The 71,684-nt window shown below is 48.4% G+C and overlaps 1 protein-coding gene across 2 annotated transcripts; it reads right to left on the bottom strand.

The window, feature by feature from the left end:
* Positions 1 to 33,489: 33,489 nt before the first annotated feature.
* LOC132249649 (endogenous retroviral envelope protein HEMO-like) lies at positions 33,490 to 59,862 on the bottom strand. Of its 2 annotated transcripts, none has more exons than XM_059725275.1 (3): positions 59,188 to 59,862; positions 58,397 to 58,574; positions 33,490 to 36,388 (listed from the first exon to the last, which is right to left on the bottom strand). In XM_059725275.1, exon 3 carries the CDS (start codon positions 35,778 to 35,780, stop codon positions 34,296 to 34,298), a length of 1,485 nt encoding a protein of 494 aa, XP_059581258.1. In that variant the 5' UTR covers positions 35,781 to 36,388; positions 58,397 to 58,574; positions 59,188 to 59,862; the 3' UTR covers positions 33,490 to 34,295. The 2 variants fall into 2 exon arrangements, with proteins under 2 accessions (XP_059581258.1, XP_059581261.1); XM_059725278.1 differs by lacking the exon at positions 59,188 to 59,862 and adding an exon at positions 58,910 to 59,169.
* Positions 59,863 to 71,684: the final 11,822 nt, after the last annotated feature.

Raw genomic sequence — 71,684 nt, 5'->3', positions numbered from 1 at the left:
TCAGCCTGAACTGAAAGGCGTTCATGTCAGAGGGCTGCTACCAGCACAACTTTAACCTCCAGAGGGCCCTGGACAACACCCAGAGGACCAGGAAGCAATGCACAGTGGCTTGGCTGGACATCTCCAATGCCTTAAGCTCTGTGCCCCACCCCGCATCCTCAGCACCCTCCACAAGCTTGGCATACCAGATTAGCATCGTCAGCCTAGTGCAGAAGCTCTACAACGCCTGCACCATGACCATTTGGTCTAACAGAGAGACTGATGAGATCCCCATTCAATCAGAGGTGAAACAGGGCTATCCCCTCTGCCCTGTCATTTTCAACCTGACCATGGACCTGCTCCTTCAAGCTGTGGCAGGCAACCCCAGTGGGCTCAACCTTTATGACCAGCAGTTGTGTCCTAACCTACATTGACAGCCATGTCCTCCTTGCCAGCAATGCTGCCCAGCTGCAGCAGATGCTGGACATGGCATGAGGCAGCCAGGTGGCTGGGCCTGCACTTCAGCATCACCAAGTGCACCTCCCTGCACACAGACTACAGGAAGAAACACCGTGTCCTGGACTCCACCCTCACAATCCAGGGCCAAGTGATGAGGCACCTGCACAATGGCAAGGCCTACTGCCACCTCAGGACACACACCAGCCACCAAAACAAAAACAGATACCAGAAGAGACCATCAACACGGTCATGAAGGACGTCCACAAGCTGGATTCATCTCTGCTGGCACCCTGGCAGAAGATCAACACGGTGAACACCTTCCTCATCCGCCGTGTTACATTCATCCCAAGAGGCTTAGCAGTCCCCCCTTCAAGAAGGTGGACACTGAAAACAAGTGGCTGCACCTGCCGTTGAGGGTCAGCAACAAGATCTTGCATGTCCCCTACCAGCAGGGTAGTGCCAACATCCCCTGCCATGGGAAACCTCTGCGACACTGCCGTGGTCACCCATACTAATCACCTCCTGACCTGCCCAGACCCGACAGTAAGCATCATCGCCACCAGTGCCCTTGCGGAGACCACCTACAAGAGGATCACGAAGCAACCCACCAGATGTGATCTGGCCACCTCCCTCAGCAGCTCACTGGAGGGCAAGTTCAGCAGGGACTTCTCACTGTGGGACTGAGCCTGCAATGCCATATGTTACCTTGGAAAGTGCATCAGCTATGCTTGGACCTGGACCAGTGCTGAAAGACTGGTGTGAAAGCACCAGCCCAGGTCCAAGTACCCAAGCCCAAAAGCAGCACCAGCAGCAGCCTGAGCCTGGCAAAGCTTCACAACGCCTCTTGGTCAGGCCATGAGGGACCAGAAGGAGAGAGGATGGAGGAAGCCGAGAAGCGGGTGAAGGCTGAAGAGCTAGAGCGGTGACCCAGGGTGTGGCCAGGATGGAAGCACAGACTGGTGAGCAAAGTATGGGCATGGTGGCAGACGCCAGGGAGTAGCACCTGATTGGGTGCCATGGGAAGGTTGCAACAGGAGGCAGCAAGAAAAGGAAGACCCTTGCAAGGGAATGTCTGGATGACTATGTTGGGAAGCAACAGGAGGCAAAGTGAGCTACCTGCAGAGACAGAGCAGAAGGAGCTAAGAAGATGCTGGGTCAATGTTTTCAGATGTGGGAACTTAGAAGACCCCAAAAGGTCCATAAAATTGTGGCTATAGGTGACCCTTGACCTAGGAAAGAATCAAGGGCACTACACCTCCATGAGCCAAGCCAATCTCATGGCTTGTGTATTGTTCAATTATCTACAAGCTGACCCTGCAAACTAGAACCATGTAGTGGCTTTTGATGGCTATTAAAACAACAGAATGGTACTTCTTGGAAGGCCAATATTTACAGTGCCTTCTGGGAGAAGTACAAGTAGCTGACAGTAGATTTCATCAACATCAGGGCTGGAAGGACCTTACAAGATCATCAGGTCCAGCCCCCTGCCCAAAGGACAGGCAGTCAGCAGGCGTCAAGTGATCCCAGCAACATAGGCATCCAAGTGCTTCTCAAAAGGAAGCCAGAGAAGGTGCCTGCACGACCTCGAGGGCGAATCCATTCCAAGCCCTGGGAACTCAGACAGTAAAGAAGTTTTTCCTTGTGTCCAGCCCAAAATGGTCTTCCAAGAGTTTGTGACTGTTAGACCTACTCTTCAGACATTCTCTCAGTTCCTGATGCACACCCCTTATATACTTATAGGCTGCCACCAAGTCACCCCTGAGCCTACACATTTCTAGGCTGAAGAGTCCTATGCGTCTCAGCCTCTTCTCATAAAGCCTGCTCTCTTGTCCTCTACTCATTTGTGAGGCTCTCCTCTGGACTCCCTCAAGCTTTTCCACATCCTTTCTGAACTGTGCAGGCCAGAACTAGACACAGTAACCCAGCTGTGGTCTTACCAAGGCGAGTATATTGGGAGGATGACTTCCCAGGTCTCGGTTTGAGATTTATCAAAAGATAACGGCCAGAGTTTTGTTTGGTTTGCTGGCTGCAGTGTTGCATTGGTAGCTAGCGTTCATCTTGTGGTCAATCATGACCCCAAAGCCTTTCAGACATGGTGCTAGCCAGCGTAGCACTGCAGAGCCTTTAAGTGTGGTGTGGGTTCTCTTCCCCATAGTGGAGCATCTTGCATTTCTCAGCATTAAATGCCATCAGGTTTTGATCTGCCCACTGAGTAAGTCTGTTGATCAGCCTGGATTGCCAGCCTATCCTCTGGGGTGGCTGCACTTCCCCATAGTTTGGCATCATCAGCAAACTTAGCCAGTCCACTTATAAACCCGAGTCCAGATCATTTATAAAACACATTGGAGAGTGTAGGTCCGATAATGAAGCCCTGGGGGACACCACTAGTTACAGTGTGTCAAGTTGAATTAGTTCCATCAACTATCACTCTGGGTCCGTCCACGGAGCCAGTTCCCCAGCCACTGGACCGTGAAGTTGTCTGGGCCGCAATTCCCCAATTTTTCTATGAGGACATCATGGGACATCAAGTCAAGTCAAAGGCTTTCTTGAAGTCCAAGAACATGATATCCACCTCTTCTCCCTTGTCCAGGTGATGCATCACCTGGTCATAAAAGGAAACCAGGTTTGTCAGATAAGATCTACCTGCCACAAAGCCGTGTTGGCTCTCTCTCAGAATATTACCTTCTGTTAGGATGTTGGTAATGGTTTCCTTAATGATTTTTTCCAGGATCTTTCCAGGGAGTGAAGTCAAGCAAACTGGCCTGTAGTTCCCTGGATCTTCCCTTCTCCCTTTCTTGAAGATAGGTACCACACAGGCCCTCTTCCAACCCTCAGGCACCTCACCCAAGCACAAGTTCTCAAATATCCTCGCCACATGCCACGATATAATGTGTTAAAGGAACTAGCTGACTCTTGGGTGCATTCCATCCAGGCCAGCTGATTTGTGGATGTCCAGCCTCTTAAGATGTTCCCTCACAAGATCAGTGGTAATGGTGGATGCAGAGTTGCCCTTCCTCTGGTGATCCTGCCTCCTGTCAGGCAGGGTGATCCTACTGGGCTGATGGAAGGCCAACATGAAGTAGTCACTAAGGAGATTGGCTTTTTCCTGAGCATCAGTTATAAGCTGCCCCACTTGGTTTAGTAAAAGGTCCGATGCTACCATTGTTCTTTTTACAACTTCCCACATATTTGAAGAAAGACTTTTTGTTGTCCTTAACTGAAGTGGCCAGTCTGAACTCGGTTTCAGCCTTGGCTTTCCTAGTTTGCTCCCTACAGGTGCAGGCTACTGCCAAGTACTCCTCCTTAGTGATGTTTCCCCATCTTCCATCCCTTAAGCTTATTTTTGTTTGGTGCGGGGGTTGTTTGGGTTTGTTTGTTTTTGTTTTTGGGGGGTTTTTTAAGATGCAGGAGATCCTTGAGTTCCCTATTGAGCCAAGGGGGTCATCCAGCCCTTTTGCTATTTTTTCTGTGGGTTGGAATGGACTTCCCTAGAGTTTCAAGGATCGCATCCTTGAGGAGCAACCATTCATCAACATTCCTCCCTGCCAGATTATAGTTTCTAAAGGCCTGAACAACTACTCTCCTAAGCTTGTGGAAGACAGCCTTTCTAAAGTCAAGGACCGACTTGCCAGCTTTGCAGTAAAAGTGATCAACTCAAGGTCACTGTCTCCTCGATTCCCTTTGATTTTCAGGTCACTCACTAGATCATCCCCTTTGGTCAGTACCAGGTGAAAGTTTTGATGTACATGGATGATGTTTCTTTTGTGGTTTGGGATGAGGGGTCTTTGGAACAGGTTTTGAAATATACTGGGGATTATGGGGAGGTGGCAGGGACGTGCATTAAGGAAGAGAACAGCATACATTTGATGGTAGGAAATTGGGGGAGTTTACAGGATTATTGGTTGCAAATGGAGCAGAAGGGATTGAAAGTGTTGGGGGTATATATGGATGTGGCAGGGAAAGGGCAGGTAGCATGGGAGGTTTTAAACAGGGTGGGTGAGGCAAGTGTTAGGGTTATGGGGATTATCGTTTAGGCCGAAAGTTTGTCTGGTGAAACAAGTTTTGTTGCCTATGGTATTATTTGGGGCAGTAGTGTATCTGCCAACAAGGCTACAGGCCAAACGGGTGCAGAGGGAGATGTGTTTATTTTCTGGGGGTGGCAAAAGGGAGGGGTGGCCAGGAGGGAGTTACATAAAAAGGGGAAGCATTAGGAGGGTGGGGTCTACCAGAGATCAAGGCATTTGTGTACGTACATTTTTGGAAATGGGTAGTAAAGCTAGTGAGGACACAGGAGGGGGAAAGGGAGATTTTGTAAGTATTGTGCAGGAAAGTTTTTGAAGCAACTGGGGTTATATGGGGAGAGGTGGACAGGGCTTTGGGCAGGGAAGCCAGCAGGGTGGCATATGCAAGTGTGAAATTTTCTGTGGGGTCACAGCTTGGAGGGACTAGGGGTAGGAGGGTTGAGGGATGCAAAGAAGGTGCTAAGCTTCATTAGGGAGCAGGATATGATTCCCAATCTAAGCAAACTGTCATGGAAACAGGTTGGTGGGGAAAGGGTGGAGTGTGAGGATTTCGGATGGCACGGAGAATTCTTCCCACTAGGAAAAATGCAGCGGAGATGGGGTTTATTAAGAACAGCAAAGTGTCCGAGGGAAATCTGTGCGAAGGAGGAGACAATTTATCACGTTCTATGGGAGTGGTATTTTGCAGTGTGGGGGATAGGGCACGCAGGTTCTGTACACAGTTACCAGTTATTTCAAACTTTTGGCTAAAATGGAAAAAAGGTTGACAGGTGTTAAGAGAAAAGACAAAGATAGCACAGCTACCCATAATACAAGTTAAAGTAGACTCCAGTCACGAAAGTATGATGAAAGTTATTTATCTCTTGGCTTCACAAGTCTTTGTACTGGTAGCAAGGAACAGCCCCAGTGTGTTATGTGTCACAGAACTTTCTGCTGAGAGTATAAAACCAAGCAAATTAAAATATCTAGAAACAGGTCATAAAGAGCTAGCTAACAAACCTTATGATTTTTTCTATTTGAAAACATGATGAAATTTAAACAGTGAAAAAGTGAGTCTAGTTAAATATAGTAGCATCACTTCAAAAAGCTTTTTTTGCCTCTTATCAAGTTGCATACAGAATTTCAGTGCAAAAAGCTCCAAGCAACTGGAGAAATTTTAAATTCTTCTAGCAGCTGTTGACATGGTTACTACTATGCTGAGGGAGTCTAGCACACAACAACTTTTAAGCATCCCATTGGAGAATGTTGCTGTGTGTGGCAGCGAAGCGCCCCCACAGGCGAGCGAGGGGGAGCAAAGGGGAGCCACAGACCCCAGACCCCGAGAGCAAGCCCCCAGAAGGGCATACGCACCATCAGAGGGGCAGCGGGAGGAAGAGCCGCATCCGCAGCCACAGCCGTGCGAGCCGCCATTACGCTGGCTCTGGCAACAGCTGTTCCCCGCGCGGCAAACAGCTGAGCCAATCCCAGCGGCCGGCGCGGCCGCGGTGGAAGGATTTAAGAACGCCGGCAGAACAGGGAAGGCGCGGGAGCCAGGGAGAGAGAGTACGGGTGTGCTGCCCGTGCCACAGGCTCTCGCACGGGGCAGCGAGGACCCCGCCTGCGGGTCTCAAACAGGCAGTGTAGGCAGGAGCTGTAAGCCTGCCGCTGGCAGCCAAGCGAGAGGCAGCCAGAGAGTGCACGCCGAGGCACTCTCTCAGCGTCCTGAAACGGCAAACACACAGGAGGCAGGGGAGCGCCCTGCCAACGGGAGGAGAAGGGAGACAGCGGAGGCCCCGGGAGGGGGCTGGCACCAGGGGAAGCACCCACCAGCTCCCCCTGGTTCAGAGGAGTATTATCTTTAAGGAAGGAGGAAGGAGAAACCCCTCTCAGCAGGAGGGAGGACGACCGGAACCGGGGAACCGGTCAGGGGCCATCATACTGGGCCTGGCAACATCTGGACAACATCGCCCGGCGGTTGGCGTGTGGACGGGGTGTAGGGGAGGCGGAGCCCCGTGGATCACCACGTCTGGTAACCGTGAGTAACACCGTCTATCGGGAGGTCCCACCCAGGATAAAGATCTCCACTGGAGACCCCTCTGAACGTAATCGAGTACATCCAAGTCGTGGCAGGCGAGTTGAGGGGAAGGGCCACACCCCGATAGGCCAGGCGGAGTGAGGCGCAGGCTCCACACTGTGTCCCACTAAATCACAGATCTAGCAGAGGATTTAAATGAGCAGCTACATAAAGATAAGAAACAAACAATTTGCCATTCAGATAGATGAGGCGATGGATAGCACCAAGGATGCTCGTTTAATAATATACATAAGGTTCATTGATGAGGTTAAAATAAAAAAGAGGATTTATTCTTCTATAAAGAAATTACAGGGACAAGCAAAGTTGAGGACCTTTTCAATATTATTGATAGCTATATGAGTGCAAGTCTCCTAGAGTGGTCAAACTACATGGAAGTATACACAGACATAGCAAGCCATCATGAAGGACTTCAAGCTTTAATTCAGCAAAAATCTCCTGGTGCTGTGGGGACACACTGCATGATTCACAGACAAGCTCTTGCTTTCAAAGATTTGAGCCCAGTATTAGAGGAAGTTCTACAAACAAGCAAACAAACTTTGTGAACTACATCAAAACAAGACCTTTAAAAGGCAAGCATTTTTTCTGGGTCATGTGAAGAGATGGATGCAGAGTACACTTCTTTACCGTGAATCAAAAGTGGCTGGTCTCGGAGGAATGTTTTAACATGAGCATTCCAGCTGAGGAACAAACTTTACTAGTACTTAACCAAGGAAAATCATGACAGTGCTCATATGTTTAGCAACAGTGATTTCAACATGAAGTTGGCATATTTAAGTGATGTGTTTGAGAAGCTGAACACTCTTTAACACCGCACCGCAAGGTGGTGACAGTAATATTCAAAAAAGTATATTAAAAAAAAATTGAACTGTGGCAGAGGAAAATGGCAAGTGAAAATAAGTGGACATTTCCTAGTTTAAAACCATTTAATTGAGAGCAGTGACACACAAATTAATGGAGATGTGAAAAACTATCTTGAGTCACCTTTCTTCACTGAAATCCCACTTTGAGAATTACTTTCCTGATCTGGAAGTGAAAAATTATGACTGGATTAGGGAACCTTTCAATACTGTATTGAAAAGTGGTATCCTCACTATTACTGAAGAGGAGCACAATTCATTGATGTCTTTTCTGACGCCTCTCTGAAAATCAAAGTTCCCGACAATGTCTCCCTGAATTTTGGATTAGTATGCAAGCTGAGTACAAAGCAAGAAAGCTATGAAAATACTGATTCCTTTCACAACATCCTACCTGTGTAAAACAGAGCTTTCACCAGTTGCCACTCTATAGAGCAAATACAGATCAAAAATAAGTGTGGAGCACAAAATGACACTGGCAGTCTCAAAAATAAAGCCCAGGTTCAAGAAACTAAATAGTATCAAGCAAGATCATCCTTCTCATTGAAAACTATTGACAGTTCTAAATTGGACAAGTTTGTTCCGGTGAACAGTTTTGAATTTGATAAACTTTCTGAAGTGTTTTTTGACAAATATAGTTAACACACAAAAGGTAAATGTGCTTTACTTTACAGGGTTGTGGTATCCATGGGTGACTGGAATAGACGTTCTCTTCCTGGCACTTTTCTTCAAGCTGCCTGGCCACAAACACCATGCTGCTCATTCCGTGTCCTTTTCTAAAGCCACATTAACTCTCAGGCAGTAGGTCATTTAGATGGTCAGTCAGCCAGTTGAGGACTCCTGCTAGCATCTTGCTGGCAGTTGAGAAGGAGATGCCCCTGTGACTCTCACACAGTTGGAGATTTCCCTTCTTGTATAGGTGGACAAGGAAGCATCCTTGAATTCTTGAGGGACTACCTCCTGCACCCACATACTGCAGAAGATCTCAGTTAGTTTCTCCATGAGGCCGTGACTGCTTGATTTGTAGACCTCCACTGGAACTGTGTTTGCCACCAGACATTTGCTGTATGGCCTTTTGGACTTCACTTGAAGCTCTGCCTACAGTTGCAGGCGATTTGGAGACAGCTTGCATATGGCATCCATGCCGACAGAGGAGGTTTGACTGAGGTGACAATGAAGTGTTCAGCCTCTCTCTGGAGGATTGGGGGACTTGGTTGGAAGCACGGGCCTGCCGGCAGACAGCAATGGGCAGGATCCAAGGACCTGCAGACCATAAACAGCTTTTAGGGCAAAGAATTTCCTTGTGTCATTTTGGTCAGCATAGTGCTGGATCTCGTCTGCTTTGTTCTTCAACCATGTGTGCTGCATCCCTCACAGCTTACACTGAATAGTCTTGCATATCGAGCTGTAGGTGTGTTGCACCGATGCAGATTTATCATAGAAGTAGATTCTGTAGAGACATGAGTTTCTCCTCTAGCAGCCATCGAGTCTCAGCATCATTTCATCAAGCCAGTCTTGGTGTGTGCAGACACTTGGTCCCAGGGTCTCAAGGGCTGCAGGGTATATAGCTTCATGGAACCACTTCCAGTTGGCTTTGATGGAACCGTAATGGAGCAGTGCAGTGCGAATCTGATCTTTCAGATGGTTTGCAAAAAGACAGTCTAGTGCTGTTGTTCATCAGCCCTGCAGTTTTGAGTAGCTTCGGGTCCACTTTGTTCTTGTGGATGCCATCTAGCTTGAATTGTGACCTTTAGTGAGGAGATGAGTTGATTGTCAGTCCAGGATTTAGTGCCACACATCGCCTTGGTTACACAGACATCACATCTGTCCCTTCTTCAGACCATGACATAGTCAATAAGATGCCAGTGCTTGGAGCAAGGGTGCATCCACAATGTCTTCTTCTGACTGGGGAGACTGAACACAGTGCTAGTAATCAGGAGCTCATGTTCAGCACAATCCAAATAGACCATTCCTACTGCAGTTTCCAATCCCGTGCTTCCCGATGACATCATCCCATACTTGGCAGTTAGAGCCAATCCTGGTGTTTAAGTCACTAAGGAGGGTAAGACCATCAGACTTTGGTACAGCAATGATCATGGAATGCAGGTCATCACAGAACCGGTTCTTGACTTGGTCAGAGTTGGTCACAGTCAAGGCATATGCACTGATGATAGTGGCACACTTTTTGCCAGCCAGCCAGCCAGCTCCTTAAGCAGCTTCTTGACAAGGCTGTTTTGTGTAGCAAAGCCGACACCCGCTTCCCATTTGGCTTTGCTGCCACGACCATTCCAGAAGGATGTATAGCCAGCTTTTCCTTCTATGAGCTGCCCTTTGTCAGGTAGGCGAGTCTTGCCAAGGGCAGCAACCTGGATGCCTTATCAACCCAGTTCTCTCTCAATAAGGGCAGTTCTCCTTTCAGGTCTGTTGGTGTTTCCGTCAGTCAGCAGACATATGTCCCACGCACCCAGCTCGAGGGGGACTGGATTTCTTTTCAACCGCTGTAGTAGGACCCCTGCTAGACACAGTATGCTGGCCAGGGTGAGGTGAACAACGTTTAGGGCACCTTTTTTAGCCCCTTCCTCATTCCAGGACATGAGCAATGCAATCATGAATAGGGCTGCTCAGGCACTCACAGGAGTGCCGAGTTTTACTACTGCTTCTGTCCAGTAGAAAGCAACCCAAAGCCCTGAGCCGCCTGTGTGCAGGTTTGCAGCTGCAGCTTCCAGTGTGTCCATACCTGCTTTTTTGTCACAGGCTTGTCATCACAGGGCTTGTACTAGATGCATGTTGTGCAGGATTTGGACGCAAATTGAGGAGGAGTTGTGCAGCATCAGCCTCACTCGCTAGTCCAAGCCAACTGGTAGCCAGCGGCAGGACAGTTGGAGATTGGCCCAGATGCAGCAGATGACCAGGATGTCTTTTGCACAAGAGCAGGACAAGGCACAAATCGACAGTGCATTGGTGTACCGCCATCATGGCCATTGGATCATGAAAGTCTTGTCTACCTGGCTTAGCTGAAGTCAGACTTCGCATGCAAAGATAGGCATGTCCTTAACTCCTCAGAAGTCTGAAGACTGACTGAGTACCCTCACCTGGTTTGGTCCACCTGCCAAGGCAGTTTACCAGGGTGTGGCTGCTGTTGCATGCAGACAGCTGCTTGGACCTACAGGTGAGAGCCAAGTGCTGGTGAGGACCAACAGAAGAGCAGCCACTCAAGCAAGTGCAACATAGCACCTCTAGAGAAAGAGTACCTCTCCCAGACACCCCAGTGAGGGAAGGTAGAGTTAACTAAGAGTATTATTATCAATTATTTTGTTTACAGGGATGGTATACCCACTATCGCAGATGCAAGCACAACAGATCCAAACAGATCCGTTTTCTTTTGCAGAGGGAAAACAGAGAGGGTTGCAAGTGGGGGGAAATGGGGGTTACCAGAGGTGGAGGTTTTTGTTTATGGGCATTTTGTGGCATCAGTGGTATGGGAGGCAAAAAGAGAAGGGGGGGCTGTAGGTATTGGGGAGGGAAGATATTGAGGGCAGGAGGTTTTCTGGGGCATGGTAGATAGGGTTAGGGGCAGGAAAACCATCACTGCACTATACAAGGATGGGAGCATTTATCAGGACATGTTTTAGGAGCATTAGGGGTAGAAGGGTTACATACTGAAAAAAAGTGTTTAAAAAGGTGAGTAGAGGGAAGGATAAGTTAACAAATGCTGGGAATTTATTGGGACAAAGGGGTGCATGGTGTCATATTGAATGAAATAGTTTGAATGTTTGTAATCGTTGCCCATTAGCCAGTTTCAGGAAGACAACAAGATTTATCTTCTTATCTAGGCCGTTGTTTTGGTCTACGTGCGGAAGGTCCTGACTTTGCTCAAAGTCTTAACTCTTGAATTTTATCTTTAGAGGCCTTTAACAAAGTTAACCTAAAAATGACCCTTAAGTAAATATCCCAAATTCCAAGAGATCAAACCCTAGGGCCTTTTGACAAGATTGGAAATAAAAAAAAAAAAATCAATTCAGTGATGTGGAAATTCCCCAAAGTAATTAGAATAGTCAAGAAAGAAACTAATTACTAAGCAAAAGAATCTGTTAAGTAAGATCTGAGCCCAAATTTGGGAGTGGTGACAGGTTTGGGTAGGAGGGGCCCAGGACAGCAACTCACTCAATAAAAACTGTAACCTACTGTCCCAATTTGGAGGTAATCTCACCTGCAGAACGACGAAGGAAGAATCGCAAGTATAGGCCGGATCAGACTGATCACCTGAACCACCCTCTCCATGAACACGAATCTCTTAGTTCACACTGAAGCTGCAAAGCACCCGAAAGGGACTGAAGGAAGGGGACTTAGTCCTATCAGTATTGAGGCCAGCCCATTGAATCGTATTTCTGAGGCGAGCCCATTGTACCGTACTACTGAGGCCAACACATTAAATTGTACTACTGAGGAATGAAACCATATTTAGGTGTTTGGCTTCTCGGAATTCTAGGATTGTAAGTATGTTATGAAAATAATAGTATTGTTTCAAATTTAACCTTTAGTTGTAACTGAAGTTGTTTTTGTAATACTAATTCTTATAGCATTGTTTGGGAAGGAAGTGAATTTGGAGCATTGTTTCTGATATATGTAGTTATTGTGTTCTTAATGTTTGTGGTATTTCTTAAAAGCTAAGCAGTGTTATATGCGTAGCAAAGAATTTTAAAATAAAATTGTGTCGTATGAATTAAGTGTGTAATCATTGTGAAATCATGCAATCAACTAGATACTCCCCCAGCCAGTACATCAAAACGAATCAGTAAATTGTGTGGGATTTTCTCTATTCCATAACCCACTAGAGACGCATGGATCAGACAGGGGAAAGGGAACAACAACATTTTTCTATTCCTCTTTCACTTAAGTGGAGCCGTTTGTTTGAACCAAAAGGAATTGGGTAAGACAGGCGGGGGGGGGAATGGTGTTTATGGATAGATGTGTGTAGATGATAGGTTGGTTGTGTGTGTTTTGTGACTCTAATATGGGTTTACGTGATCTTAAAGCTTTGGTTTGTTTCATCACCTTTATAACGAACAGTATGTCAAAGACATGTTAACACAGTTTCGGTACTTAGAAAGGAAGCTGACAGGTTGGAATACGTTGTGTTATATAAGCGGAAGTTCTTTTGTCGATATTAATGTTATTGTGGTGTTTTGTTAACAGTTGATAGTCCATATTTGGATGCATATATGATGCCCTATTTGAGGACTTCTGTATTGTGTTGTGGTTTATGCTGTTCTATATGGTTTTAATTTTTTTTTTTTAAACTATAACAAAATCTGTTCTTATCAGTTTAATCCAGGGGCAGGAAATTATTTTGGATGGAGGGCTGCTTCCTGAGCTTTCACAAGCCATCAAGGGCCACGTGATAGGCAACCGGGGCAGATAAATATTAAAAAATTTCTAAAATTTTTAGGGGCTCCGTAAGCCAGATAAAATGGTGCAGAGCATGTTGAACTTCCGCTCTGAGGCAGTTGTATGGATGGGGCTCCACTTCAACAATCACCAAGTGCACCTCCCCGAGCATGGACTGCACAAGAGCAGCACCATCCTAGACATCTAGAGTAGTGCTCACTAACTGGTTGATCCCAGAGCCTTTTGAAGTTAATCTTGGTCTGGCGGGGCCAAGTCCATGCATGTACACACATGCATGCCCCACCTCCCTTCCAGCCCAACAGGTCAGTCAATGGGGGAGGGAAGGGGCAGAGGCCCAGGGGGCATGCACAGCAGGTTCTGGACACAAGCCCAGCCTGCAGTGGGAGCTGCCACTGCTGTGCATGAATTGGGGGGGGGGGGGGGGGGGGGACTGGACACGACACACATGCCCCCAGCAACTATACATGGGGCAGGGGGACAGAACCACAAGCAGCTCATCCAGGAGATGGGCCCCCTCCATGGGTGCCCAGGCCAGATGGAAGAGGGAGCACAGCAGGGTGAGGCATGTGTCGGAGGAGACCCACCACCACCAAGTGAGGATCCTTCTGGGGAGGTTCCGGAAGGATGCAATCCCAGGTCCTTGGCATACTTCCCTTAGGGCAAAACCCAACCAGGGCTAGGTCTTTGAGCTCCCCTCAAAGTGGAACGCAAGTAACCACTTCATGTGATGCTCCCATTGGGCATGGTTCACAGAGTGGCGCTTCATCCACCATGCCTGCCTTTCAATGGCATTGTCTGGTACAGGAACCACAACAGAAAGTGCTAGCACTATAGCTACAAGGCAGAGACTCCCTCCCATTTGTCACAGAAACACAAAGTTAGTTCTGAAAGGGATCTCAGGCGGTCATCTAGTCCAACGCCCTGCTCAAAGCAGGACTATCCACAGCTAGATCATTCCAGCCAAAGCTTTTTCTAGCCAGGTCTTGAAAATTTCCAAAGGTAGAGATTCCACCACCTCTCTGGGTAACTCATTCTAGTGTTTTACTACCCTCCTAGTGAGAACATTCTTCCCGATATCCAACCTAAACTCCCCTTGCTGCAACTTGAGACCATTGCTCCTTGTTCTATCATCTGCCACCACTGAGAACAGTCCAGCTCCATCCTCTCTGGAACCCCTCTTCAGGTAGTTGAAGACTGCTATTGAATCCCCTCAGTCTCCTCTTCTCTAAACTAAGTAAGTCCAGTTCCCTCAGTCTTTCACCACAAGCCATGTCCCCCAGTCCCTCACCATTTTTGCTGCCCCCTGCTGGACTCTCTCCAATTTGTCCACATCCTTTCTGTAGCAGGGGGCCCAAAACTGAACAAAATACTCCAGCTGCAGTCTCACCAGTGCTGAATAGAGGGAAAGAATCGCTTCCCTGGACCTGCTACCAACACACCTACCAGTGCAGCCCAGCATGCCATTAGCCTTGTTGGCAGCTAGGGCACACTGCTGCCTCATATTCAACTTATTGTCCACTGTAACCCCCAGGTCCTTTTCTGTAGAGCTGCTGCCCAACCAGTCAGTCCCCACCTGTACTGGTGCATGGGATTCTTCCTCCCTAAGTGCAGGACTTCACACTTGTCCTTGTTGATCCTCATGAGATTCCTTTTCCAATCTGTCTAGGTCACTCTTCATCTTAGCCCTACCCTCTGGCCCATCTACTACTCCCTCTGGGCCCTCTCCTACAAGCTCCACATCAGAGCATGGAAGCTGCACCACAATGCCATCCAGGACTGACTGGCCAATGACATCCCAGCCTCAGCAGGGAGCATATCCATCAACTGCATTATCCCAGGCTGCAAAAGCCAGCTGCACCCAGACATCATGACCAACAAGGACAGCAAGTATGTCCTGATGGTAGATGTCACCATCCCCATGAAAGACCCACAGCAAGCTTTCATCAAGACCTAAGAACACAGTTGAGAAAAGTATCCTCCCAATCTTCCCTGGCTACACTGAAATCACCTCCAAGGACTTTTAACCCTGGGCTCTTCCCTACCCCACAACTATATCCCACATGTTGTTTTTTGTAACTCTGTTTTTCAAACTCTCTCCCTATTACAATGTGTTACTGTTGTGCAGAGTCTCCTGTATATCCTCTGCTTTGTAAATGTCCCTTAATTCTCTCTCCCTTCCCTACCACCCCCTGGCTTAGTTGGCTGTATGGTTTATATGTAAATTTAGTTGCATCCCCCACCCCTAACCTTCCTCTACTATGTCACCCCTCTGCTCAGGCCTTCCTATATTTCTTTGCACTTTGAATTTTGTCATTTGAACTTTAACATTTTCTAATAAAAGTTAAATCTGGTGCCTGATCAAGGCCACAAGAACTGGGAGGCAGCCACAACACAGCAGTATAAATGGAGGCAGAAGCAGAGCTCCCAGAGTCTGATGCAGCAACAATGGTGCTAGAGCAGGGGTGGGCAAAACACAACCCGGGAGCCGGGTGTGGCCTATGGGGCCCCTAAAAAAGTTTAGTAAATTAATTTGCCCCTGGATGCCTATCATGCAACCCTCCATGGCTTGCCAAAACTCAGTAAATGGCCCTTCGCCCAAAAAATAACTGCCCGCCCCTGTGCTAGAGAAAAGCAAGACAACAGAAGGAGGAAAGGAAAGCAAAGCATCAGAGTGGGAAGTGGTGGAGAAAAAGAAAGGGTGGAAAAGGATACAGTGGCTAGAAGATTAACTGGTGGAACACATCACTCATTCTAGTGAGACAGGAAGAATAAAGTAGTGGTGCGTGGACAATGGAATGAAGAAAACATGGCAAGAATTCAGCCCTTGCCAGAGTACCTACTGGGCCCAGACTTGAGATGCAGCTTGGGCTGGTAGTCTTGCCTGGAGGTTGGGCCTGGGAGTTCATTTTTCAGGATCTTTGAGGCTTCTAAAATGTTGGCAATTTACAGAGCAAAGAAGAAAGGGGACCAGAGTCTTCACATTTTTTCCACTTTGGAAAATTGGAAGGGAATGGGGAACACATGGTAATCATAAAACATGTTCAATTTGGCTGCACAGAAAGAGGACACAAAACTTTGGTTAAGTATATTTATCAAAAAATGAACTGGATGAAGTAGGCGACACCCAGATGGAATTTGGACAGGGGCCTGGCACACAAACCCTGTTCTGGAGCAATCTGGACAGCCCAGGAGATGTACAACACCTCATACCTCCTTTCAATAATAGCACTTGGGGCAGCTAGAGCAGTACTTTGTTATCCTGGGTAACTAAAGAACTGTAGATACAAAGAGGAAGATAGCTTGGCAGGAGCATGTCCATACACAATATGCAATATCTGCAAAAGAACAAACACGTGACCAAAGAGTGCAAGAAGGAAGAGATACTGCAAACTGTGCAGGGGCAAAGGGCATGTAATTCCAGTTTTGCCCCCAGTTGTGGGTGAACCACAAAAGGCAGGGAAAAGGAAGAGGAAGGAGGAGGGTGGGGCAAAACTGTGACACCTTACTGGAAGAGCTTGAATAAGTGGAGCATCAGAGATCAGAAGCAGGGAAAGGGGAAGAGAAGTGGTACATGCGGAAAAAAGAGAAGGTAAAGGAGAGAATCTCGTATTGTTAGTTTGTAATGCTCCTTCTGTCACAACCCAAGGCTGTGATTTTTGTTTGTGCGCGCTTCGGCACTGCTGAATTATTTTCTCGCCGTTTGTAGCTTTCTTTGCAGGGTGCATTTCTCAAGTTGCAAGAGAAATGCATGGTGCAAAGGAGTTCCCGCCACTCGTATGTAAATTTATTCCCCGCTATTGGCTAGTTCTAAATTATTCCCATGTGGCAGCTAGCGATTGGCTTGCTAGCCGTATAAAAAGCTTGAGTGGTTTCCGCCCAAGTTGAAGAGGACTCCACATCCATCTCGTGGGGACTCTGGGTACACGGCAGGGTAATAGAAACCCTGCGAGAGACTCAGAGGAGTTTGGCAGCCTGATCCACCTCTTCCCGACTTCGCGCGGTAACCTTTCTTAAGGCGTATCTACGAGTTTTCTGCTTTGTGGCGCGCTTGTCGAGGACATCCAGAGCTCTGTTTCTGTGGAGCCTAGCAAACTCCACGTGATTGTTCGTGTTGTTTTTGTTTGTAACCGCAACTTAAACGAAGCTTTCCTGCCTGCACCGCGACCATCTACGGTGTAAGTAAAATAATCTTTATATCAACCTTTAAGCGTCTGTGCCTAATTCTAGCGTGTCGCCCGTTTTCTCCGACCCAGCGTGCCCGGGCTGCTGGCCACAGCCCGCGGCGCGAAAAAAGGGCCCCGGATCGCTCCTGGCCTGCACACCTTCCAGTACTGATTTTCAGTTATGGAAGAAGAAGTGTACCACTTGCAACTATATTCACATGCCTGTGAATCTTGCTATAGATCTGGTAGTTGAGGGGTGGGGAGGAGAAGAGTAAAGTAAAGTAGTATGGAGAATGAGGAGGGTAAAATGAAATGGTTGGGAATTAGTAGTAAAAGGAAGAAGGATGTGGGGCAAACAAACAGGGAAGATGAAAATGACAGAACAGGCTCCTTTCTAGATCCTCCATCTACCCCACCCCCTACTAGCCATTAAGGCAGGCAAGCCTAAAACATTTTGGCAGTGTTTTTTACTACCCAAGAAGACTAGGCAGAAAGATTCCTAGAACTGGACACAGAACAACTAGACATAGGCTTGTTGTTTTGACGACCAGTTTGGAGTGGAAGAGGAAAATGTATTGGAGAAAGAGCAGCCAGAGTCAACGGAACAACACCTGTAAAAGTCGAAGAGGAACCGAGACCTTCAAAACAACGGTAGAAGAAGCCTTGCTGAATGCAAGATCAGAACTGAAAGATGGGTGGAGGATACTTGAAGCATATTTAAAAGTGGATATTATTTACTCGCAACAGTGCACAATCTCCACACAAGAATTGTGTGCAGGCAACCCGCGCTTAAAATGAACATTATAGTGAAATTAGCACTAAACGAAACAGTGTTAAATTGATACCCGACTTCACTTGGCACTAAGCAAGTTTTGTTATAATACCTGCGGTCACCATCTTGGGTCATCAAAAATTTTCGGTTTTGCTTAACTTATTTCACTTAAACACTTGGTTTTTCAGGAACCAGTTAAGTGCGCTAAGCAGGGGTTGCCTGTAGAGTATGAAAGACATTGGATACTGGAACCATTTGGTTGGTCTAGTTCCAATATGAGCAGAGCAGTAGGGGTAGCTATCTTAATCAAGAATCTGGGAATTATGATTAGAAGAATCAGAGAGGTGGTGGGTGGAAGGATGTTGCAAGTGATGTGCAAAGACCATGGGTCAGCTTTCAGGATCATTAATATTATATGCACCACTAGAATGAGATGAGAGGTGTGGTTTTCTGGAAAGGCTAGAGTTTGTCACAGAAGACACAGAACCCTATGTTAAGGTAGGGGATTTTAATTGTGCGCATGAGGCATGGGATATGAAAGATGGGAAGGCAAGAAGGGCCTAGAGAGAAATCCACACAAATCTTGAACCAAATACTCTAATATGACAACCTACAGGATACCAGGGAAAGCAGTGGCATTTACATGGCCCAATGCAGAGGGCAGGCCTTTTCACGAATAGATTATATTTTGACATCTAAATACTGAAGGAAGATGGAAGCAGCAACAGAGCCTGTCTTTTCATTAGATCATTGTCTATTGACCATGTCATATTGAATGAAATAGTTTGAATGTTTGTAAAGGTTGCCCATTAGCCAGTTTCAGGAAGATAAGATTTATCTAGTTCATTGTTTTGGGACTACGTGCAAAAGGTCCTGACTTTGCTTAAAGTCTTAATTTAAATTTCATCTTTTAGAAATCTTTTACAAAGAGAACAAATATCCTGAATTCCAAGAGATCAAACCTTGAGGCCTTTTGACCAGGTTGGTAAGAAACGGGCATTTGCAGTGATATGGAAGTTTCCCAAAGGTAATTTAAAATGCTCAACAAAGGTAAAAGAATCTGTTGAGTAAGATCCGAGCCCAAATTTGGGAGCAACCATATATTGAGTAGGAGGAGCCCACTGACGGCAACTCGCTCAATAAAAACGGTAACTTGCTGTCCCAATTTGGAGGTGACTATACTTGTAGAACAACGAAGGAAAAATCGCAAGTATAGCCCAGTTCAGACTGATCACCTGAAACTACCCTCTCCGTGAACACGAATCTCCTAGTTCACGCTGAAGCCGCGGAGCACCTGAAAAGGACTGAAGGAAGGGGACTTAGTCCTATCACTGCTGAAGCCAGCCTACTGAATTGTATTGCTGAGCCCATTTCATTGAACCGTACTACTGAGGCCAACCCATTAAATCGTACTACTGAGGAATGAAACCATATTTTGGTATTTGGCTTCTTGGAATTCTAGGATTGTAAGTATAATATGAAAAATAATAGTACTGATTCAAATTTAACTTTTAGTTGTAATTGTAGTTGTTTTTGTAACACTAATTCTTATAATATTGTTTGGGAAGGAAGTGCATTCGGAGCATTGTTTCTGATATATGTAATTATTGTGTTTTTAATGTTTGTAGTGTTTCTTAAAGCTAAGCAGTGTTATATACGTAGCAAAGAGTTTTAAAATAAAATTGTGTTGTATAAATTAAGTGTGTAATCATTGTGAAATCGTGCAATCAGCTAACTACTCCCCCAGCCAGTGCATCAAAACGAATCAGTAAATTTTGTGGGATTTTCTCTATTCCATAACCCACTAGACACAGACCACAAGTCTGGAGGAGGGACAGAGAAAGCAGAAAGGGAAAGGAATGTGAAAACCAAATACATGACTGCATATGCAGACTTGATCTTTGATTCTACTAATAAAAGTGAGCATTTCCCATCCAGAATGGACTTGTGGAAATGGGTTAAAGGAAGGCATGAAAGAACTCTGTGAGGGTGGCGAGAGAATGTGCAAAGACAGAAGTGTATAGAAGACAACTACAGCAAGATCTACAAAAAATGGCATCATTTGAGTAGGTTAAGGTTTTGAAGCGAAAGAAGGAACTGTGGAGGAGAAAGAAAACCTCAAACAATGGTTCAGAGAACAGGGCAGAAAGAAGATATTCCTGGTACCCGAGATGTAGGGCAGAAAGTTTTCTAGTGCTTCATTTTTCCATGGGAAATTTTCCATTTCTAAAAATTCATTAGTAAAAATTAATGGATGCCAATACAGTATTAGGCAAGCTTGGCAGTTTCAAAGTTCTAATTACAAGTTTTTCAGGCAATTATCCCTAGAAAGTGTGCGAGAGAATACATACATGTTAAATTGATTTGTGAACAGGCAGGTAACTACAGTACACTCGCATAATAATCCAAACCCAAAATCAAGTTATGAATTCACTTAATTGGCCATGCAGATCAAATCAAAACTAAAACTAAAATTCTTATTTCACCTCAAACTGCAAGTGAAAGCAAAACCAGAACTAGAACTGTGATTAATTTGCTTCATTTCAGTTCAAACACACAGAGCAGTGTCTCATTTCCTTTCTGGAGTTGGGGAAGTTGGAAGTGTTTGCATAAGATCTGTTAGATTGTTAGTGCTTTTGGTTTCAAGTAGTCATAATAATGCCCAATCAGAAAAAACAAAACAAAACAAAAAAAACAAGTGCATGGCATCTTTATAGTGAAGTTCAAGCCACTGAAGGAAGGAAGCAAGCGAGTATATGTAAATATTGTGGGCAGGAGCATGCTAACAACAAGAATGAAAAAACATGCAACAACATGTAGAAACTGTCCTAAAAGAATACAAGCCATATACAGAAAGCTAATACAACTAAGTGGTATGTGACAAGGGACTGGGCATAAATCAAATACTTAACCACAGGGAAAGAAACCGAGCAGAGCGAAGATAAGACAGGAAGAAGAGTGCTTCCAGAGCAGCTGCTCCTTTAAGACAGAGAAACCCCAGGATGGGTGGTGTAGCACACAGAGAAAAAACTCCTAAGAAAAAAAGGCTGAAAAAAGACTGCTGGGAATGGAGAATCCCTAGAACCGGACCCAACTAGAAGACAAGACTTGACCCGATATCATTAAGCGGGGAAGTCACCGGTGAAGTAAGTTCATCTTAAAAATAAAAAATAAAAATAAATAAAAATACTCCGCAGGGAAAAAGAGCCTTGGCCAAAGTTGCAAGAAGGAGAGAATAGTGACTATTCCTCAGGTCCAAGCAAAAGTTGAGTTTATGGTTTCCTTCGTTTTTGGACACTGAGCCTAGCTCTAGGGGGTTGGAGGAGAGAAGGAGCCTGTGACAACTACTCCCTCACCCTTAAAAAGGTTAAAAAAAAAAAACCTCTCACACACACACACACACACACAAAAAAAATATTAACCTAAAAGAAGCAGGAGTGTCCCAAGGGATCTAGAGAGACCAGATCTTACCTGGAAATAGAGGGAATTAGAAGAAAGAGACAGATACAAAAGAGTATCCTGGTCACATCTCAATGGTTGTTACCTTTACCCTAAATGGTGTATTATCCCAGACTAGATCCAGCTAAATATTTCTAATATAAAAATTAAGAGTTACATACAACAGCAGAAAATAACCACAGTTTATCCAAGAGATTTCAGTAACACCTCCCAACTAACATCCAAATTAATCAAGATGTGGCAGGTGAGAGTCAAAATATAATGCAGGAGTCCAAACACTGGGCAATCTGAGAAATAAAAGCTAAAATAAGACCTCAGACATAAGTGGTACCATCACAGGGTGGAACAACATCATCTGACAAAAGTCTACTTCAAGAATCCTAAGTAAACAAATGTATATGTTAAACAACACAGTGGAGACCAGCATCTATATTGTTTTAAAACATTACAAGTCTTTCCCCCCTTTTGTTGCAGGAATTTTGTAGCTCAAGTGAAATACCAGATTTGCAAAAAAAAGGAAAATGAAAATGCTGAGCTGCCAGATCTGAGGGAAGACACAGCAGGATCCTTGCTTTCAAGATCACCATCACCAAATATGCAATCCACCATGAGTAGCTGCTCAGGAGTCAAGCTTTTTAATCAAACTTTGTGGGCAAAATGTCAAAAGATAAAAAAAGCAGATGAGACATTAGCTCAAGCTATATTTGCCAGTGGTACACCTCTTTCTTAACTGGAAATCAATACTGGGAGGAACTTTACAAACTTATTTGCCAATCATATAAGTTACCATCACATTATTGCGTACATCACATTCTCTCTTAGAAAGTATGACAGAGTTCAAACAATGGTTAGTCAAAGGATTGGTCAAGCAGAATCAATGACTCTGATGTCAGATGGGGTGGACCGATATACAAGGAAATCCTTTATTGAATATTATATGTTAGCAACACCTGGACCAATTTTCCCAAAAGCAATTGCTACCAAATCTTCTCGTCATACTGGTGACTACATAGCCAAATTACTGAGTGAAGAAATTGAAAGTGAAGGTCCCTTCAGGGTACAAGCCCTTGTAACTGATAATGTAAACATGAAAGCTGCATGGCAGATGTTAAAGGCAAAGTATCCTCATTTAATAGTATTTGTCTATCTTGCTCATGGGTTAAATCTTCTGGCAAAGGACACGGTAAGGTGAGTACAATGAAGACAATATTGGCAAACTACAAAGCGACTGTGAAGTTATTTAACAATCACCCTGTTGCTAATCACACTAAAGAGAGTACAGAAAGAGAAGCAAGGGAAGGCACTTTTAGTGCCAAGAGGAACTAGATGGGGCTCAGCTACAAAGTGTTTACATAGTTTGCTGTGCACAAAGAACTGTTTGCAGTGTGCTTCAATAGATGACACCATATCCCAGATTATTCCACTGAAAAGCAGATTATCAACAACGTGTTCTAGGCTTGGTGAAAATGGGGGCACTGGAGCTGCTTACTCTGCCTGATGCCACTGCCAGCCACAGCCAGTAGCAGCAGCCTGCTGTCATCTGGCACAAACCTGGGGGCACATGCCTCTTGGGAAGAGCCCGGCACAGCTCCACAGCTCTCCCTGGGGCATGGAGCAGCAAAGTGAATCCTGGAGGCAACAGCAAGGGGCCCACACCCACCCACATGCCCTTCTCCTGCAGGCAGGAGCTTCCCTTCCCACTCACCAGCCATACCCCGGGGAATTGTGTGATTACGCCTAGTCAAAGGTTTACACACAAAATTACGTGGGCACATAATCCCTGGGGTGCAACTCAAAGTGCAGTCTCAGGAGGGAAAGGATATTCTTTATGGTCAAAGCAGGAAAAATAGGGAAAGCTAGGTTTTGTCTCTAGTTCTGTCACACATTTCTATGCAACTCTGTACCACTCAGTCCATCCCTCTTATCTCAGCTTCCATCTGAAAAATAGGGTGATATAGTACTTCCCTGCCACAAAAGGCATGGAGAGGATTGATTAGCAGCTGAGATGTTACACCTGAGGCCATGAGCTAAAACAGAAAACAGCATTTCTCAACCTCTGGGTCGCAACAAAGTATGAAAGCCTGGCAAGCAAGCTTTAAAAACGGATCAACAAACTTTAAAAATTAATTCTCCTTTAAAGAAAGAGAAAAACGTGGGAAACCGTGGTTTTTCCCCTTGCAGGCTGAAACTCTTGACAGCCTGCAAAGGGCTGCTTCGGGCCCCCCCCCCCCCACCATGATCCACACACTGGGGACTGGGGGCAGTAATGAGAGGCAGTAATGAGAGGCACTGGGTCAGCACTGGCCACCACTGTTTACAAATAGGTCCTGGTACAAAAGAGGTTGAGAACCACTGAGCTAGAGGTACACTGATATACTGGTCCATATTGTAAATGCTCTAAGAATATCCACAGCAGGGTACCTGAAACCAGAAGCATCAAAAGTAGAAGCTTCTCTGAGGCATTAGCCTTAGGAATCCAAGTCCAGCTAATCAAGTTCCTCCTTTAACTATACTGGGATTTGTGTAGCTGGCATAGACTTCAGCTGAGTTGCACGAAGGATGAATGCAGCCAAAATGCCTCAGTAACTGTCCCTGTAACAACTGCCACAGGGATTCAGGCAGGCAAGACCCTAACTTGAGGCTCAACAGTGCAATGGCAATGCAGGTGATCTGCTGACAGTGAACTGCAGCTCAGCTGTGGTCCAAACCCCAACCCGAGAGCAGCTGCAAAGCGACAATCCAGTCCCCCGGCTGCCAGGTTCCTGGGCTTAGAGAGGCCAAAACACACCCCCTTATCTCCACCAGGACACCTTGCCCCTGCTGCAAAAAAGGTACCTGCCTACCCCATGCTACTTTGTGCTGCAGCTCCCTTGCAAACAGTCTTTCAGCTGCTACTTCAGAACCAGCTCAATTCACTCCCCAGGCACCAAGCAATGGACATCCGCAGGGACTGGGACTGCAGCTCCAGAGCAGCCAGACCCATGTTTCCAGGACTGGAGCGTGCAAACCACCCTGGTATGCAGACACAGCCTTGCAAAGCAGTTAACAAGCCTACCAGTGCCTCTGGTCAAAGCTTGCCATTAAAAGACATTTCTTTCTTGCAATAATCTAGTTGCTCTAATAAAAGAGATCACCTCTATCTACCGCGAGTCCCAACTGCTTCCACCTGTTTAAGTAGCCCAAGTCCTTCAATTAATAAAATCCAAAATTCTCCAGCCAGAAAACTCCCAAATCTGCATTTTCCCCCCCAAATGCAATGAAACGCCACATACCTACCTACAGGTTGATCAGCTAAAGGCGATACATTTACACTTCTGAAGCAATGGGAATAGCTACCAGTGCTTCTATGTTATATAACCAAACAAAGTCGACGTAGCCCCGACCTGAAGGGGCTCCGGCCCCACGCGGACCCCCGGCGGCTCCAGCCCGCGGCGGGCCGAGCAGAGGCAGCAGGTCCCGGCGCCCCCCCCGCGCCCCGCGCACTGACCTGGCTCCGGCTCCCGGCTGCGCCGCCGGCCCCAGTGCGCGCACCTGCACCTCGGACGTGGCGCCGCCGCCTCCAGCAGCTTGCGAAGGCAAACCTTGCGAGGGGTCTTCGCCCTTCCCGAAGGAAATCCGCGGGAAACAAGCGGCCGGGAGCCGCGAGCACGGGAGCGGAGCGGAGAGCAGCCCCAGCTCCCGCGCACACGCTCCCGCGCCGGGCGCCTGCGCAGAGACGGGGGCTTCCCCTCAGTGGCCCTGCTGGGAAAGCGGCGCCACCTGGCTTCCGCCTTGCCCGCGGGTCTCTGCCCCGGGAACAATCCTGCCGGTGGAGCTGCGCTGCTGCACGAGGCCCGGCTGGCGCAACATGCTTCAGTTTTACCCCGTTCGGATCATTGTAGGGCGGAGGCGCTTGTTTTAGTTTTTTTGTGTTTCAGTTAGGGTTATTCTTTTTGGTTTCTTCAGTTCCTTTTCCTGACATCACAGTAGCCCTAGTGTCACTGAGAAACACCCTCTGCTTTTCCAAGCTTCCCAGAACACAGCCTTTCTTTCCAAATGAGCAATTAAATGAAGGGCTGCTAGAAGGCTTTCCAGGAGAGGTTGCTAACCAGCGGGTCCCACAGGACAAGATGAGGTCCAGGGTGCATCAGACAGAAAACTTTTCAGTGATGAGACTTCTCCTTGCGCGGGTTTTCTGTTGGTTTGTTTTGGTTTCGTTTAATGAAGCAAGGGGGTGTCGGTCTCCCAAGCATGTTTTCCTAGCAGGAGGTCTGAAAAGTATGGCTATATTCAAAAACCAAATGTTTGCCCCTTCCTCTCAAGTCCTTGTGCACCACAAACAGAAGGGTGAGCAGTTTGAGTGCTTGCACGTGACCGTGCATTTGCATGTTTAATTAACCCATTAGTCGGTTAATCTGGCAACCTGTGTGAATACCTACCTGACCTGCTGCATGGCAGTGGTAACCTTCAGCAGAAATGGGCTTCTTTGCTGCCCTTGCAAAACAAGCCTGCTATGCCTAGACTTGGTTGCCAGGGAATTATCTGCCTGTGACCTGTAACTGAGTGCCTTTACATAACTTAGGTATCTGTAATGGTCTGCAGATAAAATTACATTCAGTTTTTTTGTTTTTCTTTTGTGTTTTTGCCAAAATCTAGTTGGTCTAATACAAGATATCACCCCTACCACAAGTCCTGATTCTTTTTACATAGCTTAATGTAACTGTTGTCTCTGACTGCATTTCATAAAATGGTGATTTACAATCTGTTTATTAGCTGCAGTGCCCCTAACATCCTGGAAACAATGAGTTGAGTGCCAAGGGGTCTAGGGTGTAGCCCTGTTGGAAGACAGGCAAATCAGGTTCTTTGGATAAATCTGATCTCTTTTATTAGACCAACTGAAATAGTTTGAGAGAGAATTTTTCCAGCTTTTTGAGTTAGTTTAATGAAGGATATCAGATTTACCCAAAGAACCCTGAGTTGATTGCCAGGCACTTAGACCTGCTGCAGGATTTGCATTTGCCCTCCTATTCACTTCTACAAAGCCACCCTGGCAATGGCAAACAAGACTGCAGAGGAATAAAATGGTAGGTTTGGGGGAAAAGCCCTTTCTTACAAATATGGATGAGATATGTATATGTATTGTTCCTGACATGCTGCAGAGAACCCGCAACCCTAGTTTTATTTGTGTCTGAAATTACAATCTTCTCAGCTCAGTTCTGCCATTCAGTAGATTTGGCCTGCCTGAAAGATACCCAAAAGGGGGGAGGGGGGGAGGACTAAGCATTAAATTAAAGTGCAATTTCCAGAATTGGTTTCTAGTGTCACCACCTGTCATTGGGTGATGTGCTGACTTTGGGTGGGCTGGCAAAGGGCAGATGGAAGTCGAATTCCTCTCAATGGAATCTGAACAACAGACAAGTAAATACTAGTAGGTTATTTTCCCCACAGGCAGATTAACCAGAGTTTATTGGCCAGTTAAGTAGGGAGCAGGGAAACCAAGTCCTAGCCTCTGACCATTGTTCTTTTTTAGGGTTGCCTTATTAGAATTGGGTGCAATCCAGGGATTGGAAACCCCTGGCAAGTGAGCCAGAGCATGGAGTCTGGGCAGCTGCCACCAGCCACAGAGCCTGGGGCTGCTTGCAGCAAGCAGACAATAGGGAGACTGCAAGCTCTGCAGCAAGTAGCCCAGGCTCCATGGCTGGCAGCAATTGCTCAGAGCACTGGCCTGCTGAAGCTAAGAAGCTGCAAACAGCTGCATCAAGCTCTGTGGTGGCACTGGGTGCACACAGGCTTCTGGATGGATGGATGGTGGTATAGGAGCCAGGGTTGCCCTGCCCCAGGCCCTTTTACTGCTGTCTGCCAGTACAGTGGTTTCCTGACAGTGTAGAAGTTTGCAACCTCCCAGCTGCCAGCCACAGCTGGCCCAGGTTCTAGGCAGCTGCAACAAGCAGGCTGCAAACTGCTGCACTGGGCTCCAGAGCCCTGGCACCAGCTCAATGCTGTGCACCTCAAGGCGTGAGGAAGGGGAGAGGCCTGGGGGCATTACAATCCCTGCTCCCCACCCAGGCCACCTGCCCAGAAGCGCGTGTGCAGCTGCTGCAAGCAATGGGGATCAGGCCCCTCATGGCTCCCCCATGGTCTGCCCCTGATATGGCAAATTAAGACATCAGTCAGGATTGGGGTATTTTTCGCCTGACCCCTGGTGTGATCACTGGCCTCTGTATCTCAACTCCCTTGCTGACAGTCTCTGGCATGCTAACAATCATTGCGATTCAGACTGAACTGCTTCTGGGAGCAGAGTATCTGGGAGGAGGACGGTAGTGACACACCCAGGACAGCCAAATGGGATGAGGGGTGCTCAGGACTCCCCAACAACAAAAGGAGTCTTTTCACTTCACCAGCTAGCTATATAGCTTGTAAGATGTGGTGATATACAGATCCATTTAATGGATCCAGGCTGAGATCTGTTACCAATTTGTTTCCCAAAACAAAGTTCTTGGAGCACAAGTAGGTCAAGTGCCTAGGTTTCCAAAAAGCTACAGAATCTTTGAACTAGCTCCGGATCTAACAGCTCTTTACTTTGCAGCCAGAGAAGGAGAGTGGAATGGCAGTGCACTGCTATGCAGAAGCATCCCTAGTGAAGGTGGGCAGCAGCAGAGCAGTGCCCTCAACCATAGTGATCCCCAGTGGTGGTGAGGACTGATAGTAATGGTGGAGCAGCTACACTAGCTACCATATTCACTCCATGTGACTGAGAGAACTCTGAACATATTGGCTGTAATAACCTGTTCCTAGTTGGTTGCAGTGGGCCACTGATTATTTAAGGGTTTCCCATGTCTGTTGTTCCATTCCCTTCCCCCTAAAATAAACCATGCGATAGTTTGGTATTGCTTGCAAATGCGGAACTTTGTTTTCCCAGGTTTCTGGGTGGGGGTTTGAGCCAAGGTAATACATTTGTATAAAACCCCTAAGCTGAACTCAGCCCTTCTTACTGCAGTCTCATGCCCAGCCGAAGGGTAACACCCACATAGCATCAACCTACTATCACACTTGTCTAAAGGCCCTTTGAAGCCTTGCACAGTGTGCACCTCCATCTAACTTGGGGTGGAGATTTTGTCCTTCTTTCTCTCCCTTAGCATCCTGCTCCTTTAGCCAGGAGTTGGGCACAAGAACTGGCAGTCTTGTCCACAGCCAGCTAATATGCCCCACAATGCTGTGTCTCAGTCCTTCACCCACAGAAGTGCTGAGGCCACACTTCCAGCAGCTGTGGCACACTGCCCATGCCCACCCAGCCCCTTCCGGGAGGAAGCACACTGCAGCTTAGCTGCTTCTTTCCTAGCCAGTGTCACAGAGACACCTTTACTCTGGGCAATGGGGGGAAATCTCCAGTCCAGTAGCCATTACATATGCCACAGGGGCCTACATTACAGGAGTAGGGGTGTTCAGCAGCTGACTGTGGCAGGGTGCTGAGGTCAGGTGGATTCTGGGAGGGAGCAGTGGGGTGCTGGAGCAGAACTAGGGGATGGTGGTGGCACAGGCATGGGAAGATTAGAGGGTGCACCAGTGTCATGCAGTAGACAGGGACTAGGTAGGCAGGGGTGCTTTGGCAGGCAGTAGGTGTTTGACTAGAGGCCCAACAGGGCCTCAATTCCTAGCATAGCTCCCTCCCACCCCTTCTGCTTATTTTGAGGAAGGCCTCAGGTTCCAACCAGGCTTCTTTCCTGGAAAATAAAACCTGGCCTGGCCAGGTTCTCAAAACATGGGAGCAAGGAGTTTTAAGACCCTTGCAGATCACAGTTGGAAGAGCCCTCTTTACAGACTTAACACTGTAGGGACAACTCATTAGCACCCATGCCCAAGTACTGAAATAAGTCACACCTGTATGGCTAGCTGCCTGCTAACAGGTAATTGGGTTTTGTTATGTAATCATTAAAATCCAATTGGTTTCTCCAGGTACTGGCTGTGTAACACAGGTGTCAACAATGAAATTGTTCTAGCAGTCTGCCTGTCTGAACAGCCAGCTGAGAGCAATTAAAGGCTCTGGTTGTATTCCTTGTGATGATTCTTTAAGCTTAATGGTACTGCACCTAGCAAACCAGGACAAGGCCAAGCCATGAGGGACTGGGACTCCTTGCAGCAGCTGGGAAGTCTGGTGTCTGGGAGAGGGAGGGTGGATTGATGATGTGGTAGGGAGAGAGGGGTTGGTAGGCAGCAGGGCTTGGCAGCTGTGGAGTGCTGGGGGTGTGGGTACTGTGGGGGGAACAAGAGGGGCAGGAAACAGGGATGAAACAGGGTGGCAAGAAGATGGGGCACACAGGAGAGAGGGATATTGGGATGGCAGTCCTAGATGGGGAATGTGGGGGGTACTGGCAGGGGGCTCTAAGGCAGTGGTTCTCAACTTTTATTTATTAATTTTTTTTGTACCAGGACTCATCTGTAAACATTAATGGCCAGTCCAGACCTAGTGCTCTTCACTCCTGACCCACTGCCCCCAGTATATAGGCTGGGGGGGAGGATATAGCGGGGCCCTAGTCAGCCTCTCGCAGACTGGAACTCTGCCAGCCTGCAAGAAAAAAGCCAGGTTTCCTATGTTTTTCTCTTTCAAAGGAGAATCCATTTTTAAAGTTTGTTCACAACCCTTTCATATATTCTTGAGACCCACTTTTGGCTCGCACCCCACAGGTTGAGAAACGCTGCTGTAAGGTGCTTTGGTGGGGTAGGAAGACCTTGTGGCTGGGAGTGGCAGAAGCTACTGCGAATGGTTGGAGGTGGGTGTTGGCAGTGACAGGGGAAAGCAGGAATTGGGGTGGAGGTGGAAAGCATATGGGGTGTGCACGCTGCTGAAGGCAGGCTGGGGTGAGAGGCACTGGACAGGGGAATAGTTCTGCAGTAGGCATTGGGCTTCTTTGGATGAATTGAAAAGAAAAGGGGTGATCTGTTCAGAGACGGCTGCTAGGAATTTGGGCTGCCACTGAAGCCAGGAGGTGCCCTTCTTGGTAGAGCCTGTGTGTGTGAGACTGTCCTGGTGGAATAAGCCGAATGACCTCCCCAGTCTGCGCTGTGGGCACACATCCACTCCAGGAACAGCACCTTCCCTTCTCTCCCACAAGTCACTCCTTTTTTTTCCCCCTTTACAATTCATTCCCTCTCCCTTCCCTGCCACAATTTCAACCCATTCTCTCTTCTGAACAAAAAACACTCGCCACCATAGGCCACAGCACGGTTTCCAAAACAGAGCACAATGCTTTCATTTTTTGCTGTTTCTCTTGGCCTACTCAGTCATTGAAACAGTATTGCCAACTCCACCATGTAAAAAATCATGAGATATACTCTTAAAAATCAAGAGATTTGGCAGCTAAATCATAAGATCCTATTTTTTAAGTATGTGTGTGCAGTGGGGAGTGTTATTTGTAAAGAGATGGGGGGGGGGCTGTGGGTGTCTGTCTGAGGTTTGGAGCCTGGGGAGAGGGGGTCCCTGCATACCCTGGCAGCATGTAAGGTACTGTGGGTCAGGAGTAAGGGGCAGCAGCAGGGCTGGGTATGCTGTGGCTTAGGGCTGAAGGGCGGATACAGACACACACACTTGCAGACACACAGACCGCACCCAGCTGGAAAGTGGAGGGGAAGGGGCAGGGGGTGCAGATTGAGGCCCCCATGGTGTGGGAGGAAGTGGGGCAGGAGCTGGCATGAATGGGGCCCCGGGGGCTGGGGTGGGTTGTATGACAGAGGGAGCCCAGACCAGGCACCCCTGAGGGAGGCGTGGGGAAGCATATACCCCCCGGATTTGTGCGCAGGGCAGAGGGGCTGCCCACTGTGGGTCTGGGGCTCTGCACCATGCTGCCTTTGCCCCAAGAGCCGCATGATGCCATTGCTACCTGCCAGACAGCAGGAGGCACGCTGGCCTCGTGACTGAGCTCCTGGGGTAAAGGCAGCAGGATGCAGTGCCCCAGCCTGAAATGGGCAGCCCACCTCTGCCCCGCGCACAAATCTGGAGGCCGCGCTGTCTCTAACTGACTGCCACTCTATGCACCCTTCTTCTACTTTCATAGTATTCCCAGTTGTGATTAAACTGAATCATCTGTCATCACTTCTGTGCAACTGTAACTTCTCAACCCATCTGCTCATACAGATTTACAGGCTGGACACTATTAGAAAAAAAATCCCCTTATCCCAAGTCCAGGGGGGCTATACCTGAACCCGATGATCTGTAAGGTCCCTTCTAGCCCCTAACATCTATGAAACTATCCCTTGCTTCTGCTTATGCAGTTCCAACCTGCACTGGCTTTTGCTTTTCCTGCCTCTAGTTTGGTAAAACTATTTGACTTGTTCCCAAACCTCTCCTTTCCCTGTGCTTTGAATAATTCCCTCCTCCCCCATACATGTTTTTGTATGTTTCCATAATCTAATTTAATTTAAATTTCCTTTTTTATTTCATTCTTGTGACCTCAGAACCACAGACCTGAAACTAAGACAAAGATTTCAGGCCATTTAGAGAGCTTAAAAGGTCCAGGAATGCTGACAGATCTTTGCTTTCAGCGTATTGATTATTTTGGGGAGGTAAGTATTGCTTACCTGCGCCTTGCCAGAAAACACCAGCTCAAGATCAGCAAGGACTTTACTGTTTGCTGCTTCCATACAGAAAAAAAATTAAGTGAATGAAAACTGAACAGCCTCCTTGTTACTTTCATTTCCTTGTTTCTTCCTCTTTTTTAAGTGGAATAAAGCAACATGTGGTCTTAATGGAAGAGGGGAGTCCTGCATAATTTTGCCCATTATTTTCCAGTACTTTTGTTTGATATCCATTTCTGCTCTTAGGAGCCATTGCTGCTGCTGTCATGTCTTCTATCAGGCAGCTCCATGTTCACTCACAACAGCTACAGAAAGTTTCTGAGGAAAAATGTTAGGTGTTTTTGTGAGCCCCTGAAACCAGAACGAGATGAGGAAAGCTATGGAAAGTGTATATAGAAGTACTCCTTTCTATCCCTCCAAGAAGCTTCCCCAAGATTGATATTACCACTAACATGCTGTGTTTGCACTCTAGAAATGGGACTGTATCTTGACAAGTTAACTCTGAACAGGTTAGTTGTCCCAAGCAAATGCCAAGGGCAATGCACTTATATCTTCAAAGTTAAATCAAAGGTTGGAGCAAAAAAGCCAGCACTCAGCAGAAGGAACTATTTGACTCCTATCTATTGTTTCATTTGTTACTGTGGTTTTGTTCCATTATTAATGACACCAGAAAGAGAGAACAAACATGAGATCCTCTGCGGGGACACAGACGAGGCAAGAAAGAAAACTGGAATTAACCAAAATGTGTAGGAAAACGTAGGGCTATAATAAGGCAAGCTAAAAAAAAAAAAATCGAGAACTTGCTGGAGACATAAAACAATAAAAAATTATTTAAGTACATTACAAGCAGGAAACCTGCCAGGGAGTCAGTTCAGTCACTGGATGATCACGGTGTAAAAACAGATTGGAAGTAAGTTAGGCCTACTGCAAAAGAATGAAATTAATCCTTTGCATCTGTCTTTATTGTAGAAGATGTGAGGGAGGTTCCTCACCAGAGCCACTCCTCCTCCCAGGGGACAAATCAATAGAAACTGACTCATATGGAGCTATCAGAAAATAAGGTTTGAAGCTGGTAACAGCTACCAATTGCCAGGACCAGACGGCATTTACCCTAGAGTCCATACTCCAAATTGTCAAACTCTTTAGCATGCAACCTTCACCAAAAACAACCTTGGTCCCAGAGGACTGGAGTTTTGCAAATGTTAACTCCACTCTTTAAAAAAGGCTCAGGATAGGCAGGGGCAGGACCAGGCAACTAGAGGGAACAGGCTAAATTCTGTTTCTCAGAAATCTGTAGAAAGATAGTAAAAATGGGGTTGTCCAGTTCATGGGTAAAACAAATTTGATGTGGAGAAATCAGCGTGGCTTTGCTAAAGCAAGAACATGACTCACCACCAGCCTGTTGGAGTTCTCTGAGGGCAGCAACAAGCATGCAGATCGTTGTGATCTGGTTGATATAGTATATTTTGACTTCCAAAAAGCCTCCACAAAGCCTCACATCAAAGGGCATTTGTACACACCACAAGATTTCCCATTAACCCATATGCAGTGTAGGTGGAGCAATGTTCTGGGGCCCCCACCAGTGGGATCCCCAGTACCCAATGAATATTAATCCACCTCAAAACCACAAAAACAACACCCAACCACCCACCCAATGCTAGTGCTGCTTTACAAAAAGCGCCTCAGTGCTCAGGTTTTGCAAATAGTTTCACAAAAGACAGCAGTGAGTGAAACGATTAATTCTCTTTTACATAACAATCCTTTAATGTTTTGACCCTTTTATTTTCCTTTTCATTGGTAAAACCCTGAGTCAGTGTGGAAATACACAGTCCATTCATGGTGCATTTCAGTGTATTCACAATAAGAACCAAGATACCCACTCACTCACACACCCCTGAAGGTCAGAAACAAAAAATAAAGCAGGGTGGGGTGCATCTGCCCTGGGCACAGGGATGCCAAACAATTTGGGGAAGGGGATGCAAACAAGGCAATACAATTTTCATTAAATGACAGTGTCGTGGAAACACACACAGAGTACTTTTGGGTCAGGTCAGCAGAAGCTTTTATTCAAAAGAAACTATAGCTGTAGGGGGAGTTGCAAAGTGACATGGATTTCCCAAGCACTTGGAAGGGGTCCCCCCCCAAGAGCAAAATCAGGAGGCTTATATACTTTTTAACAGTCACTTACAACTCACGTGATCATATAGTGAAATTAGCATGAAAAGCGGCTATAATATTACTTCATTATTTCTTTGCTGTTATCAGGATAGGAATTATGGGGGAGGTAGGGTTAGTTCACAAACCTCCTTCTTGCACCTGGAAATCTACTTTGTACATACTTTTTTTTTCTACCTTCAAGGCCGTGGAGAACGAAGCAGTTGCAGAAGAGTTACAAAGAACAAACACTTGCCCTTATCTGTTCTACTGTACAGAGCCAGCAATTCTACACAAAGCGGTTATGTCATCTTATAACTAAAATTATCAAAGTTTAAGGCATATATTTTTTCTGATTCCACAGCGCCCCCCCCTTTGAGACTATTTAGTCTCACTTTAGCCTTAAATTTCCATTCTCATGAGCCCCTCTATTTCATCATGCAGCCTTTCATGTTTTCTTTCAATCTGCTCACACTTTTGTAACACCATTATTCTAGACTCTGCTGTGGGTTTTCTTGCCTTGCTAAAGTTTCCCCTGCTGGCTTTCACGCAGCAGAGGATCAGTTGCATTAAGACATAGAACATTATCAGAACTATCAAGACAAACAATATTCCATACAGGATTTTCTTGCCAAGGGCCCCGAAATCTGGGAGCCAGGAGGTTAGCCAAGACCACATTTCTTCTAGACCCCAGTCAGTATTTTCTGAGGCCACTTGATGTAGGACCCTTAACTGATTTCGGATTTTGCGAATGTCAGTTTTGATTCGCATGTCCTGATTGACATAGACACAACAGGTGGAGTTTACTAAGGCACATACTCCTCCCTGGGATACCAATAGGTAATCTAGGGCTATGCGGTGTTGTATAGTTACTTGTGAGATCTGGGAGATCTCTTTTTGCAGAGCCTGAATTGCATCCGCAGTGGCATTTCCCATAGCTTCCATTGTGGCTGAAATGTTAATTATGGCTAGTTCCAATTCTCTTACTCCAAGCCACGGTATGAAGGTTCTCACAAATCGATGGAACCCTGTGTTTCTGGTAGCTGAGGGGTTAACCGCCCTTTTCATGTGATGGTTCAAATTGTTTACTTGTTCCAGATATATTGCACTATGCATTTCGAAACCAGGGATAACACGTCCAAGAGTGCATGCCCCCACCCAATTCCAGGGCAAGATTTTATGAGCCCTGTTTCCGCAGAGCCAGTAAAGGCCTGGGGCAGAAAGGGTACTCAAATCTCGACAGTTGTTGTGCCCTATCCGGCACTTTCGATTGATATGCATCGTATAGGACGGTCCACGTTCAGCTGCTATCCTGCTGGACCGACACATATTACAAGAAGTAAAATTGGAGTGAATGTAAAATTCCGATCTGTTTGCAATGAGAGCAACATGAGGTTCCTTAGAAAAGTTGTAGACCATGAATCCTGTACAATTGAGAGAGGGTACGTTACCCAACAGGATTCCACTGGTGCTACTAGGGCTATAATCTAGAGTAGTTAGGCAATGAGGGTAGTGTCCTACAGGTGTGGCTTTATTATAAGCTCCGGTGTTGTTGGATCTGTAACAGAAAGGCGCCTCTACTCTTGGGGAGATTATCCAGTTAGCAGGGGCGGCCCTCCATTCTTTAGGAGCGGACCGATGGGCAGCTAACGAGTAGTGTCTAACAAAGCCGCCATTTATTGTTCCCCATTGCTGGAGGGATATTGGTACTCCGATCATTGGGATTCCTTGGTGTAGGTGTGCTGGGCTGTGAGAGCATATCCAGCAGTCACTTTTATTTCCAGCTTGAGCCACCGCATGGGAGATCTGCAAATACAAATTTTTCCCCCACCCCCCTTGGGTGATACTGAGATACCCAAGTGTGATATATAAGGATATCAGTGCCATTTTTAGATACAGGAGGGACAAAGAATCTTAACAACAAACATAACCAGTACCAGTAAGAAAAAGAACACTGCCAGCCAAACCCAGGATGGCAGCCAAAGTCTTTCTTTGTCCTCTGGGCTCAAGTTACCTAAAGGACTGATAATATCGGCTCTTGCTCTTGATCGAGGTGGTGATCTTCCGAATGGGAGCATTCACTTTCTTCGAGGCCGAAGATGATATCTTCGTTCTTCAACTGATGAATCCGGCTGGGCTGAGGTGTTGGGTGCAGGGGAGAGGTTATTAGCACTTGCACCCTGATGCTCCTCACTTGCCTGAGTGAGGTCCTGAGGGTCTTTGTCCTTGGCCTCAGGGAAAGATCCCAACCTTGGTTGGAATACAGCTGCTTCGGGGTCCAATGGAGGTGATACCTTCTTGCAGTGCAAGGCGTGAGTCCACGTTTGGTGACCTTGGCAACGAACAGCAGAATTAGTGGTCAGAAGTACCTGGAAAGGTCCTTTCCATCTGGGTTGAAGTGCGTTTTTCCGTTGATAGACCTTTACGTAGATCCAATCCCCTGGTTCGAGGTTGTGACAGGGAACATCCGGTGGTTGAGGTAAGGCTTCTTGGACCTGTGAATGAACAGACCTGGCATACTTCATTAATGCCTTGCAATAATTTAGTACAGTTTCATCAGTTAATTGTAGGTCTGTTTGGTGAGGGGCAACAGGTGGTGTAGCTGGCATCCTCATGGGTCGTGCCATGAGTATTTCGTAAGGGGTTAGGCCATGTTTTCTGTTAACAGTGTTTCTAATGTGCATAAGAGCAATGGGCAGTGCATCAGGCCATTTGAGGCCTGTTTCAGCACAAATCTTCGAAACGCGCGTTTTTAAATCAGAGTTTTTACGTTCTACAGCACCACTTGATTGTGGATGATAACTACAGTGTAGGTGTTGCTGTATGTTGAGTGCTTGGCAGATGTTTTTTACTATCTGTCCTGTGAAATGGGTGCCACGGTCACTATCTATTGTGAGGGGCAATCCAAATCTAGGGATGAAATCTTTGAGCAATTTCTTTGCTACAGTGATGGAATCAGCATGTACGCATGGGTAGGCTTCCACCCATCCAGAGAACACATCAATAATAACAAGAATGTACTCATAAGAACAGCACTTAGGTAGCTGCAGAAAATCAATTTGCAGATTTACAAACGGTCCCCATGGAGGGGGATGGGCTGCGGGTGTCGTTTTTACCCGTTGCCCAATGTTGTGAGCTAAGCAGATGGGACAGGAGCTACAGTACTGTTGTGCCATGGAAGGAAAATTTGGGGCAAACCAATTTCTTTGTACTGTAGCAATCATTCCTCCTTTGCTCGTATGGGCCACAGAGTGGGTTAAACGAGCAAGATGTGGCAAAAGCTCTCTAGGCGCCACCAGGCAGCTGTCCGGGGAGCGCCAGAGAGAGTCGGGGTGCAGTGAACATCCTGCATGCAGCCAGTCATTTATTTCCTTTTTTGGGGCCTGATTTTGAAGAAGGACCAGACTTGAAAGGCTAGCCAAAGGAGACTGGTCTGCTGAAAAACAAACAAAAACAGAGTTAGGAGCCTGTGGGCCAGAAAGGGCCGCATTTCTGGCAGAACGGTCTGCCAGATCATTTCCTCGTGTGACATCATCAAAGGGTTTCTCATGAGCTTTACATTTAACAATAGCAATAGCAAGAGGCAATTGAACAGCTTCTAAGAGCGCTTTTACATAACAACCATGACTGATTTGGGTCCCTGATGAAGTGAGGAACCCTCTTTGTTTCCAGATTTGTCCAAAATCATGAACAACACCAAAAGCATACTTAGAGTCAGTATAAATGGTTGTGGTTTGATTTTTTGCAAGAATGCAAGCACGTGTTAAAGCAATGAGTTCAGCAACTTGAGCAGAACGAGCTTGGGGTAAAGAATAGGCTTCCAAAACAGCGTACTGAGTGCATACTGCATATCCCGCAACTAATTTGCCTGCATCATTTCTAAGACAGGAACCATCAACAAACAAAACAAGGTCAGAGTTCGGGATAGGAATGTCCTTGAGGTCAGTTCGAGGGGTTAACAATTGAGTTGTGATAGACAGGCAATCATGAGGCTCACCATCAGAGGCAATAGGCAGAAGTGACGCAGGATTCAGAATTGAACAGCGATTTAAGGTTACATTTGCAGCTGACAGTAGAAGTTTCTCATATTTAGTAAGACGGGAATTGGAAATGTGCTGAGTTTTGCCCTTGAGCAGAAGGGCCATCACAGCATGTGGAACTGCAACGGTTAAAGAGTGTCCCAAAACTAGAGAATCTGCCTTTTCAACCAACAAGGCAGCAGCTGCAACTGAACGGAGGCAAGGAGGAAGTCCCGCAGCTACGGGATCAAGGGCAGAGCTGTAATATGCAATTGGGCGATGCTTTTCACCGTGCAGCTGAGTGAGTACTCCTAAAGCGATTCCTTCCCGTTCATGACAAAACAAGGTAAAGGGTTTCTTATAATTAGGAAGTCCAAGAGCAGGAGCAAGAGTGAGGGCTTGCTTAAGGGCCACAAATGCTTGTTCGGCTTCAGGAGTTCAAGGGAGGGGTTCCAGGGTGGTATCATGAGTGAATGCTTGCAAGGATTTTGCAAAAGCAGCATAACCCAGGATCCACTGTCTACAATAACCCGTTGCACCTAAGAATCCCCTCATCTGTTTTCTAGTCATAGGTTCGGGAATGTTGAGGATAGCTTCAACTCTACTAGGGGAAAGGTGTCGTTCACCTGCTGAGATATCATGCCCTAAATAATGTACCTTAGACTTGCAGAGCTGCAATTTAGATTTTGAGGCCTTGTGGCCTTTCTGAGCTAAAGCTGTGAGGAGTGTCAAAGTATCTTGCTCACAGGCCTCTAAAGTGGGTGAGGCTAACAATAGATCAACAACGTACTGAACAAGGGTGGACCCCCCTTTGAACGTGATAGGATCCAAATCTTTTTTTAGGATCTGGGAAAACAGGGTTGGGGACTCTGTATATCCCTGAGGGAGTCTTGTCCAGGTATATTGAAATCCCTGATAAGTAAATGCAAACAGATACTGGCTGTCCTTATGAACGGGGATAGAGAAAAAAGCGGAACAAAGATCCACTACTGTGAAATATGTAGCATCTGAAGGGATACAGGAAAGAATAGTGGCAGGGTTAGGGACCACGGGGAAAGCGGGTAACACAGCGGCATTTACAGCTCGAAGATCTTGCACAAAGCGATACGTAACTTTACCAGGTTTTTTGACAGGTAGGATAGGTGTGTTGCAAGGGGAGCGTATTGGGACAATAATCCCTTGCTCAAGGAGTGAGGAAACGACAGGCTTGATCCCTTCCTCAGCTTCCTTTGAGATGGGGTACTGTGGATCACGAGGAAGTGGCTTGGCAGGGTTCAGGATGATACGCACTGGTTCAGCACTCAGCATGTGCCCCATTTCATTCGCGTGGGTGGACCACAGCTGTGGAGGTACTCGTGCCAACAGTTCCTCTTGCAAGAAGGAAGTGTCGGAATCAGAGTACTCCTGGGTTAGCAAAGCCACAAGCTCGGTTTCCCTCTGTTCCGGTACCTCAAGGTAAACACCATCTGGGCTACAATAAATCACGCATCCCAGTTTACACAGCAAATCCTTACCAAGAAGGTTGACAGGTGCACAGGGGCTAAGAAGAAAGGCATGATTTTCAGACAAAGGGCCAATAGAGATGGAGACAGGTTCAGAGACGGGATGTGGGATAGGTTGTCCGCCTATACCGACAGCATTTACAGTTTCAGGAGAATAAGGTAGAAAAGGAAACTCAGCAGCCTTTAGCGTGGAGCGGGACGCTCCGGTGTCGACAAGACAGGAGACAGGTTTACCAGAAATAAGGCATTCAACAAACGGACCAGATTGGTCAGTAGCAAGCAAAGGAGCAATGATGTCACTGTCCCTCAGGCTGTCCTATTCAACACTGGGAAAATTGACAGGAAGTGGAGGTGGGGGCTGGGGTCTGGGTCCTTGGCCGGGGCGGTTGGGGCATTCTGATTTCCAATGTCCTTCTTGCTTGCAATAATGACATTGGTTCCCATAGCCTGGGTTTTGTGGGCTCAAGGATCTATCTCTTCCCCTGAATCTACCCGGGCCTCCCCTTCCCCGTCCTCGTCCCCTTCCTCTACCTGGACCCTGCAACTGAGAAATCTGTAAGGCCATTAACTTAAACTCGGCACTGTCTTTAGACCGTTCCAATTTGTTATGAAAATGGTTAGCCGCAGCAAGGACTTCGGTCAAATCTTTAGTTTCCCAGCCAATAATTACTGTTTGAATTTTCTCAGCAATTTTAGGGTTAAGTCCCTGGACGAATGCTGCCACTATTGCTTGTTTAGCATTTCCGACTGGGTTATCCATTCCTGAGTATCGTTCAAATGCCTGTTTGAGGCGTTCTAAATAGTCACTGGGGTGTTCATTTTTGTTTTGTTTACAGGTATTTATTTTGGTCCAGTCTGCCTTTTTTGGGCAAATTGTGAGAACTGCCTGAACCAAAGCATTTCTCTTGTCAATAAAGTCTTGGCCAATCCCTGGGTTTTGTTCTGGCCAAGTACAGGCAGCGTACAGACGTAGCATAGTCTCCTTGGGCAAAATGGATCGCATGAGCTGATTAATGTCAGCCCATGTTGGATTATAACAATTTATAACAGTCTGCAATTCTTCCTGAAATTTTTCTGGGTCTTCCCTGATTTTTGGGAACTTTTGAGTTAAATTGTAGAGATCACCTGGAGTCCAGGGTGCATGCACAGTTACTATATTTTGTCCATCGGTGCCAATGCCTGGCATTTGTCTTAGGGGGTAAACTTGTGCAGTTCGGGATCTCAGATTGATGGGAGATCTTTCCATGCCTATTCCCATTCTTCTAAATACACCTGTGGTGGGTTGTGACCCAGGAGTAAATTGCCACACTGGTGATGATTGAGTGGCAGATATGGTGGATGAGTCCGGACTATTAAGCTCTGTGGATGGATTTACTGAAGGAGCTTCAGCTAATGGGTCACTAGCCTGGGCTGCAGCCTGATGTTGAACCGGCTGTTGCTGATGTGGGAGTCCCAGGAGAGCAGGGTTCGAACAAAGGTCAAGGATATCCTCTGCTGGCTCCGGTGGTGGGGGCGCCCCGGGCAATGCTGGATACATCGGAGCGGTGGCCAGCGTGTAATTTGGGGGAGCAGCCAATTTCTCCCGAACAGCTTTTAACTGCTGTTTTAATTTTTCTTGAGAGTCTTTTAGGCTCCTAGTTTGAGATTCTGTCCGCCGTTTGGACATTTCATCATACCAATAAAAGAACGCGTCCCACTGGTTTTGTGGTGTTTTGGATCCACGGGACTCTAACGCCCCTCTCAAGTGCACTATTTTATCCTGATCAAATGTTCCTTCCTGTGGAAAATGCTTCACAGGATCATCCCTAGTATACCAGTTCCACTTATCCAGGTACTTGCAAGTCTCGGGAGAATAGTGTGTGTACATAAAGTACGCCGGAGTCCCCTTAGGGGGGACAGGAACCTGTTTAGACTGACTTGTTCCCATTTTCAGTCACACAGGGAGACGTAGGAGAGGCTTATTTAGGATGTCCGGGCCGCTCAGTGCCTTGCCCCGCAGTTTTTCACTGTCCAGACAAAAAGCTTCTGACCCGACACCGGCTCATAAAATGGAAATGGGGAGGGAAACACTAGAGGGATCCTTTCACTCCTGCTTTTGGCAGAAGCTACTGGGACGAGGGGTTTGGAAAAGACAAAATCACTCAGACGCCCTTACCACTGGGTCACGAGGTTCCAGTTGGGTCCCCTTGCTTTCAAAACTGCCCTGTCAGGCAGAATTGGGGCGTCTGAACCCAACCTTAGTCTCAGTCCTGGTCAGTGGCTCATATTTCTAAATACACACACACATTCATTCAATAAGCCCTGTCCACTGAGTCACGAGGTTCCAGTTGGGCCCCCTTGCTTTCAAAACTGCCCTGTCAGGCAGAATTGGGGCGGCTGAGCCCAACCGTAGTCTCAGTCCTGGTCAGTGGCTCATATTTCTAAATACACACACACATGCACATTTATTCAGTCAGCCAGACCTCCTACCCCACACCGCCTTAGTTAATTAACTACAAGCCCGATGTGCTGTTGGATGAAGGTGCCTCAAACAGTTTCTCCCTAAAACGTACGTTACCAGACACAAAATGGGATCCTTTACCAGACAGAAAATTTTAGCCGGCAGGAAGGTTCAGACTGACCTGTTTTAACAAGGTTCAGATCCAGTTACCACGGCCAAGTTGGAAGCCTGCAGGCAGTCCTCCTCCGAAACCCCAATAGAGATTTTGAATTAGGTCTCTTACCTCTCAAGTTTGGCGCCTCAGGGTTCGGGGTGGGGGGTAGCCTGCGGTCCTCCTTCCTCAGCCTGTGTTCTGGATCCGAGTCACGGCACCAGGAATTGTCGTGGAAACACACACAGAGTACTTTTGGGTCAGGTCAGCAGAAGCTTTTATTCAAAAGAAACTACAGCTGTAGGGGGAGTTCCAAAGTGACATGGATTTCCCAAGCACTTGGAAGGGGTCCCCCCCCCCCCCCAAGAGCAAAATCAGGAGGCTTATATACTTTTTAACAGTCGCTTACAACTCACGTGATCATATAGTGAAATTAGCATGAAAAGCGGCTATAATATTACTTCATTATTTCTTTGCTGTTATCAGGATGGGAATTATGGGGGAGGTAGGGTTAGTTCACAAACCTCCTTCTTGCACCTGGAAATCTACTTTGTACATATTTTTTTTTTCTACCTTCAATGCCGCGGTGAGCGAAGCATTTGCAGAAGAGTTACAAAGAACAAATACTTGCCCTTATCTGTTCTACTGTACCGAGCCAGCAATTCTACACAAAGCGGTTATGTCATCTTATAACTAAAATAATCAAAGTTTAAGGCATATATTTTTTCTGATTCCACAACAGTATCCAGTGAATACTTTTGCAAGTGCAGCAAAAATAGCTGAAATCAATTGAAATGTTATTCAGATTGGTGAATCACAATAAATTGCAATGTTATTTCCATTGGTAAATCACAATAATTTGAACTTTTATTCATGCAGGCCCAGGCCTTGCCCCAGAGACCTGACAGATTTTTTTTATTGCTGAATCACAATAAATTGGAATACTATTCATGCATGTATGTATATGAAAAAAGGTGGGACCTCCCTCACCTAGTCCAATGGGACTGCTCTGCCTGGCAAGAAGCGGGACGGCCAGGGTGAGGGCGTATTTATACCCAGCATCAGTGTTGATCTAGTAAAGGATCACCTTGAGAAGCTGGACACCTTAAAGACAGCTGGTCCTGACAGATTACACCCTAGGGTACTCAAGGAGCTGGCAGGTCTCATAGCCCAACCACTGGCAAAAATATTAAAAAATCGTGGCGCTCAGGTGAAGTACCTGAAGACTGGAAGAAGGCCAGTGTGGTACCCTGGTAAGGTTCTTGAGAAAATGATCAAAGAGACCCTTCTGAATGTCTCTAGTGGGTTATGGAATAGAGAAAATCCCACACAATTTACTGATTCGTTTTGATGCACTGGCTGGGGGAGTAGTTAGCTGATTGCAGATTTCACAATGATTACACGCTTAATTCATACAACACAATTTTATTTTTAAATTCTTTGCTACGTATATAACACTGCTTAGCTTTAAGAAACACCACAAACATTAAGAACACAATAATTACATATATCAGAAACAATGCTCCGAATGCACTTCCATCCCAAACAATGCTATAAGAATTAGTATTACAAAAACAACTACAATTACAACTAAAAGTTAAATTTGAATCAATACTGTTATTTTCATACTATACTTACAATCCTAGAATTCTGAGAAGCCAAACACCTAAATATGGTTTCATTCCTCAGTAGTACGGTTCAATGGGCTCGCCTCAGCAATACAATTCAATGGGCTGGCCGCAATACTGATAGGAATAAGTCCCCTTCCTTCAGTCCCTTTCGGGCGCTCTGCAGCTTCAGCGTGTACTAAGAGATTCGTGTTCACGGAGAGGGTGGTTCAGGTGATCGGTCTGATCCGGCCTACACTTGCGATTCTTCCTTCGTTGTTCTGCAAGTATAGTCACCTCCAAATTGGGACAGTAGGTTACAGTTTTTATTGAGTGAGCTACCGTCTTGGGCCACTCCTACTCAAACCTGTCATTACCCCCAAATTTGGGCTCGGATCTTACTCAACAGATTCTTTTGCTTAGTAATTAGTTTCTTTTGTTGATCATTTTAATTACTTTGGGGAACTTCCATACCACTACAAGTGACCTTTTCTTACCAATCTGGTCAAAAGGTCCTAGGGTTTGATCTCTCGGAACTCAGGATATTTGCTTAAGAATCATTGTTAGGTTCTCTTTGTAAAAGACTTCTAAAGATAAAATTCAAGAGTTAAAACTTTAAGCAAAGTCTGGATTTTCCACACGTAGTCCAAAACAATGACCTAGATAAGGAGATAAATCTTATCTTCTTCCTGAAACTGGCTAATGGGCAACCATTACAAACGTTCAAACTATTCCATTCAATATGACAAGATTCACTAAAGCTGCGGCCTAGAAATATACTATGAATAGACCTTCCTGCAGCAGTCTGTCCTAAAGATGATTGGAAGGAAGAGACAGTCCTTGAGCTGTTGCTACAGCTGCCACCATACTTGCCCACAGAGTAAAGGGAATATTGCGGGACATTAAAAGATATTCAGGCACTGAAAGTATATATTAAGCCCAAACATTACAACACTTACTTCTGTACCCCTGGAGCTTGCTTTACTACCTGTTTGTCCAGCATCTCCTGATGCAGCACACACACATACACAATGCCCTGAATTAGGTTGTACTGGCTAAATACAGAAGTGATCTGTCATGACCTTGTAAGTGGAGCTCACCCTTCACTCTTCAGGCTGTATACCTGCATACCTTTCTTACAGTGGTGCTGTGAGGGTCAACTAGTAAAATGGTTGCACAGTATATTTTAACAAGTGGGGCTATTTCATTGTGTGTCAACATATTGCACATAAATATTATTTATTTATTAGGTGCATGTGTGTCTAATCTTACTTACACACCCACACGCGCCCTATTACCCTCTGTGGGAACTCTGGGGAAGGGCAGGCCCATTGTTGGGAGAGGGATTACACATTCACTGTGGCTGGATTTAAAATAGAAATCCAGGTGCAAGCAGTTCTGGGAAACAGTGCTCTGCGTGGGGAACCATAACGAGTTGGCCAGGACTTGTGCCAGGCCCAGGGCTGGCTTTCGCCACACGGCCTAGATACACAAGGGACATTCAGGATGCCCAAGTCCTAAAATCATATCAGGACACTCATCTGGTGATTTCAGTGGGGTTCAAGGCCCGCTACCAGTCTAGGCTGCCAGAGTGCTATGGAAGCGTGCACGGAGGGGATGCTTACGTGAGAGATGTGATTTGGGGATCAAGATGTCCTGGAAATAGCACAGCATGGCATCTCTAAGGAGACCCAGGGATAATCAAGAGGTTAATACCGTATTTTGCCTTGGAGGGGTCAGATGATCCGTTCTGTGCAGCGGGAAGTTCTGTGTTTCCAGTAAGGACAAATCTTACTGGACTGGTAATGAAGGAAGAGCAACCTGCCCAAATGCAGCCAAGAAACAGAAGCTTGGGTAAAAGAGTCAGTGACACCAAGAAATGACATTTCACATCCTGATTGAAATGAACCATTGCTCAAATGGCAGCAGACTCTTTGCATAGGGGAGGTCATCGCTGCAGCTTGTCACAGAAGGGCTCTGGATTTGCAGAAGTAACCGAACGGGGAGTTGACAACTGCCTTGAAAAGGATGGCTCCGGAGATCCAGCGTCTCTTCCCTCTTCTCCAAACTAGGACAACCTGGGCCTTCAGTGGCCTTCTCAGTAGGGGTGTGCAAAACAGGCCCTGCATGATTCGAATTTGGATTTGGCCCAAATCGGGGACAGGGATTCGATTAATTGATTCAGATCACTGTCCCCGATTTGGTTTGGGCAAATCCAAATCTGAAGATTCGATGCTGATTCAGAGAATCAGTGATTCGGCCATAAACACAGCTTGAAATATTTTTGTACATACCTCGAGGTACCAGCACAGCTCATGATCGCTGTGATGGAGCGTCCCACAGGAGTGCCCCGCTATGCTACGTGCTCAGTGGTGAACCCGGAAGTGGACCAGAAGTATTTTCAGTCTATTTCTGGGTCTGCCGGGGAGCCAATCAGGGGCCCCCCATCCCCTCCGGCTCTGCGATCAGCCTCAGGGCAGACCCTGGGTGTCCCCCCCAGACCCAGGAGGCACCAGTCACCAAGCTGGGGCGATGCAGGAGGGCCCCCAGTGCACTACCCAGCGGACCCAGAAGTGGACCGGAAGTGCTTCTGGTCCACTTCTGGGTCTGCTGCCGAGTGCGCTGGGGAGCGCCCCCGTGCTCCTGTGGGACGCTACATGTGCCCCCGCATGGCAGTGTTCATGAGCTGTCTGCTACCTAGACTTATGTAGAAAAAACATTTAAAGCTGTGTCTATGTCCAAATCACAGAATCTTTTTGAATCTCTCCGAATTAATTCAGAGGGATCTGATTCGATTTGGAGAGATTAAAAGGTCCTCTGATTCAGTTCAGATTTGGAGATCCAGCCCCAAATCGGACTGAATCTCCGCCAAATTGATTCACGGACCGAAGCTTTGCACAGTCCTACTTCTCAGCCTTCCAGACGGGTGACGGTTACATCTCCTCCCCCAGTGCAGTGGGGAATGTGGAGGTCTCTGTCCATCCCATGAATAATACTGGCATCCCCTCCACCCTACTGATCCCTCTCCACCTTCTGAAGCTTCCTCAGTTTCCATGTCCAGCCACTGGGGGTACTTAAACGAAAAAAGGTTGAAAACCCCTGGAGTAGTCGGTTGGAGTACCAGGAAAGCATGACCAGAACCTCCTGCCTTGACATCTGCCTAGGCCCGTCATAGGTGGAACAAGCACTGGACCTGACTGCTTACAGACTCCTTTTCCTGGTCCAGTGCACACAGTGATTTGCAAAGTTTCAGGACACAACAGGGGCATTATTTGATGTCCCCTCTCAGCTGTCACTGTGAAGAGCAACAGCATCACCTTGCCTGTTAGCTGACAACCAGAAAGTTTCCTTTCTGCAGTCAATTGCCTCTCAGACCCATCTGCTAGGATGAGATCAGCCCAGACACACGTGTCACAAAGCCTGGACTTGGACGTTCCACCAGCTGACTCCAGGGGTTGCACCAGAAACCTCACAGACAGCAGTGTCATCACATCTGCAGCACGAGGGAGAAGAGCTTAGGTATGATCATGGCAAAGCTCTGCCCCCGTGGTATTATTACAGAACACTAAAGCTTCTAACAAGCAACGTCACACAGCACTCTGAGGGCAGCAGTTTCTTGGACCTTAGCCTCACAAGGCCTGCAATCCTTTAATCCAGTGGGCAATGGGATAATTTCTACTTAAGGATCAGGCTCTGGCCCTGGAATAAAAGAATTAGGGTTCTTCTAGGGAAACAGGGCCTGAGCCTAGGGCACAGCATGTGGTTCCTAAAGCAGACTGATGTGCCTCACTCCTTTTTATGCACAGAGAATACTGTACTCCATCAGGTCCAAACTCAAAGTGATGGGGAAGCGTGAAATCACAGCATGTCCTAGCACCACCCTTGAATCCAAGTGGAGACCAACACAAAGAGTCAAAGACACATCTGGATATGCACTTAAATATTTATTTAAAGAATAAATTACAGAACTTAATTACAGAACTACAGAATTATGGAGGATGGCCCAGGGCATGGAGGCGGAGGGCAGACCTGCAGCAGCAGGAGAAGTCAATGTACTGGCCAGCAAAATGGCTACATGAGCCATTCCTGGAGGACGAGCAGGAGACAGCGAATGTCCTGGTTTCTTGCCACAAGCAGCAGCGCTGTGGGAATACTGGATTGCCTCATTTCAGAGATGCAGCAGAGACAGCGAGTGCCCTGGTGTCTCACCACGAATACAGGATCGCCTCTTTTCAGATAAAGCAGCAGCAGTGCTGGAGACGCACTAGATCTCCCTGTTTCAGGGACGGAGCAGCAGCACTGTGGAGACACTGGATCTCCCTGTTTCTGAGGACAAGCAGCGGTGCTGTGGAGTCACTGATCTCCTGGAGGAGGAAGAGGACGAGACGACACTGGATCCCCGGAGTTGTCCTCTTCCCCTATGCTGCCAACACCTCTGTTCGGTTGCTGCAGAGTCAAGATGGAAGAAGCCTTCTGGGACAGCCCCCAGTGATGGCCTCCCACGATGCATTCTGCCTGCCACCATTTGCAACAGCTTCCACTTCTGTTTTGCCTTGAACAGCCTCTTGCCATGAGCGGACAACCTCCTGATGGCCACCAAGCCCCAGCAGTGGGAGCACCCCATGTCTGGGAGCAGCTTCCCACTCTGGCCACCAGCCAGAGCTTCAGCTGGCCCTATTTATAGAGGAGCGGCTGACTGCAGCTGACCAATCACATAGGGTCTGTCCATATATGGCCATCAAATTGTCCTATAGCCATCCAAATGTCCATATATGGCCATCAGATACGGTGACCATTGATTGTTCATATATGGAGAACTCCTCTCCAATTAATCCAGGTGAGAAAATGGGAAAAGCCTGGGTACATCCCACACCTTTCTTTCACCATGGCAAAATCAGGACTCTGGCTGCAACAAACACTTGTAATCATAAATGTCCTTGTCTTTGGTTTTCTCCTCTTTGGGGTTTCCTGCTTTGCTCCAGACACGTGGGGCACAGCCCCCATTCCTCATTGGCAGCGAGGTTCTGCCACAATCACAGGCCTCCAGGAGCTGGGGCTTGAAAGGAAACACTCACTCCCAGGAGAGTCGCGCTAAAATCCAACTTGCCCTATTCGTTTCATCCTCCCCCTCGTCTTGTGGGGACATCCCTTCCTTCCTGGATCGTGCCTGGGACCACGAACTGTTCTTTCGCTAAACCACCTGCCTCTCTGGGCACAAACGGACTTCGGACTGAGCACAAAGCTCCAACTCTTTGGTCTATCTCAAGTCAAGGGGAGAGCTGGCATTTAGCTGTCACTGCCTCCTCTTGCTGCCCCTATAAGTCAGTGGTACGTGAGCTGTTTTACTGAGACTTATACTTGAATCTAGTTACAAGAGTCCTGAGGAAATCAGTCCATCCGGCAGTCCTTAGTAAAACACCTCACAAGTTCGTCTGTTATGAGATCAACCTGGCAGTTTCCTCACAAAGGCCTATGCTAGGCTCTGACATCAGACCACTAAGTCAAGACACAGGACCAGTGACTTCATAGACACTTGGGTCTTCGGGCCAGCTGAGTAAAACAGAGGAGCTCACTTATGTACATCACAAAGCATCCCAGCTAAGTAAAGCAACCTCACACAGCCCTCTGCAGTGACCTCACTCGAGGGCTTTTCCTTCACAATCCCTTTTAGCACTTGTTCTTCCAAGAGACACTTGGCCAAATTCTCAGATCAGATTTGGGGATCAGGCTGAGCCCCGGGAAGAACACAACATGGCATGTCTAGGGAGACAGGGACAAGCGGAGGGCAAAAGTGTAGATTTGCTAAGGTGGGGTCGGCTGCTGCTGCCACATTGTGGGAGGGGGACGTTCTGTGCTTCCGGTAAGGACAGACCTCTGTGTGATATGGGAGTAAAGGGAGAGCTTAGATGCAAACAAGAGATGAGCGCTTAGGTGAACCACACTTGGTGACAACAGGGAACGTCATTTCGGTTCTTTTTTGACGTGGATCATTCAAGTGGCACGTGAGAAGTCAGCACTGAACGTGGCCACAGAAAGCTTCTGGATTTGCTGAAATCAGAAAGGAGAGGAGTGATGACTGAACAGAAGAGGACATCTCAGGGGATCCACTGACTCCCCTCCCTTCTCTAAATCAGGAGGCTGAATGCAGTACTCCTCCAGTGAAAGGAGGTGATCTGACATTTCTCCAGAGCACCAGACCCACTGTCTCCACTGGCTCTCATGTCCTAGTCCCAGGCATCCACACGGCTTTTGTCCATCTTTGGCCATATAAGAAAACACACATACATGACTAAACATGGCCATAAAAGCCACTCAAAAAGTCCCGTGCCCATGTAACGGCAATGCCCACAGTCATAATAGCTGTGTGTTTCCCTATATGGAGACTTGGACGGGATGGGGACCAATCTGATGGCCATATATGGACAAGCCAAGTCTGGTTGGCCCTCAGTGAGTGATGACATGGGACCTGGCTGGCCAGCAGCTCCCTTATAAAAGGGCCCAAGGGCTGAGCTCCTCTCTGAAGCCAAGGACTTCCCATCAAAGCGAGAAGCTCCTTGACAGTAGTGTTGCCACGAGACAAACCACATGCGAATGGCTCAGGGGAAACAAAGCAGAAGGACCGGTGCAGAGAGGTGCCGCCGCAGGCTGCTGAGGGCAGAGCATAGGCCTAGAGAGAAGAAATGGCAAAGAAGGACCCGACTGGAGAAGAGGCCAAGGCTGGCACTCCTAAAGGAGGAGGTGGTGGAAGAGAGGCTGGACCACCGTGTTTGGGAAATAGATGAGGGGGCCTGTGGAGACAACGAAGCTTCTTCTTGGGCAGAAGATGAATATCCTAACAAGGCACAACCCCGAATAACGACCTGGAGGAATACTGCAGCTACGAGAGTCTATCAGATGGATTTTGTGTACTGAGGGAGGAGAAGAGGAGGAGACATTGCCTTTACACTCAGGGTCCGTGTAAAATAGGAAGACTCTAGAAAGAAAGAAGCCTCTGCATTCTCAGGGCAGGGAGCCAAACGGCAACACATCCTGCTGAGACAGGGCAATCAGGAACAGACCCAAGAGCTTGGAAAAGTCACTGGCACTAAATCTAACAGAAACCCTCTTCCTGCTACCAAGCAGCCAGAAGGAGGATGGCTCAAGACCAAGGTAGCACACCCAAGCTGCATTTCCAGAGGCAAACTGGTCTTTGGTGAAAACTCAGAGTCTCCTAGCCCTCCAAAGAGAAGATCAGCTCCTTCTTGCAAATGTGTTCCCTGTCTGATCCTGCCAGTAGCTCCTGGTCCTTTCTGCCTGATGTCCCCAGAGCCTTTTAGTTTCATTAAATAAAGATCATTTTCTCAGGATTGTGATGTTCTCCTTATTTTGTGTGATCATGCCTTGTTTTAATAAGATAAATACACATCAATATATGAACTGTTCAGTTCCACTATTTAGAGCAAGTCTTGATAAGAGAGTGTCCTCCCGTGTCTCAGGCACAACTCGTGACATGGGTGCTTGTGCAATCGTGTCTGTCTTGTGGCACAGACTGGGGGGGACTACTGCAGTCCTGGCTGCTAAGCTACTGCCTTACCAGTTCCCAATCAATCATGATTCACTGAGGGACCAGCTCAATACACAGGACCTAACTACTAGTAGCTACTAGGTAATTAGTCAATCAGCAACCATTAACACCTACAAAACCACAGATTAAGGAGAGGGAATAATCAATACAATCAACTGCCCCAAGACAGAGACAGTCAGTCCCACAAGCACCCATGGCATGAGTTTTGCATGTCAGCAGCTAGGAGTGCAGGGCCCCAGAAGCCAGAAGCCCCCTGCCCCTACCTCCTCCACAGCTGGCAGACGTTGTGGCCACAGCAGGAGCTAGCAGGCCTGCAGCTTTCGCCCTGCTGCGCCTTCACACGCACAGTGTCACCCATGGCATGAGTTTGGCTAGTCTGCAGCTTGAGGTGCAGTTCCCCCAAACCCCTGCACTGATCTTCTTGAAACTTGGCAGGCTTTGTGGCCTCCCCACGGGCCACCACCCCTGCACTTTTCACTCCCCTGTGGTGCAACACATACACATGACAGGAGTTTGCTTTCAAGAATTTGAGGTGCAGTTCCTCCCAAACCCCTGCACCGACCTCCTTGAAACGTGGCAGGCTTCATGCTCCTAGAAGAGGCTACCATCCCTGCATATTTCATCCAAATCAGATGAAAAACAACAGCATTATAGATATTTCATTGATTCCCCATGATACCCTATGGCCAGATCTCTGAAGCTTTTCCGAAGCGCTTTGGAGAGCCTAACGAAGCCAGCACTTGGATCCAGACATGCTGCTTCGGATGCCGAAGCGTCCAAAGCTTCTCCAGATCTGAAGTACGGTCTGAAGCCTTGCACAGCCCTAAGCCAACCTGTAAAGCAAGTGTCCCACTTGGAGGCAAGGCCCTATGAGGAGAGACGGAGAGACCAGAATCTCTTCAGCTGTCACCAGAGAAGGCTGAGAGGTGATCTTGTGGCTGCCTGAATTTCATCAGGGAAGCACAGCAGGGACTAGGAGATGCTCTATTTACTAGGGCACCCCCTGGAGTTGCTAGGAACAATGGCCACAAATCGATGGAGAGAAGATTTAGGTTGGACATTAGAAAGAGCTTCTTCATGGTGAGGGTTGCCAGAATCTGGAAAGGGCTCCCAAGGGAGGTGATGCTCTCCTCTACCCTGGGGGTCTTCAAGAGGAGACGGGACCAGACTGGATACGTGCAGTGAAATCCTCGGCAAAGCCCTGGGAATCCCTCCGCTCCTGTGACATGATTTCATCTGCTCCAGTGTGTTCCAGGCTCAGCCCGTACCTGAAAGGTCTTCCCTTGGCAATAAAATCCTCAGTAAGGGTCTGGGGGTGGTTTTTAGCAGCCATTCATCATGTTGCACATAAGAGAGGATGGTCCCGGCAGGATCCCAGGTACCATCCATGTCCCAGATGACTTGATGTCCAGGAATCAGAGGGAACTTCAGGCCCCAAGGCTGCAGCAAGAATTATTATAACAAACCTGACGGCTGCCCTGTCCTCAGCACATAGAGGACTTCCAGCCCCAGCCCCTTTCCCTCAGGGCACCTGGAAAGAGCTCCACATTTAAGGCACATGGAAGGGCATGTTTAACTCCGTTGCTGTCTCTGGAGCAGCCAGCAGGGCCCTTTCTCATCATAAGAGTCACTTTACTGCCTCCAGAAATCTTCTTGTGGCAGATCGAGTGACTTCAGCCAAAATCCTGGAACAGATGCCCCCAAAATAGACCGAATAGCATCCTCCCTTTTCTGTGCTCTCCCCCCGTGATGACCACCCAGCTGAGCAGCGCATCACCCCCATGCCTACAGCAATGCCCAGGGGGGTTTTATTTAACAGACAGCAGCTGCACTCTGGGCAGAGAAGAAATTTGTATGATGCCAATGATAGATATCTACTGGCCTCTGTTGGGTGTAAATGGTGTGCTGACCCCATGGCTCTCTCAGACCATGGACTGGAGAGGACAAAGAAACATGGGACTGGAAGGGACCTCTTTGTTCATGGCTATATCCTTGCCAGTGCAGGCAATCCCACTGTATGATCCCATGCTGAAATCTGACAATCAGTATTTTAAAACTAGTTGTTCCCTCCCACGGGGAACCTGCTCCAGAGCCTCCTGTTCTGATGGTTACAATCCTTCTTCTGAGCTTCAGCCTATATGTATGTGTGACCCCTATTTCCCCACTTCTCCTGGGGCAGGCATTTGTCTTTTCTCTTGTGTGGCTCTTCTCCCTCTCAGCAGTATTTCCAGAGAGCAGTCAGCTCCCTTCTCAGCCTGCCTCTCACTAGGATGAACAAGCCGGTTCATCCCAGGAAGTCTCAGCTGTTCTTGTTAAACTTCTGGCACGTGGGGGCTCCAATCGCACACGGCCGACTTCCTTCCATAAATGGATGTCTCACATCTGCCTGCACTGTTGCCTCTGCTTTTGTGTGCCTGCTTTTCAGCTGTACATTCCCAATGCTGGGGACTCAGGCCTATGCTGTGTGTGAAGGGGAGCTGTCACATTTGCATGTATATATAGCATGTACATACAGCAGGTACATCTAGTTTTCACATCACTTGCAGGCACATATAGCAATACCTCTTCTCCCCTGGTTCCAGGGTATCCTGGATCTGGCAATGGGGGTTTTCCAAGAGAATGGAGGCAAAGCGGAGAGGAGACTTCTCACAGACACCAACTCTGATCTCTCCCTCAGCTACGGAGGAGGTTGCGTGGAGCCACAGCCCCCAGAAGACCGGGGTGGCAGAGCCACACTGAGAGTCCGCTCTGCCTCTCCCTCCACTCCCTGCATCGCGCAGAGCTGGAGGTCACTGCATCCCACAATTGCATCCTGGTCCAGAGAGCAAGTCACTGCAGGGAGACCGAGTGACTTTAAACTCTCCAGCTGGGAGGCACAACAAGGGTCATACCTCTCTTCACATCAGAAACACCCTGGTTTTGAAGGCCTTCAGTGTACACGTGTACGGGGAAATGCTTCAAATGCGACATCTGCCTGCACCCACAACGTGATGGCTAGAGAGCACTGTCTATGAGACAAAGCCAGGATGGCAAGAAACTCTTCATGAATGCCAGTCAGCATTGACTTTGGCAGCACAGGACATCTCTGTCTAAACTACCAGTCCCTTCCATTTTACATCACCTGGCCACTGCCAGCGCCAGGACAGCAGGAAAGTCTTCATTAGTGACAGTCACCACTGACTTCAGCAGCACGGGACATCTCTGCCCAAACCACCAGTCCCTTCAGCTGTACCTCACCTGGGGTGGAAGCAAGAGCCCCCTGTGCCCCCACCAGCGCTTGTGCCCCGGCTCCAGCCAGTTTCCCCAACCCACCCCGCAGCCCCCGCCCCCGCCCAGCCGGGCAGCGCCCCTCACTCCCAGCCCGCAGCCCCGCCCCGCTCCGCACGGACCTGCTCTCTGCTCCCTGCCCCGCCCCCTCCCATCGACGTCACACGCATGACGTCACCGGTTGGCGCCGCTGCTGCCGCCCCGCCCCCGCGTTAACCCCTTGGTGGCAGCAGCCTCTGGCAAGACTGGGGTGGGGGGGCCCTTCCGGCCCCTGCCTCAGTTTCCCCGCGCGCTCCCGCCAGCCCCGCCCCGCCCCGGCGCTGCCTCAGTTTCCCCCGCCAGCCTCCAGCCCGGCCGCAGTTTCCCTTGTGCCTGGAGACGCCCCGGGCGCCTGCCCGCGCCCCGGTGCGGAGGGCCGTGCCGCCCGGGGCTGGGGGACGCGCCGGGGTCGGGGCGAGGGGGCCCCGGTGCTGCCGGCTCTCGGGGGCTCAGTGTCCCGCAGCGCCGGGCTCCGGGGAGGGTTTCGGGGTCCCCCCACCCCAGCTCTGGCGGTGTACTGGGGTCCCCGGTGCTGCCAGCTCTGGGCGGTATCGGCCCCCCTGCACACGGCACCGTGGGGGTCTCGGGGTCCCTAATACTGCCAGTCCTGACTCTCATACTGTTCCACCTAGGAAAGAAAACGTGCCACATTTTGATTTTGTTTTATTTTAACTGTTTTTTTTAATGCCATGCCATCCAAAGTACAGGTAGCACGTCTCCCCATCTGGTGGAGGGACTGGAAGTGGAGATAGAAGCAATGGAAAATGCTCCTGCCCCCATGCTGGTGGGGAGGGATATTACAGAGCTGGAGCATAAGCGAGCAGCGTGGGGAAACTTCCTAGATCCCCTCCGCATTGATGTAGTGACTCGCTGGCAGAGCAAGAAGGTGAGGAGGGGAGGTAGAGAAACCGCCCAGAGCCAAGTAACCCAGTTGGCTGTGGAGGCAAGAGGGGGATAAGGAAGAGACCCCCGACTGCAGCAACCAGCTGGCTGCTGAGGGAACCAATGACCCTGGGGTCAAGCTAAGTGACAGCCCCGGGGAGGAGCCCAGTCAGTCAGTGGCAGAGGAAGCCGAGGCTCTCAGGGAGGAATTAGAGAACATCCCAGTGGAGGAAGGGTCACCCCTTAGGGAAGCACTTGAACTCCCTGCTGATTGCCTAGCTGGGCAGGAGTTCAAACCCCAGCTTGGAGGAACTTTGACGGGTGGCCCAGGCGCAGAAACAGGTCACCCCAGATAAGAGGGAACAGGTGATCTGGGATAAGTGGGAACCAACGATGCGGCTAGGACCAGCCCTGACTGCATCATGAAGGACTTCCATGAACTGGGAGACAGCCTCAAGAAGACTGGAGCACAGGTTGTATTTTCTTCCATCTTTCCGGTCGGCAGCAGCTGGAGACGCCAGGGTGCCTGCATCAAAGAAGTTAACCGGCGGCTCCAGAGTCGGTGTCTTCAGGAGAGCTTCGGATTCTACAGCCATGACCAGCACTTGCAGGGAGGAGGCTTCCTGGGAGATGATGATCTTCATCTCTCCCCCAGAGGTAAGTATCTGTTGGCCCGCAGCTTGGCTGATCTCCTCCCAAGAGCTTTAAACTAGGCTCGATGGGGGTTGGGCAACCAGTAGTCAAAGAGAGCCCAGGGCTGGTAAATGACAAACAAGATGCCAGATCACACCAGGTAAGTATTAAGGGGTTGGTAAGCCATAAACAAGGCACCAGACCACACCAGGTAAGTAATAAAGGGAATATATGCCATCAAGGCACAGGGACACCAAGAGCCCCCTTTGGGGGATTAAAATGTCTTTATAGAAATGCCAGGAGTATGGGGAACAAGCAGGAGGAGCTCGCACTCTTGCTTGCTAGCACCCAGTACGACCTAGTCGGACTAACCGAGACATGGTGGGATTCTACACACGACTGGGCGGTAGGCATTGAGGGGTATAGGTTGTATAGGCGAGTGGCCATCCTCTGGACACTCTCCAGATTCCCTGCGTCCCTCCTGAAGTGCGGCGCCCAAAACTGGACACAGTGCTCCAACTGTGGCCTGACCAGTGCTGCATAGACGGGGAGCATCACCTCCTCTGATCTATTAATCATGCACCTGCTAAAGCACGACAAGGTGCGATTGGCCTTGTTGATGGCCTCGTTACACTGCCGGCTCATGTTCATCTTGGAGTCAATTATGAGTCCAAGATCCCTCTCTGCCTCCGAGCTGCTGAGAAGGATACTCCCCAACCTATAGGTGTGCTGGGGGTTCCTCCTTCCCAGGTGGAGTACCTTACATTTATCTTTATTAAATTGCATCCTATTTCTCTCTGCCCATTGATCCAACCTGTCCAGGTCAGCCTGAATCTGCTATCTGTGTTGGTCTAAAGACATGGGCAGACAAGGCTCTATGGGTCAATGTGATATTTTTTATTAGGCCAGCTAACCCTGCCCCTGCCCTACTGACTCCCTCCCTCGATCTGCCCCCCAACACTCCTTCCCCCCACACCTACCAGCCAGACGCTGCTGTCCAAGCTGCCGGGCTGCAGAGCAGCAATCAGATCTCTATGACCCGCTTTGGCAGCTCAATAATCAGTCTTTGGTTTCAGCCCAAAAATATCTTTCAGTGCTGCCCTAATAAAAAGCATTCCCCTAAATCCACTGCCAATCACTAACACCAGGCTCCCACCCAGACCAGTACACACCCACCTGCACCAGTAAATCCCTTGGTTCATAAAACCAGTTGCACTTGAACCATCATTTCTTAGCCCTTCTGCGGGATGGAAAAGAGCCCGCACCAATTAAACATACATTGAGTACGTGGTGACAATGGTTATGAGTAGGTACTTTCAGGGATCATTTCTGTAGTTGATGCCTAGAGAGGGGTATGTAAAAGTGATTTATTAGTGGTGTAGCCTACACCCTTCGCTACTGGGTGTATTTAGATGAGGGTCCCTCATTATCTGGCCATGTCCTCAGCAAATCTCGGCTACTGAATCCCTCCCGTCAGGAAACCTCTTTGGTGAACGGAGGCTTGCCCTGACTAAGGGGAGCAGCGCAGGCGTCTGCAGTGCGTGCCACGGTACACTGTTCTCACGCTGCTCGCCGTGGTTTCAAGTCATCACTGCTCAAATCCTGCACAGCTTCTGGTTGAGTTTTACCAAGCCAGGCATGCAAACACCTCCCATCTTGGGAAAAGAAAAGAAAAGAGAAACACTTGGCTGCCAGGGATAAACCGAGCAACTCCTCAGCTGAAGGATCTCTCACAAAAAGGATCTGGAGGGACACTCTGCATTTCAGTATCGATCCAGGAAGAGGCAATTGCCATTTACATCAGCCTAACCTATCCACAAAGGACAAACCGGAGTACAGCGCAGGTTCATCCTACAAAACTGATCCACGTTTTATCTGCAGATCCAGAGTCTTTACCTGCACCCGTCAGCCTGGCACATGAATGGCACGCATCCTCGCAGCCCACCCCCAGGCTCCCCGTACATGATTGCAGGTCTCCTTGACTCCATCTATCTCGACACATTTATTCTGGGAGGAACCTGACAGGCTTCAGTGTCCAGAAGTAGGCGGGGGAGAAAACCCTGGGTTTAGAAAAATCCACTTGAGGAAGAGAAGGGCAGGGACATTTGGACATGCATGGAAAGGGGCTGAGGAAAAAGGAGGTGCTGTCCTGCAAACAACTCAGGAACTATGAGATGTCAGATGAACAGTGAATAAGGGCGAATTACAGGCGTCGTTCCTCCGATGCACATCTAGGAAAGCAGGCAGGGACCTGCTCTCCAGCCCAGCCCAGGGGCACTGGATGCAACGACTCTGCAGTGCAGCTGGATTTTATGGTGCGATCGTGTGGTGGCTGTAAAGTCCAGGCAGGCAGGCCTACGAGAAGGGGCCTTAGCACCTGACCCCGCACAGTCTCTTACCTTCATGTGGCTGAGGAGGGGCTGGAGGAGCCCCCAGAGCACAGGACGCTCTGTCTCCATCCTTGCCTCCATCTGCCAGCTCTGTCACACCAGGGGATGCAGGAACTGCTGCAATCTCACATCCAAGCCCGAGAAGAGTCACCCGCAGCTCCCACCCCTCATGAAAATCTCAGCGACTCTAAAAGAATAAAATGAAATACAAATAAAAAGGCAACGTATGGGCAGCCAAGACAGTAACTGTGTTCCTGAGCTCTGCATGCACCTGTGCCAAAGAAAACTCATCTCAGTGGCACTAGTCAGTCCTGCTCCTCCCAGCAGCTCCCCAACCCCCCCCCAAACGCCCTGAGATTTAAACCAGAGCTGCTCCTGCCCCGCGCCCCCTCCCCACCCGCCACCAAAATCTCCCGCGGGGCAGAACGGATCGTGCCCACGGGCAGGACCTGACCTGCTATTTCAGTTGACACCAACACAGTAAAACAGGAGGTAGAAAGAGAAGCAAAGCCCTGAACGCACCAGACCAGCGGGGGAAGCCAAGCACGTGTGGGTGGGATGCCACAGCCCGAGGGTGCAGCGGGACCAGAGGTGCTGCCCGCACTGCCCCGGCCCAGCCCCGGGGATGCGCAGGACACGCGGGGACCTGCCTGGTGCGGGCAGCGCAGCTCCGCCACGGCCGCCTGCCCGCGCCCACCTCGTCCTGCCCGGCCCGGCCCGGCCCGGCTCGGGGGCACTGGGACTGGGACCCGGGCGGCGCATGGGTGGAGGGGGAGAGAGATAGATACAGATCTCGGTACCTTGTATACAGAGGCACCTATGTCTACTCCAATATAACAACACGGGGTCCGTGCCTGTCTGTCCCCACGTCCTGGAGCCGCGGGACAGGGGGACCGGGGCGTTTGCAGCCGGCCGGGCCGGGCCGGGCCGGGCCGGGCACTGCGGGAGGCGGCGGTCGCAGCCCCGCTTGGCCCGGCCCGGCCCGGCCCGTGCGCTCCCCCCGCGGGGCCGGGCTCCCTCCCCTCTGCTGCCCGCCGGCTGCGGGGCTCGGAGCGGGGCAGCGCCGGGGCCGGGGCCGGGGCCGGGCAGGAGGCGGCCGGAGCAGAGGGGGAGCCCGGCCGCAGCCGCCCCGCCGCCCCCGGCCCTGCGCCGCCCGCGACCTGCCGGGCTCTTCCCGGCACCCCGGGGGCTCCGGGCCTCCGCCGGCCGCGCTGCCCAGGCTGCCCCGGGGGGTGGCGGGGGCCGCCCGCGCCGGACAAGGACCCCGGCCTGCGTGTGTGCGCGTGTGTGCATGCATATTCCCGCACGCGGGCACGAGGGTGTGCGTCTCTCCATTCTGTATGTGCATGTCAGTGTACATGTGTCTGTGCGTGCATGCATGTGCGTGTGTCTGCGTGCATGTGCGTGCATGTCTGTGCATATGTGCATGTGTGTTGATGTGTGTGCGTGTGCATGCATGTGCATTTGTGTGTGCATGTCTGCGTGCATTCATACATGCATGTGCCTGTGTGCATGAGTCTGTGTGAGTGTGCATGTCTGCATGTGCCTGCCTGCGTGTGCATGTATGCTGTGTGTACATGCGTGCATGTCTGCATGCATACATGCATGTGTGTGTGCATGCGCTCCTCTGCATGTGCGTGTGCCTGTATGCACGTGTGTCTATGTTCATGGCAGAAGAGTATATTTGTGTCTGTGTCCATGTGCAGAGAGTGAGTGCCTACAGTGCGCTCCTGTCTGAATGTGTGTATGAGTGCATGCATCTGTGTTCATGGCATGGAGAGCGTGTTAATGTGTCCTCATGCAGAGTGAGTAGAGAGCACACCTGTCTCTGCGTGCGTGCGTGCATGTGTATGCGTCTGTGTTCATGGCAGGGAGAATATGTGTGTGTCTACGTGCCCATGTGCAGAGAGATGGTGCGTCATGAAGGACACGTGCCCACGGCGGTGACGGGAGTACGACGGTGGCGGCGGGAGAGTGGCGGTGCTAAGCGGGAGCTCCCGCAGGCGGCACTGGTGCTGTCAGCGGTCGGAGGGTGGGGGGTGGTGGCGAGCACTGACCAGGGGGCAGCAACCACCCAGAGACCTTGCCAGCAATGTTGGCCGTGCGTTTTTGTAGGGAGTGCAGTGCCACGCTCAGGGGGGGCATGTGTACATGCGTGCATCCCTACACATTGCCCCTGTGGTAAGTAGAGTCACACAAGGAACAATGGTCACAAACTGACAGAGAGCAGATTTAGGCTAGGTATCAGGAAAAACTCCTTCAGAGTAAGGGTGGCCAAAATTTGGAGTGGGCTCCCAAGGGAGGCAGTGCTCTCTCCCACCTCGGGGGTCTTTAAGAGAGGGCTGGATAGGCACCTGGCTGGGGGCATCTGGCCCAGCGCTCCTTCCTGCCCAAGCAGGGGGTCGGACTCGATGATCTGTTGAGGTCCCTTCCCACCCTAGCATCTGTGAATCTGTGAATCCGTGCTTAAAGTATACCATTTTGTCAACCTTCAGACCTAGGAGACTTCACATTTTGTCATGAGAGCACGCTACCAACATCCAAGGTGGTTAGCGCATGGGCACTGCTTTATAGTTATTTTTTTTAATGTTTGCATGAACTGATCTCCCCAAGCTCACAACATGACTTTTTCGTCTTCTACTTCACCTCCCTTTCCCAAACAAGGCCACGGAGCCACTATAACAAATGTATCTTGTGTTTCACTCTTAGTGACAAAAGGGATTTATCTAATCTTCTTATGCCACTGCTTCTGTCCCTGGAGTAGCACACCAAGAGAGCATCGAATCACCAACTATGGGACTGGAAGAGACATCGGGGCTGTCTAGTCACCGCCTGCTCAAGGCAGGAGCACGCCCTACAAACCCGTCCAGCCAAGCATCAACCCTGCTCGTACGCATTGGCAAGCATGGAGATTGCACAACTCTCCAGGTAGCCCATTTTCGTGTTCCAAAAAACCTAAAAAAAATCACCCTCATATAGAGCGAAAGGTCTTGAATCGAACCAAAATATCCCCTGCTGCAATTCTTGATTTACTCTGCGTCTGTTGCTGTGGCTGAAGAAAACAGGACACGTCTCCATCCTCTCCATGGCCACCTCTCAGGGATTTGAAGACATCGAGCTCTCGAGGACTAATCTCACAACAGAGTCGTTCAACCAAGATACGTCCATCTTCCAGTCCGTTCATCTCAAGCGAAAGAGATAGCGCCATTATCGTTAAGGAAGCAGGCAGGAAAGGTAAAATGAGGATGGCAGAGAAGGAGCATTACCTCAAGGCGCAGTAAGCACATGATATCCATGAAAGAGCCTCTTCAGCCACAGCTCTGGTGAAAGGGCTGTTTGTCCAAAGGCAGAAGAGGGAGATCCAGGGCACGGATCTGGTTAAACATTTCGCCCTCCAGAAAGGGAAAGGGCTTGAAGGGAATCTGAGGGAAGTTGCCCATGAAAGCGGTGCAATGCTGAGAGACTGGGAGGATCCACACCGTCAAAGGGCCGACAGCAGGCGGCAAGTAATATAGTGTATTTCCCCCAGCTCAGAGCTGGGAGCCAGCGGGAGCCCCCCGGCCTACAGAAATAGAGGTTACGTCACCGCAGGGAACACGTGTGAGATAGACCTGGGCCGTATGTTCTTGTGCACACACAATAAATGGTGTTCGTTAGGAGCTGTTGTTGGAGTCCCTTTCCTCATCCGCTGTCACAGTGCCCTGGAAGGAAACCCTTGCAGGGTCCAGGCCTGGTTGGAGTCCCTCCTTGTGAGTACCATCAGGTCGTGTGCAAGCCAAGCCCTGTCTCACACCCGGCAGCTGATGCAGCAGTGCGGCCGGACACGGCCCAGACGTGCAGGTGGGCAGACCCGGAGAACGTGACACGCATCACAATGGCCCCTTCTAGAACCGGCTCGTCGCCGTGCGGCTCTTGGAGACGAACACAGCAGGTCAACTGCTCCCGACCCGACACTGGTTGTTGTCAGGTCACACCCGTGTCCTTGCGATCACCCTGACCGCAAGGGTAAGTGTGGGCAAATGAGGGGGGTGTTTGCACCCACACTGGGGGAGTCCTAGGGTGGGTGACTTGTGGCTGGGGGTATTGTCACTTTTATGCTTTCATTTCTTTCCTAAACATGACTTCAGTCCGCTCCAGTAGCAAGCCAAGCACTGAAGACTAGGTGTGCTTGCCTGCCATGGGGGGAGGCGGGGGGAGTGCTTGGAGCGATGATGTTTGCCGGGGCAGGCATGGTGAGGGGTGCAGCGGAGGGGGCAGTGAGGATGCGGATGGTTGCTTTAGGGTTTCCATATTTCCAGGTCCAAAATGCAGGACACCTGTCACATGGCGGAGGGGGGATGGGGGGATATGACAGCGTGGGGGCAGGGACATGCCAGTGCCCTGTCACTGCCCATGCTGTTGCCCCTCAGTGCCAAGCCACAGCCCCCACCAGCCCTGCTGCTGCCCCTCACTCCCAACCCACTGACCCCAGCCCTGCCAGTGCCCCTCACCCCCAAACTGCAGTACCCTGCCTCCCGGGCCATGATGCTGCCCCTCACTCCAGACATCAAGTAACTGGGAATTACTGGTTGTGGTTTCAACTTGCTCTTCCTTTTTTCTTTCATACAGCTACAGAAAACTGGATAGCTTCTTATCCCAGGATACAACCATGGGATCCTTTGGAGACACAGGAAGGTAAATCAAATAGAGATGTCAATTCTCACTGTTATACGCTCTTTTTGCCTCGCCTAATTTGAGAGATTCAGGTGTTACTTGAAGAATGCAGTGCTCAGCAGATCTTCACAATGCGTGGTAAGGAAATGAGTAGTGCGTGTGATCAAACACTCCTGTCGCTGTCGACAGCAGCACGTGATGTTAAATGTGATTAATGCCATCTCCGTGTAACGACTCTGGTTTCATGGCGAGGGGAAGGGCAGGGAGCTGCACTGGAAAGAAGATGGCCCAGCCAGGTGTCTGTGCATAGCGGTGGAGTGAGCTCTGGAGCAGGGCCAGAAAAGATCCCCTGAGGCCCGCAGACGACAATGAAGCCTTACTTCATTTTCATTTCCCCTCTTTATTCTAGGGAAGGAGAAGATGCTATTGAGGCTAACTTTGCCTTGGTTGAACACTGAGGAAAAGGGCTGAGGGCTCAACCCAACAAGAACAGTTTTTCTGTTGGCTTTTTTGGTACTTGAACTGACCCCTAAATTCTGCTTCCAGTTTCCTTGGTTGCCGTCCATTGACTCTGGGGGATTTACATAAGCAAAACCTGATTATTAAAGTGTTTTGTGTTGGATGATAGCCTTGAAGGGTCTTCTTTGGGGTTTTCTTCTCCTTTAATGCCTTAGTAGTCCCATCGATGCACTGTTTCTTTTCCAAGTTTCCTGCTTTAATCTATTTTAAAAATGTATTTCTATGTGTTTAATTGGGTGTCCAGCATGGAATAAACTCCCCGCAGTGGTGGTTCATAGCTTCATAGATGTAGGGTGGGAAGCGACCCGAGCAGATCATCGAGTCGGACCCCCTGCCCTGGGCAGGAATGAATACTGGGCTCATATGAGTCCTGGTACATTGAAGCTCATGTGACCCAGCTGGGTAGTTATCCAGGCTCCTTGGAAAGACCCCCAAGGTAGGAGCCAGCACCACTTCCCTTGGCAGCTGGTTCCAGATCCTGGTCGCCCTGACTGTGACCCTGAGGGGTGCAGTCACCTGCCTTGGAAATCTTCAGGAGGAGACGGGAATGTCACCGCGCCGCGGTCACTTGACCCCCTGTGTCTTGTCCTGCCTGGTGCAGGGGTGGACCCGAGGATCGACAAGGTCCTTCCAGGCCTGACAGTGCATGAATCGACGAACAGTTTGCTCCCCACGTAACATCCTGGTCTCCCCTTCTCACGCTGGACTTCAGGCTCTGTGGGCTTCTTTTGGATTTCAATTTCCATTTTCTAAACGAGTTGATGCAAACAGTCTCCTAAAACTTGCTATTTAATATCATAACACTTTTCTTTCATGCCTTCCTGCTTCCTTTTTTTGTTAAGAGGTCTGGCTCTGTGGCAGTGTGCTCATGGTCCATGTCTCCATTATGGCATGCTTTTGAAATTAAAGTAAGGATATACATTTATTTAATTTTAACTTTAGGATCTTCCCCATTTTTCTTTACACAATTCCTCTTTCTAAAACACAAGACCACGGCACTAAGTTGAAATATTCTTCTTTATGAATCCTGTGGTATTAATACCATTGGACTAACTCTGGGTGTCTGTCTTTCTACTGCCTGCTGGAGCGCGGTGATGTCCAGGCTCTGGCAGACTTGGTTCATATAGTTTGCTCCAACGTGCTGCATTTCCAGCGTGTCAGAGCAGGCTCCCTGCCCGTGTATAGGAGCTCATAGTGACTCACTGAAATAATAGAAAAGTTTTTGCATTTTGCTTTTAGTAATGCATGCTTTCAGCAATATTGTGCTCACCTTCTGTATCCATTTCTTCAGCTTTCATTTTAAGGGTTTTTGTCTTAAGAATGATACATTTCATCTATCAGTTATCAAAATTAGACTATATGCCATTAAGAGGAAAACAGTATTCATTCATGAGATGCTGCAGGAGATTTTCAATCGAAGACAGAAACATACTGTGTCCTAGGCAGGCATTTCTAATTCGTCATCCTCTCAGTGTTGCCTAGGCGCAAAGCTCTACTTTATAAATCCTGGGGGAATCTCACTTCTTCCAGCAGTTTGGATGAGAGGTTTTTTCATGGACTCCTCCCCTCCAGGTTGCTGTGGCACAGGCTGTTTCCCTCCCGTCCATGTTACCCCCTTATGGTAATTCAGACCATTGCTCACATGAGAAAAGATGATCAGGACAGCGGTTACTAGAACTTCATTTCCCTGCACTGCAAGAAGTGTTTTGTCTTGCCTACAATGTAAATGCAAAACACGGAAATCTTCACCACTGTTTAGTCTTCCTGAAACTTAATTCAACATATCTCAGCTCAGAGGACACAGAGTAAAGTAGATGAAATGAAGTTAAGTTAATAATCCTCGCATTTTCTTTTTAACTTCTCCCTCTCCCATTGACATGGATCTTCTGCCACCTTGGCTGCAATGCTTGTGGTTCCCCTGTCACTTGTTGTGCACATAATTCAGCACTAGTCCTTCACTCCTGGAGAGACTGTCCTGTCATTTCAGACCTGTCCCCTGGATAACGTCTTTCCATCGTTCCCCCTCATTCTTCTCCCTCAGGCCCTAGCTATCAGGTGTGCTACGTGTCTGTGTATCTGCCGGGGGTGGCCGAAGGTCAGTGGTATGTCCAGTCTGTATTTTGGGAAGCACTTTGCAATCTTTCAGGATGAATGACGATGCATGGATATAAAAGCAGGGCACAGTCATTAGGCGTGTGTCTCCACATGCAGGGGCATGCGGTTGCCACAGCAAAAATAGAGGTGACATAAATTTCCTTTATGCTGCGGTGCAAGCCCTTGCACATGGGATTGGTGCAGGGCAAGCTGTCTTGGGTGGGGGTGGGAGGCTGGAGCCAGCAGCTGTGCTGGCCCCAGCAACTTGACTTGGGGCCTCCCAGGGCAGCAGTGGCAGCAATCCTGCTGCTTGGAGCCTGCCCAGGTGCCAGAGCATAGCTCTGTCCAGCCAGGCTCTGTTTCTGGCAGCACACGTAGGTGCCATGTGCACTGTGCCACCTTTGATTTCTTTTGTTTTTTGACACCAGGAGCTCCCAGTGTCAAATTTGGGCACCACACTATAAATCTGCAGCATGGCAAAGGAGTGCATATGTGCCACGTGTGGTCTATGGGGCCTGAAACGTGTTTGAAGTACCACAAACTGCATGTGCACACTCATCGGGACACGATTGATGTGTGCAAAGAAGTGGCACAATGCATGTTGATTTATTTTTCTGTTTTTGTCTCTCTGATTTATTTTTGTTTTCTTTTGAAAGGTATAGATGTGCTTAGCACCCAGAGAGTGGTGGTAGCTGGGTCGTTCTTGGCCCGGATGGAGGTGGGCAGTGGGGTCTCATGGGGTTTGGTCCTTGAACAGGTGTCATTTAATATTTTCATTAGCGATTTGGAGGAGGGTATGGAAAGCACCCTCTGCAAGTTCGCAGATGATACTAAGTTATGGGGAAAAATTAATACACTGGAGGGCAGGTAGCAGATACAGGCTGACCTGGACAGGTTGGATCAATGGACGGAACAAAATAGGATTGAGTTCAACAAAGATAAATGCAGGGTACTGCACCGAGGCAGGGGGAATCCCCAGCACACCGCCAGGTTGGGGCATGACCTCCTCAGTGGCTCAGAGGCTGAGAGGGATCTTGGAGTCACAGTTGACTCCAAGATGAACATGAGCTGGCAGTGTAATGAGGCCATCAACAAAGCCAATTGCACCTTGTCATGTATTAGCAGATGCATGAGCAACAGATGGAGGGAGGTGATGCTCCCGCTCGATGCAGCACTGGTCAGGCTGCAGCTGGAGTACCGTGTCCAGTTTTGGGTGCCCACTTCAGCAGGGACACGGAGAACTTGGAGAGGGTCCAGAGGAGGGCCAGTCGCATAATTAGTGGTCTCTGTGAAAGACCCTGTGAGGGGATGTTGAGAGATCTGGATTTCTTCGGTCTTTACAAGAGACGGCTGAGGGGCAACCTCGAAGCCGCCTATAACTTCATCAGAGAGGATGGCAGGGAATTGGTGATGCGCTGTTTACCAGAGCACCCCAGAGAGTAACTCAGAATAATGGGTGCAAACTAGCGGAGAGTAGATTCAGGTTTGACATTAGGAAGGCATTTTTTACAGTAAGGGTGGCCAGAATCTGGAACTGGCTTCCAAGAGAGGTGGTGCTTTCACCCAACTTGGAGGTCTTCAAGAGGAGGCTAGATAGGCACCTGGCTGGGGTCCTCTGACCTCGGCCCTCTTTCCTGCCGAGGCAGGAGGTCGGACACGATGATCCTTCGTGGCCCCTTCCGACTCGACAGTCTATGAATCTTAACACCTAATCATCTTGGCTCCTCACACTACTGAAAGTAATAACTTCCAATTAACCAGGTTTTGAACTCCTCAACAGGGCAGAGCAGGAGGAGGGCTATGGGTGCAGCTGCATCCCTCTGCCTTCTTTCCTCCAGCGCCTCCGCACCCGAGAGCCGAGGCCCCGAGCAGGCAGCCAGGAAGGGCAGGAGCAGCTATTTGACAGCGGAGACTGGAGGACCTTGCAGGCTCAATGGAGGCAGCAGCTGCAGCTGCAGGTAAGTCTGTGGAGGAAGGGGACAGGGCCGTGGGTGGGGGGCAGATGGAGGCCCCAGTAGGGCTCTGGGGATGGGGGACAGCAGCCACTCCAAAATTCACCATAGCCCCTTGACCCCCCACCCAGCACCACTGCCACCCTCCCCGAGTTTCAGAGCGGGGAGACTGCTTGTTTCATGACTGATGTCATGATTTTCTTCTTTTGTTTCACAGGTCATGCAGAAAAATGTAGATGCTCTTCTGGAGGATTTTGGGAACATACATACATTTTTCGCAACATACAGGACCTTTGCCTCTCCTGGTGAGGTCCTAGAAATGCTCCTCAGCAGGTAAGAGCCAAGAGCTGTGGAGGAAGCTGTGATGGCCTTTAGAGGTGGGACGTTGCAAGAAATGATCTCAAATAGTTTTGAAGATGGCATACTTAAGAAGTTAATGCTATGCATGTATTTCTAACGAGCTTGAAAAAGTCAGTGTTTCAGTTGAAACAGGGTTGAAAATGCCTCCTCAGAGCTGAGTACTTCCTCAAACAAGGAGACCAATAAGTAAATTGGACTGCTTGGTTCCTTAGTGGAAAGAGAGGACAGCTGGAGGCAAGCAGTCCTCCAAACAGCTCAACACACTGCTGGGAAAATCCAGAGTTAACAAATCCAGGCTGTCGCTGTCCCTGTGCGTAACTCTTTGCCGCATGAATCGGCCTGTGCTGGATCAGGACCTTTCTATCTCGTCCCCCTGCTCTCTGCAAGTCCGTTCATAGTGTCTGAGGAAGGCCAACAAAAGTCTGTAGCTCTCTGAACAAGTTATTGTCTCAGTGCCACCCTGCCCTGCCTGCCCCTAGCAGTGGTCTCCAGAACAGGTATAAAGCATACCATTAGGCACCATGTCTCAGCATTAAATTCTCCCACAAGCATATTTCAATGGAAAATGTGGGCAGCCTTTAATATGTATAGATTTGCAATGGCCAAGTTTTTCCCTACAACAGTCGGTAAAGAAGACTTCTATTTTTCCTAGCAGCAAATAATTAACATCTTTATTTTGCAACTAATTCTTCTAATGTAATGTCACACGAAAGGGTGGGCCAAATTGTACCATTTAGTTGCTGGAAATGCCCTGGTGTAGAAGGAAGCAGAAGAGGGAGGGGGACAGGGCTAAGACTTGACCTCCTTCCTGTCCTCTTTGTAGTGATATGCCGCTGAAAGGTGATATCCATCTGAGAGTGAACAGCGAGAGCAGTCTCAATACTCTCACGACTTCAGAAAATGCGACAGCCCCTCTCCGCGTATGGAGAACATGAGGGGCGGAGGGGAAATCTTATCACAGCAGCCCTTCCCCAAAGGGCAGTCTCAATCTGGTCCTCAGCAGGATGAGGGTGGGCTGACAGCCGGAGAAGAAATTATGTTAAACCAAAGTCCTGTAGAAAGAGACTCCTTGGGGCACAAGGGTGCTAACTACAGGGGCTGCCTGCCTCCTCGCTCCACTCTGTAGCACCTTCGTGCCCGGCCAGTCCCTCCATTGCCCAGTGCTGCCCCCGAACTGGGACTGATGCTCCCTTTCAGCCTGGGACTCTTCTGCCCTGGCACAAAGTGCTGTGGTCCTGGGTGCACGTGCAGATGCTGTGCCTGGGAGCAGTTGACTCTGGCGCCAAGTGCACCAGAGTTTATGGCTCGCCTTAATGTCACGTGTAGATGCACCCGATGTGTAACAGCCTCTCTTTGGTGCTGGACTAAGCCAGCAGCCCTGGGGTGGGAGCAGGTCTAGTTATCACCGATCTATATGCAGTCTTCTCCTTTCTTCCAAGCCCTCCCACCTTTCCAACGACAAGGTCTGCTAATCTAGCTCTTCCATTTAACCAGATCCCCGCTTTGCTGTCCAGCCTCACTATTAGAAAAAAAACATTTTATTTGAGTCTCAGTGAAAGCATGATGTAGCCATGATAGTCCAGTAATTATGGGAAAGGCAGGGATTTCTGAAGAAACCTCTCACATCTTTTACTCTGCTCAGGGTCACAACGTGATCCTTGTCCCCCCAAACTGGCCAGATTTGGTTTCCTCTCTGACTTGGGGAGTGGTTTTCCTGCTGCTCTTTTGTGCTTTTGCAGACTAATCAGAATAGTGATAAGAACGTAAATGGATATGACAAGGACATTTTACTAAGGCGTAGTTACGTTCTTGTCCGTCATGATCTCTGATCACACCTGCTGGTCCTATTACCCTGATAGGCTGTGCGGTCTAGTGGTGCTGAAGAGTCTAGTGGTGCTGCCCTTCCAAGTATGTTGAGCTTGTTTTTTAAATAACTCTCTAAAATATCCATTTTGATGTTTAGGCATGGAAAGCTGGAGACCTTGAGCTGCAGAGGAGATGAAAGTCCAGATTTCTCAGCGGACTCCAGGGCAGTCCTCAGGAAGTAAGTGTGCTGTACAGCAAAACCTCAGTCAGGATTCAAGGGATGTGGTAAAACTAATCATCTTTCATATATATATATATATATATATATATATACACACACACACACACACACACATGCACACAGAGCCATCCTTATTGGTATCAGCAAAGAATTCACTGTATCATGCCTACATTAATTGACACAGACTGGGATGCTGCCCCAAAACTAAACAGAAACTGTCCTTTATTTTGGGGTCAATAATTTCTGGGGGACAAACAAAGCATGCTTGTTGCCCTTGCTTCTTTTCACCACATGTTATGCAAATATGCATGTTATTGTCTGTTGTGGATTTCATTTTCTATTCTGGAAATGCCGACATACTTTAGGGGGGATGTAGCCCTGATTGTGCTTGCATGTGATGCATGTGTGTATGTCTGTGAGCATGTGTTTGTGCATGCATGTGCCTGTGTGCACACGTGCATGTGTACATGCATGTGTGTGCACACATCTTTGGCATGCACAAGTGTGTGCTTGCATGTGTCTGTGCATGCACAAGTGTGCATGTATCTGCATGCATGTTTCTGCATGACTGTATCTCTGTGTGCTTGCATGTGATGCATGTATGTGTGTATGTCTGCGTGCATGTGTTTGTGTGCATGCAAGTGCCTGTCCCCCAAATCCTACATGCTGGAATTGCTTAAGCATTGGTTAATTGGTCATTTGATTAATCATTCATCCTTGTGGATTTTTAAATTGTGTTTACATTTGGATGCTCAAAATGGTGAAACTGAACCTTTCTTAAATGAAAAAAGAAGATGTCTTCTTCTGCCTCTAGTTCCATACGGACCATTACTTAGTTTTTAAGAGGCAGGAGTCTAATGAACCTTCCCTCAGCACATCTATACATTGTCATCTGCATGCTCTGAGGTTTGGTATGCACTGGCAGTATAAAGGACTTGAAGGATTATATTTGATCCCCCCCTTGTTGATCCCGCTGACTCCCTTCAGCTCTCGGCAGTGAGCGTATGGCTCTGAGTTTCTCTGTAAGAGTGCTAGCACAGCTTCCGGCAAGTAAATTAACACAGTTTCCCACATTAAGTAAATTGTCTTAACTCCCATGATCTTGCTTGTCAATGATTGGATTTAAGCAAGGGTTCAAGTAGCTTCAATTCTTTCATTTCTTTTGGGAAAAAACAAGTTCCACATCCTTTTGTGTCATGTGCCATCTCGTCAGTACCCCAGGACTAGTAAATCCAAGACGAGAGTCTAACTTCCAAGCCCTTACACAGGATCTTCCCTCCCAGAAACAACCTTTCTACAAAGTTTCATGAATAGGGTTTTTAGTTTTCCGAAGTTTAACATTGCTCATTCCTAAGACATTCTGGCAGGGGGGTGTTACAGAGAAAGCCACAGGTTTTCAAACCCCACTACAAAATGATTATTAATACTTACCATTACACGCTATAAAATATCTGACCTACCAGTCCCACCATCGGGAAATCCTCTTAACTGGGTGGCTGTGGGGTTGTGAAGTGCGAGTAGGGCATGTTCTGGGAAGCAGCAGCTGTTGAGTCTGGACCTGAGATGGTCGAAGCTCGATCTTATCTCTAAGTCTGATGTTAATAAAGTGCTGAATAACCTGCTTGTCTTTGGGTTTACTTGGGAAGAAATATGAATTAGTGGCTAAAGTAAT

Source organism: Alligator mississippiensis, chromosome 1 (genome assembly GCF_030867095.1).
Source record: "Alligator mississippiensis isolate rAllMis1 chromosome 1, rAllMis1, whole genome shotgun sequence".
Taxonomy (NCBI): Eukaryota; Metazoa; Chordata; order Crocodylia; family Alligatoridae; genus Alligator; species Alligator mississippiensis.
This window is presented reverse-complemented; position numbering and strand designations above follow the sequence as displayed.

Excerpts from the sequence above, each read along its gene's own strand:
- LOC132249649 (XM_059725275.1), bottom strand. The coding sequence starts at position 35,780 with ATGGCACTGATATCCTTATATATCACACTTGGGTATCTCAGTATCACC.